Here is a 72,089-nt window from a genome sequence, read left to right on the forward strand (position 1 = left end):
GGTTCTAAAATTTGACAGAGGGGCCGGGCCAGGAACAGATGGATGGAGTGTTTGTGTGAACTAATATAAATGACGTGTTAAAAATCATTACATGAAAGGATTTGGCCTTTAATAGGTAGCAAAGCATTTATTTGCAAGGCAATTTAACAAATTGCACGAACATGAACAATACAAAAACATATTCTTAGTTTTTTCGGTAAAGTCACGTTGAAGAGAAACAACAATATATATGTTTTATATATATTTTGTTATTTTGTTGTTTCTCTTCAACGTGACTTTACCGAAAAAACTAAGAATATGAATTACTGCAGTCACGAAAGCTTTAAATCAAAAAATACAAAAACATGTCGTAACTCCCGCTCAAAGTGCGCCACCTAATGGGGAAATGGGGGCATTACAGGAGAAAGGTAAAATTTAATTTAATAATAATAATTGGACAAGTTCGGCGGGCCGGATTAAAAAGCCAACGGGCCGTATACTGTACTTTGCCCATGTCTGGTCTAGGGCCAATGTTAGTATTTTGGAAATTTTAGTCTAGGGGCAATGCCAGTCGATGGGAAATGTTAGTCCAGGAGCAATGTTAGTCTAGGGGCAATGTTAGTATATGGGAAATGTTAGTCTAGGGGCAATGTTAGTCTATGGGCAATGTTAATCTAGGGGCAATGTTAGTCTATGGGCAATGTTAGTATATGGGCAATGTTAGTCTACGGGCAATGTTAGTCTAGGGACAATATGAGTATATGGGAAATGTTAGTCTAGGGGCAATGTTAGTCTATGGGCAATGTTAGTATATGGGAAATGTTAGTCTAGGGGCAATGTTAGTCTATGGGCAATGTTAATCTAGGGGCAATGCTAGTCTATGGGCAATGTTAGTATATGGGCAATGTTAGTCTATGGGCAATGTTAGTCTAGGGACAATATGAGTATATGGGCAATGTTAGTCTAGGGGCAATGTTAGTATATTGGCAATGTTAGTCGTGGGGCAATGTTAGTATTTTGGAAATGTTAGTCTAGGGGCAATGCCAGTCGATGGGAAATGTTAGTCCAGGGGCAATGTTAGTCTAGGGGCAATGTTAGTCTATGGGCAATGTTAGTATATGGGCAATGTTAGTCTAGGGGCAATGTTAGTCTATGGGCAATGTTAATCTAGGGGCAATGTTAGTCTATGGGCAATGAAGGTCTATGGACAATGTTAGTCTAGGGGCAATGTTAGTCTATGGGCAATGATAGTATATAGGCAATGTTAGTCTAGGGGCAATGTTAGTCTGTGGGCAATGTTAGTCTAGGGGCAATGTTAGTCTAGGGGCAATGTTAGTATATGGGAAATGTTAGTCTAGGGGCAATGTTAGTCTATGGGCAATGTTAATCTAGGGGCAATGTTAGTCTATGGGCAATGTTAGTCTATGGGCAATGTTAGTCTAGGGGCAATGTTAGTGTATGGGCAATGTTAGTCTACGGGCAGTGTTAGTCTAGGGGCAATGTTAGTCTCGGGGCAATGTTAGTATATGGGCAATGTTAGTCGATCGGCAATGTTAGTCTAGGGGCAATGTTAGTATTTGGGCAATGTTAGTCAAGAGGCAATGTTAGTCGAGGAATAATAATAGTATATGGGCAGTGTTAGTCTAGGGGTAATGTTAGTTTAGGGGCAATGTTAGTCGAGAGGCAATGTTAGTCTAGGGGCAATGTTAGTCGATGGGCAATGTTCGTCTAGGGGCAATGTTACTATATGGGCAATGTTAGTCTAGAGGCAATGTTAGTCTAGGGGTAATGATAGTATATGGGCAGTGTTAGTCTAGGGGTAATGTTAGTCTAGGAGCAATGTTAGTATATGGGCAATGTTAGTCTCGGGGCAATGTTAGTCGATGGGCAATGTTAGTCTAGAGGCAATGTTAGTATATGGGCAATGTTAGTCTAGGGGCAATATTCGTCTATGAGCAATGTTAGTCTATGGGCAATGTTAGTATATGGGCAATGTTAGTGTATGGGCAATGTTAGTCTAGGGGCAATGTTAATCCAGGGGCAATGTTAGGCTATGGGCAATGTTAGTATATGGGCAATGTTAGTCTAGGGGCAATGTTAGTCTATGGGCAATGTTACTCTATGGGCAATGTTAGTATATGGGCAATGTTAATCTAGAGGCAATGTTAGTCTAGGGGCAATGTTAGTCTCTGGGCAATGTTAGTATATGGGCAATGTTGGTCTAGGGGCAATGTTAGTCTATGGGCAATGTTAGTATATGGGCAATGTTAGTCTAGAGGCAATGTTAGTCTATGGGCAATGTTAGTCTAGGGGCAATGTTAGTCTAGAGGCAATGTTAGTCTAGGGGCAATGTTAGTCTAGGGGCAATGTTAGTCTAGGGGCAATGTTAGTCTAGGGGCAATGTTAGTCTCTGGGCAATGTTAGTATATGGGCAATGTTGGTCTAGGGGCAATGTTAGTCTATGGGCAATGTTAGTATATGGGCAATGTTAGTCTAGAGGCAATGTTAGTATATGGGCAATGTTAGTATATGGGCAATGTTAGTATATGGGCAATGTTAGTCTAGAGACAATGTTAGTCTAGGGGCAATGTTAGTCTAGGGGCAATGTTAGTATATGGGCAATGCTAGTCTAGAGGCAATGTTGGTCTAGGGGCAATGTTAGTCTATGGGCAATGTTAGTATATGGGCAATGTTAGTCTAGAGGCAATGTTAGTATATGGGCAATGCTAGTCTATGGGCAATGTTCGTCTAGGGGCAATGTTAGTCTAGGGGCAATGTTAGTATATGGTCAATGTTAGTCTAGGGGCAATGTTAGTCTATGGGCAATGTTAGTCTAGGGGCAATGTTAGTCTAGAGGCAATGTTAGTCGTGGGGCAATGTTAGTCTAGGGGCAATGTTAGTCTAGGGGCAATGTTCGTCTATGGGCAATGTTAGTCTAGGGGCAATGTTAGTCTAGAGGCAATGTTAGTATATGGGCAATGTTAGTCTAGGGGCAATATTAGTCTATGGGCAATGTTAGTCTAGGGGCAATGTTAGTCTATGGGCAATGTTAGTCTATGGGCAATGTTAGTCTAGGGGCAATGTTAGTCTATGGGCAATGTTAGTCTATGGGCAATGTTAGTCTAGGAGCAATGTTAGTATATGGGCAATGTTACTCTCGGGGCAATGTTAGTATATGGGCAATGTTAGTCTAGAGGCAATGTTAGTATATGGGCAATGTTAGTCTACGGGCAATGTTAGTCTAGGGGCAATGTTAGTCGAGGGGCAATGTTAGTCTAGAGGCAATGTTAGTATATGGGCAATGTTAGTCTAGAGGTAATGTTAGTCTAGGGGTAATGATAGTATATGGGCAATGTTAGTATACGGGCAATGTTAGTCTAGAGGCAATGTTAGTATATGGGCAATGTTAGTCTCGGGGCAATATCCTCCGTCAATCAACCCCGCGTCGGGCCAATCGGCACTCCGGCGCCGGTGACGCTTATCCCCCTATTGAGCCAATCAAATCAATGCAATTCGCGAGCGGTGCAATGCAGGTGGGTGGTCACGTGCTCGCGGTCGGCCAATCGTAGCAGCCGCAAAGCAATAAATTATTATTATTTTCCCGCCGAAACCGTGTGCAAGGTTTTTATGATCACGTGGGTAAATTCGGCCCAATCGGTGCAGAGGCACGGCAATTTTGATTCCATGTGAGATTTTTTAGGGTCAGACCCTGTAAAACAATAGGGGCGCTTCAAAACACATGGGGCGGGGCGGGGGGGTTTAACACTTCTGAGAATTTTGCAACAGACACCACAATAAGTGTTGTGCCTCCGGGCTCTGTTAACATACATTTGTTATCATCTCCATATATAAAAGGCAAAGTTATGATTGTTTGTTGTCTGTTCAAAATGTTCAGCGTACTTCCCGACATGCAACAAACTTGAGATTTGCCATCTGGGTACTTTCCAGACTGTACACCATGCAGAAATTAGAAAAAATAACTTTTATTGGCGGGTGGGGAAGCTTAATAATGCATATTTCTTTTTGCACGGCAAGTGAGCTGTGACGTCAAATCTGTCATGTGACCCTCACACGTGGAAGCGTAACGCATTCTAGTGTAGTGGTTAGCGTTGTCTGTGTGTGTGTCTGTGTGTGTGTGTCTGTGTGTGTGGAAGAGTAACGCATTGTAGTGTAGCGGTTAGCATTGTCTGTGTGTGTCTGTGTGTGTATGTCTGTGTGTGTGTGTCTGTGTGTGTCTCTGGAAGCGTAACGCATTGGAGTGTAGTGGTTAGCGCGCTCTGCTACGAACCCCGGCGACCCGAGTTCGATTCCCGCTCACGGCCACCACCGGTGACGATTTTTTTAACTGGTCCTGGGCCTCCCCTAGGCCAAACATAAAAAAAATATGTCACGTTTGTCTTTTGTAAATGTGACACATTTTTTACTATATTCTTGGTTTTTTCGGCAAAGTCACCACGTAGAAGGGAAACAATAAAATAATACAAATATAAAACAATAAAATTCTCACGACGTTTCGACTGCAACACAAGCAATCATCATCAGGTGTGAAAACCACAGCAAGAAAAATTGAAAAAAAGTTGCGGTTTTTTTAACGTTAGCACCACGGACAGCGATTTGACAGTTTGTTCAGATGGACGAGTCCATCTATGTTCGGAAAAGAGGAGGCGGGAGACGAAAATAATGGATGCGGTCTGAAAGTCACCGTAAGCGTGAACAATCAATTAAGACCCGAAATGGTTTATCAAATCCTTCCAATGATTGCTAAGCCACAATCCATCTTCTCGGTTGAAATTGTCTCTGTGTTTTGTATATGTGGATAGCCTCATGAACGAATCTCTCATGGTAGCCAGATGGCTTGCAAAGAACCTCTGTTTTGCTGTGGTTTTCACACCTGATGATGATTGCTTGTGTTGCAGTCGAAATGTCGTGAGAATTTTATTGTTTTATATTTTTATTATTTTATTGTTTCCCTTCTAACGTGGTGACTTTACCGAAAGAACCAAGAATATGAATCCCTGCAGTCACGAAAGCTTTAAATTGACATTTTTTTACTGTTTGGCCGTGTCTGGTGGTGGAGGGTTACGACACATTTATAAATAACGCGATCTAACCCAAAAACCTTTATTATGAATAATATTGGTCGCAAAGCCTTCTACGTGTTAAACTGATTTATTGTCATGTTCACAGTGTAGTAATTATCCGTCGTTCTTTCCATGAAAAAACGATAGTCCCATGTAAGTGTTAACATTTTTTTAAAGCACCCTATATAAGTGTTTGTCGTTAAACCCGCCACCACCCGACGCAGCCAATTTAGTAACGGGGTTTGTCACGTAAACAGAATGTGGCCCATTCGTGACTGGTACAGCACCACCGGTTGTGTGTTGGAGACTAAAGCCACAACATTTACAATTGTGTGTTGGAGAGTAAACCCACAACATTTACAATTGAGTTGGAGAGTAAACCCGCAACATTTACAATTGTGGTAAACCCACAACATTTACAATTGTGTTGGAGAGTAAACCCACAACATTTACAATTGAGTTGGAGAGTAAGCTCACGACATTTACAATTGTGGTAAACCCACAACATTTACAATCGTGTTGGAGAGTAAACCCACAACATTTACAATTGAGTTGGAGAGTAAGCTCACGACATTTACAATTGTGGTAAACCCACAACATTTACAATTGTGTTGGAGAGTAAACCCACAACATTTACAATTGAGTTGGAGAGTAAGCTCACGACATTTACAATTGTGGTAAACCCACAACATTTACAATCGTGTTGGAGAGTAAAGCCACAACATTAAAAATTGTTCTCTTTGGTTCTTTTGGTAAAGTCACGTAGAAAGAAAATAAATTAAATAATAGAATACGCCGTTTCGGTTGCAACACAAGCAACCGTCATCAGGTAGAACTAAATTTGAGAGGGAGACAAATCGCAGACACGGAGACACCACAGACAGACGCACAAGCAGAGAGACACAACTTAGACACGCACTTTCAGTTTCGGTTTATTTATTTTGGTATAGCCCTGTGAGCCATCCGGCTCTTGAATCGGGTGCAACCACAACAAACAAAAAAACAAAAACACGAACAAGAAAAACATCTTAAAGTGACTATGTGTGACTGTGTGCAAAACAGAAAATCCATGGGAAAAAAAAACGGCAAAATATTCCTGAAAAAAGCACCGTACACCAACAACACTTCTGTGCAAATAATCCCAGTGGGATGCAAGTCAAACAACAACAACAATCTTCTTTGGTTCTCTCGGTAAAGTCACGTAGAATGAGCATAAAATAATAAATTAATAAAACAAAATAACACAATAAAATTCTCACGACGTTTCGGCTGCAACACAAGTGGCCTTCTTCAGGTGAAAGGAACAGACCTGTCGGGACGACAGAGCCTCAATGAACGTTGTCAAGATTCGTGGCGTCTTTTTTCAAGCTGGTTTAGAGAAGTGAGGCACCTTGACAAAGGGGGTTTACGTACCAAAGAAGATGCATCCTTGCAGTCACGAAAGCTTTACATCGAAACAACAACAATCACAAGAAACCACAGAGGCCCAATGCCTCTGTGTCGATGCGCTCGCGCGTCGCGTTGTGGTGGCCGCGGCCGGGTCCTCTGCGGTGGCTGGGTACGTGCGGGGTGTTGGAGCGCGGATTTTGGTTGTACACGGGGGCGTCTGCCACTTGTTATATCCGAGTGTTTTTTTGGGGTTGTTACCACGCAACGTTGGTCCGTTGCGGCCGGTCCAGGGGGGCTTTGCGTTGTCGCAAATGGCGGCAGTTTGGGCGTTTTGGGCCAGAATTTGGCGAGATCCAATTGGAAGGGCCCATTTTAGTTTCCAAGGCTCTGGCAGTGCCATGCCTCTTGGGGACCGACTTCTTGGCCAAGACGCCCATTCGGATTCTCGTGGACCAGGGTTGTGTGGAAATGCCACCGGGCCGTCGGTTGCACTTTCTGCAGTCTCCCACCGGTTTGTCCCCCCTTGCCGCCAGTGTGCGGGCCTTGAATAAGGTGTCCGTGACCATTCCGCCGGGGTCACAAAAATTCTGCTACCCCTCAGGCTGTGCAGACCCCCCCCGGAGACGGGCATCCTTTAGTCTCCCTCCAGTTACTTTACAAGGTCGACCGGGTTGGTAGGCGCCTTGACGGCCATGTCAGGAGACCAGGACCCCTTTTTGCAGGTCCTCAATTCGGGGCCTTCGCCGTTCGTGGTTCCGGCCGGCACCGTTTTGGCGCACGCAACCCCGGCTTCCTCCACCCGTTGACGCCAGGCCGGCTGGAAGTGTTGTGGCGGGTGGTGATGCACGATGGGGGGGACCGACGCGTCGTGGGATCGATGTGCCGCGTCACGAGAGTGTCTTGTTGTCCTCCGAGGAGCGCCAGCGGCTCCGCACACTCATCGAGAGGTTCACCGATGTGTTCAGTCAGAGTAAATTCGATATCGGTCGCACGACTCTTTTGGGACATCACATAGACACGGGCGATTCGCCCCCTACTCGGCTAAATTCGCACCGCTTCAGCCCGGCGGAATAAGATCATGTCCACTTGGCCGTCGACGAGATGTTGCCAGCGGACATTATCTCCCCATCCGCTAGCCCTTGGGGTGCCCCCATTGTGCTCGTCAAGAAACGGGATGGGAGTCTCCGGTTCTGCATCGATTTCCGTAAATTAAAGAAGATCTCGGTGGCTGAAGCATATCCATTGCCTCGCATGGACGATTCCCTGGACGCCCTCTCGGGTGCGCCGTTCTTTCCGACCCTAGACTTGCCCTCAGGCTTTCTGGCAATTGCCACTCGACGAGGCCTCTAGACCCAAGACAGCGTTCCGCACACCCCAGGGGCTGTTCCAATTTAATCAGCTTCCTATGGGTCTCCATTCGGCCCCGGCCACCTTCCAGCGTCTCATGGAGATGGTCTTGGCGGGGCTGCAGTGGCAGTCTTGTTTGATTTACTTGGACTACGTTATTGTCTTCGGCCGTGCGTTTGACGGGCACTTGCAACGTCTTGAGTCGATGTTCGTCAAAGTGTGCGCCGCGGGCTTAAAATTTAAACCCCAGAAATGTCATTTGTTACAACCATCGGTGAAGTATTTGTTAACGTATTGTTTAGTGCGTCAGGTGCCGCCATGGATCCGGAAAAGACAGCTTGTGTCCGGACGTGGCCGACTCCCACGTCTCGTCGCTGAGGTGCGTAGCTTTGTCGGCTTGGCGTCGTGCTATCGTCGGTTTTGTGCGCAATTTTGCGACGGTAGCGAAGCCACTGCACGCGCTCTCCGCCAAAGGCCGAAAGTTTCGCTGGAGGAGGAAGCCGCCTTTGTTGCGCTTCGCACATCCTTGGCGGGTGCGCCGCCCTTGGGTTACCCTGACTTTTCCAAACCCTTTCTTCTGGACACCGGCGCCAGCTTCATGGGCATTGGGGCGGTCCTGGCTCAGGTGTTCTGTTAATGTCTTCCTGTCCGTCCGGGTTGCCGGGCTCCGCTTTCGTATTGTTCACAGCCGGGTCGGCTGATTTTTTTTTCACGGGGTGGGGGGGGGGGGGTAATGTAGAGGAGTAGTACGGGCACGTTACGTCACGCGCGCCTTCCGGTGCGATGACGGCATGGGAAGCGACGTCACGCGCGCTGGGCGGGGCGATGACGTCGTGTCTCCCCTCGGAACTTAGGGGGGACCCCGTGACGAAAGCGGGGTGACTGTGGGAGCCCGGCAAGGTGAACGGTTGAAGAGCCAGCCCGGGGTAGGGCTCAAGGAGTCTGGAGAGAGGCCGGCGGTAGCGATATGAAGTGGCTGCTCTCCCCGGTCGGTCGGTGTTGGCTGATCCCCCGATCCGACTCGAGGGAGAGATCCCTGGAGCTAGCCGAGCTAAGGAACAGAGTGAAGGTCCGGGTGAAGGACCTAGTGTAGAGCTCCTACCCCTGGGGAAGTTACCTAAACCCTTAATAAATAACAGACGTAAGCCCTTACACGAAGATCGGCCACCGAGTCGTCATTTGCACCTCAACACGTGCAATTTTTTTGTATATTTGTTTGTGTTTCCCCCTTGTGATGGGACTTTGTAGGATGAACGTTGAGATTTATAAGGGCACGGGGGTGACCAGTACGGTCTTAATTGGTCCGTAATAAGGTTGGACACTGATAAGGAGTTCACTGGTATGGTATAGTGTAGTGTATAATGTAGTGTATAGTGTAGTCTATAGGATAGTGTATACTGCAGTGTATAGTGTAGTGTATATTATACTGGTAGGAACGAAGTTGTAAACTGAGTGTACCAGCCTGCAATAGATTAATGTGTCCGTCCGTCCGTCCCCTTTCAATACTTTAACGAAGTGAAAAATTCCAACGTTCCTACCAGCCCACCCTGCAGGGACCTGTTATTGTAGTGTATAGAGTAGTGAAATTTATAGTATAGTGTAGTGTGTAGTGTATAATGTAGTGTATAGTGTGATCTATAGGATAGTGTATCCTCCAGTGTAGTGTATATTATATTGTAGTGTATAGTGTAGTGTACTTTATGGTATCGTGTAGTAAGTGTAGTGTATAGTATAGTGTATAGTAGAGTGTGTAGTGTGGTGTGTAGTAAGTGTAGTGTATAGTGTAGTGTAGCGTGTAGTAAGTGTAGTGTATAGTGTAGTGTATAGTAGAGTGTGTAGTGCAGTGCTGCGCAGCAGTGTCATCCAGTGTAGTGCAGTGCCACCCTGTGTAGTGCAGTGTAGTGCAGTGCCACCCTGTGTATTGCAGTGTAGTGCAGTGCCACCCTGTGTAGTGCAGGGTAGTGCAGTGCCACCCTGTGTAGTGCAGTGTCACCCTGTGTAGTGCAGTGTAGTGCAGTGCCATCCAGTGTAGTACAGTGTAGTGCAGTGTCACCCTGTGTAGTGCAGTGTAGTGCAGTGTCACCCTGTGTAGTGCAGTGCCACCCAGTGTAGTGCAGTGTAGTGCAGTGTCACCCTGTGTAGTGCAGTGTAGTGCAGTGCCACCCTGTGTAGTGCAGTGCCACCCTGTGTAGTGCAGTGTAGTGCAGTGTCACCCTGTATAGTGCAGTGTAGTGCAGTGCCACCCTGTGTAGTGCAGTGCCACCCTGTGTAGTGCAGTGTAGTGCAGTGTCACCCTGTATAGTGCAGTGTAGTGCAGTGTCACCCTGTGTAGTGCAGTGTAGTGCAGTGCCACCCTGTGTAGTGCAGTGTAGTGCAGTGTCACCCTGTGTAGTGCAGTGTAGTGCAGTGTCACCCTGTGTAGTGCAGTGTCACACAGTATAGTGCAGCGTAGTGCAGTGTAGTGCAGTGTCACCCTGTATAGTGCAGTGTAGTGCAGTGTCACCCTGTGTAGTGCAGTGTAGTGCAGTGTCACCCTGTGTAGTGCAGTGTAGTGCAGTGTCACCCTGTGTAGTGCAGTGTAGTGCAGTGTCACCCTGTGTAGTGCAGTGTAGTGCAGTGTCACACAGTATAGTGCAGCGTAGTGCAGTGTGGTGCAGTGCCACCCTGTGTAGTGCAGTGTAGTGCAGTGTCACCCTGTGTAGTGCAGTGTAGTGCAGTGTCACCCTGTGTAGTGCAGTGTAGTGCAGTGTCACCCTGTGTAGTGCAGTGTAGTGCAGTGTCACCCTGTGTAGTGCAGTGTAGTGCAGTGTCACACAGTATAGTGCAGCGTAGTGCAGTGTGGTGCAGTGCCACCCTGTGTAGTGCAGTGTAGTGCAGTGTCACCCTGTGTAGTGCAGTGTAGTGCAGTGCCACCCTGTGTAGTGCAGTGTAGTGCAGTGTCACCCTGTGCAGTGCAGTGTAGTGCAGTGTCACCCTGTGTAGTGCAGTGTCACCCTGTGTAGTGCAGTGTAGTGCAGTGCCACCCTGTGTAGTGCAGTGTAGTGCAGTGCCACCCTGTGTAGTGCAGTGTAGTGCAGTGTCACCCTGTGCAGTGCAGTGTAGTGCAGTGTCACCCTGTGTAGTGCAGTATAGTGCAGTGTCACCCTGTGTAGTGCAGTGTAGTGCAGTGCCACCCTGTGTAGTGCAGTGTAGTGCAGTGTCACCCTGTGCAGTGCAGTGTAGTGCAGTGTCACCCTGTGTAGTGCAGTGTAGTGCAGTGTCACCCTGTGTAGTGCAGTATAGTGCAGTGTCACCCTGTATAGTGCAGTATAGTGCAGTGTCACCCTGTATAGTGCAGTGTAGTGCAGTGTCACCCTGTGTAGTGCAGTGTAGTGCAGTGTAGTGCAGTGTAGTGCAGTGTAGTGCAGTGTCACCCTGTGTAGTGCAGTATAGTGCAGTGTCACCCTGTGTAGTGCAGTGTAGTGCAGTGTCACCCTGTATAGTGCAGTGTAGTGCAGTGTCACCCTGTGTAGTGCAGTGTAGTGCAGTGTCACTCTGTGTAGTGCAGTGTAGTGCAGTGTCACCCTGTGTAGTGCAGTGTAGTGCAGTGTCACCCTGTATAGTGCAGTGTAGTGCAGTGTCACCCTGTGTAGTGCAGTGTAGTGCAGTGTCACCCTGTGTAGTGCAGTGTAGTGCAGTGCCACCCTGTGTAGTGCAGTGTAGTGCAGTGTCACCCTGTGTAGTGCAGTGTAGTGCAGTGCCACCCTGTGTAGTGTAGTGTAGTGCAGTGTCACCCTGTGTAGTGCAGTGTAGTGCAGTGTCACTCTGTGTAGTGTAGTGTAGTGCAGTGTCACCCTGTGTAGTGCAGTGTAGTGCAGTGTCACCCTGTGTAGTGCAGTGTAGTGCAGTGTCACTCTGTGTAGTGCAGTATAGTGCAGTGTCACCCTGTGTAGTGCAGTATAGTGCAGTGTCACCCTGTGTAGTGCAGTGTAGTGCAGTGTCACCCTGTGTAGTGCAGTGTAGTGCAGTGCCACCCTGTGTAGTGCAGTGTAGTGCAGTGTCATCCTGTGTAGTGCAGTGTAGTGCAGTGTCACTCTGTGTAGTGCAGTGCCACGCGGGGTGGGCGTGGTTTGCTGGTGGTGGTGGGGAGGGGTGATGGGCGGATCACCGCCCTCCATCTTAACGCGGAGGGGTTTTTGTTTCCCCCTGCCCCCATCATCACCGCCGCATCACCGCCTCAAACTCACCCCCCCCCTCCGCCACGCGACGTCTGCGCGTCTCGGTTCGCGTCCGGGTGCTGGTGGTGCTGGTGGTTGTTGTTGGCTGTGGTGGTTGTTGGTTGTGGTGGTTGTTGGTGGTGGTGGAGAGAGGAGAAGGAAGCGATGGGAGAGGAGGGAGCAGCCATGATAACACGACGACTGCCTTAGCACCGCAGCGCTCACCGCACTATTTTATTCTCGAAATTTGGCCTACTAAAATTGTGTTTGTTAAAGATCGTCGTCCTATTCACGGTGCCCCCCCCCCTCCTTTAGCCACGATTACTTTAACAAAATAAACGACGACGATCATTTAAAGACGCAAAGGGTAGCCGGCTGGGCGCTTGATATTCGTTACGGTAGGGGGGCGGGGTGGTAGTGCATAGCACCGCGGACAGAACACGTGGGGAGATTGGTTCGTGGTGGTGGTGGTTGTGGTTGTTGCTGGGTGGTTGTGGTTGTTGCTGCTGCTGCTGGGTGGTAACACGTTGGGGAGACAAAGGCGGACGGGCAAAGCCTCCGGTGGTGGTGGGTGTGAGGCTGTGGTGGTGAGTGAGGCTGTGGTGAGTGAGTGAGTGTGAGGCTGTGGTGGTGAGTGAGTGTGAGGCTGTGGTGGTGAGTGTGAGGCTGTGGTGAGTGAGTGTGAGGCTGTGGTGAGTGAGTGTGAGGCTGTGGTGAGTGAGGCGGTGGTGGTGGTGGAGGCTGTGGTGAGTGCGTGAGGCTGTGGTGGTGGTGGTGGAGGCTGTGGTGAGTGAGTGAGGCTGTGGTGGTGGTGGTGGAGGCTGTGGTGAGTGAGGTGGTGAGTGAGTGAGGCTGTGGTGGTGGTGGTGAGTGAGTGAGACTGCGGTGGTGAGTGAGTGAGGTGGTGAGGCTGTAGCGGTGGTGGTGAGTGAGTGAGGCTGTGGTGGTGGTGGTGAGTGAGTGAGACTGCGGTGGTGAGTGAGTGAGGTGGTGAGGCTGTAGCGGTGGTGGTGAGTGAGTGAGGCTGTGGTGAGTGAGGCTGTGGTGAGTGAGGCTGTGGTGAGTGAGGCTGTGGTGAGTGAGGCTGTGGTGAGTGAGGCTGTGGTGGTGGTGAGTGAGGCTGTGGTGAGTGAGGTGGTGGTGAGTGAGTGAGGCTGTAGCGGCGGCGTTGGTGGTGTTGGAGGCTCTCAGAGCGACGGGATGGGTCGCTCACGAAGCCGCAGCTCGTCGCGCTCCCGCAGCCGCCACGGCCGAGGCAAGCGATCATCACGGCGTAGATCTCGCTCGAAAGACCGAGGAGGTGGTGGAGGAGGTGGTGGTGGTGGTGGAAAACGAGGTGGTGGAGCAGAAGGAGGAGGTGGTGGTGGTAGCAGCAGCGGCGGCGGCGGCGTACGAGGTAGCGGTGGAGGCGATGGCAGAGGAGGTGGTGGTGGTGGAGGCAGTAGCAGTAGCAGGCGAACCAAAACGAAGAGTCGCAGCAGAGACAGGGACCGGGAGAGGGACAGGGACAGGGAGAGGGACAGGGACAAGGAGAGGGACAGAGACGGCGGCGGTGGTGGTGGTGGAGGCGGCGGCGGCGGCGGTGGTGGTGGTGGCGGCGGCAAGGCCACTGCAGAGAGGAGGAGTACAGAGAGGGTAGACCAGTTTGGACGCAACGTGACGAAGCGAAGCTTCCAAGACGACCGAGCCAAACGGGAGGAGGAGGAGAGACAAGCGGAGCTCGAGAAGCAACGGAGGATGTGAGTTTGTTGGTGGTGGTTGTTGTTGTTTTTTTCAACTTGCCTACCCACCCCGTTACCGCCTCGGCTTGCCTGAGCGCGTCCGGCGGGGCCGCGCGCGCGGTGTCCCCGCGGCGGATTCAGTCGAGGGGCGGGGGTCGGGTTTTTGCCCGCGGCCCGTGAGGTAGGCCGCGGCCTAGTGCGGCTCACGGCGTTGTGTGTGTGTTGTGTCTTAAGTCGTAGTGTGTGTGTCTGTGTGTTGTGTCTAAGTCGTAGTGTGTGTTGTGTCTAAGTCGCAGTGTGTGTCTGTGCTGTGTCTTAAGTCGTAGTGTGTGTGTCTGTGTTGTGTCTAAGTCGTAGTGTGTGTTGTGTCTAAGTCGTAGTGTGTGTTGTGTCTAAGTCGTAGTGTGTGTCTGTGTTGTGTCTAAGTCGTAGTGTGTGTTGTGTCTAAGTCGTAGTGTGTGTCTGTGTGTTGTGTCTAAGTCGTAGTGTGTGTCTGTGTTGTGTCTAAGTCGTAGTGTGTGTCTGTGTTGTGTCTAAGTCGTAGTGTGTGTTGTGTCTAAGTCGTAGTGTGTGTCTGTGTTGTGTCTAAGTCGCAGTGTGTGTTGTGTCTAGTAGTGTGTGTGTCTGTGTTGTTTCTAAGTCGTGTGTGTCTGTGTTGTGTCTAAGTCGCAGTGTGTGTCTGTGTTGTGTCTAAGTCGCAGTGTGTGTTGTGTCTAAGTCGTAGTGTGTGTGTCTGTGTTGTGTCTAAGTCGTGTGTGTCTGTGTTGTGTCTAAGTCGTAGTGTGTGTCTGTGTTGTGTCTAAGTCGTAGTGTGTGTCTGTGTTGTGTCTAAGTCGTAGTGTGTGTCTGTGTTGTGTCTAAGTCGTAGTGTGTGTCTGTGTTGTGTCTAAGTCGTAGTGTGTGTTGTGTCTAAGTCGTAGTGTGTGTCTGTGTTGTGTCTAAGTCGTAGTGTGTGTCTGTGTTGTGTCTAAGTCGTAGTGTGTGTGTCTGTGTTGTGTCTAAGTCGTAGTGTGTGTGTCTGTGTTGTGTCTAAGTCGTAGTGTGTGTTTGTGTTGTGTCTAAGTTGTAGTGTGTGTCTGTGTTGTCTAAGTCGTAGTGTGTGTCTGTGTTGTGTCTAAGTCGTAGTGTGTGTCTGTGTTGTGTCTAAGTCGTAGTGTGTGTCTGTGTTGTGTCTAAGTCTTTGTGTGTGTCTGTGGTGTGTCTTAAGTCGTAGTGTGTGTCTGTGTTGTGTCTAAGTCGTAGTGTGTGTCTGTGTTGTGTCTAAGTAGTAGTGTGTGTCTGTGTTGTGTCTAAGTAGTAGTGTATGTTGTGTCTAAGACGTAGTGTGTGTCTAAGTCGTAGTGTGTGTCTGTGGTGTGTCTAAGTCGTAGTGTGTGTTTGTGTTGTGTCTAAGTCGTAATGTGTGTCTGTGGTGTGTCTAAGTCGTAGTGTGTGTCTGTGTTGTGTCTAAGTCTTAGTGTGTGTCTGTGGTGTGTCTAAGTCGTAGTGTGTGTCTGTGGTGTGTCTAAGTCGTAGTGTGCGTCTGTGTTGTGTCTAAGTAGTAGTGTGTGTCTGTTGTGTCTTAAGTCGTAGTGTGTGTCTGTGTTGTGTCTAAGTCGTAGTGTGTTTCTGTGTTGTGTCTAAGTCGTAGTGTGTGTCTGTGTTGTGTCTAAGTAGTAGTGTGTGTCTGTGTTGTGTCTAAGTAGTAGTGTGTGTCTGTGGTGTGTCTAAGTCGTAGTGTGTGTCTGTGTTGTGTCTAAGTCGTAGTTTGTGTCTAAGTCGTAGTGTGTGTCTGTGTTGTGTCTAAGTCTTAGTGTGTGTCTGTGTTGTGTCTTAAGTCGTAGTGTGTGTCTTTGTTGTGTCTAAGTCGTAGTGTGTGTCTGTGGTGTGTCTAAGTCGTAGTTTGTGTCTAAGTCGTAGTGTGTGTCTGTGTTGTGTCTAAGTCGTAGTGTGTGTCTGTGTTGTGTCTAAGTCGCAGTGTGTGTCTGTGGTGTGTCTAAGTCGCAGTGTGTGTCTGTGTTGTGTCTAAGTCGTAGTGTGTGTCTGTGGTGTGTCTAAGTCGCAGTGTGTGTCTGTGTTGTGTCTAAGTCGCAGTGTGTGTCTGTGTTGTGTCTAAGTCGCAGTGTGTGTCTGTGGTGTGTCTAAGTCGCAGTGTGTGTCTGTGTTGTGTCTATGGTGTGTCTGTGTGTGTATGTTGTAGTGTATTTGGTGTTGTGTCGTGTCTATGTTGTCATGTATGTTGTGTGCTGTATACTTAGATGTTGACTAACTCGCCTGGTGTACAGGAGGTCGTGGGTCCGATCCCGACCCTGACGATGCCTGCTGCTGTATATTTGGAGTTTGTGTCTCTCTCTCTCTCATCATCATCACGGTGGCTAGGAGATGTTAACTACCTCGCGTGGTGTGCAGGAAGCCGTGGCTTCGATCCCGACCCTGAGGACGCCTGCTGCTGCTGCTTTATATTTGGAGTTTGTGTGTCTCTCTCTCTCTCATCATCATCATCATCACGGTGGCTATGAGATGTTAACTACCTCACCTGGTGTACAGGAGGTCGTGGGTTCGATCCCGACCCTGACGACGCCTGCTGCTGCTGCTGTACATTTGGAGTTTGTTACAGACGTGGGAACACCAAGCGGCATCCTTCCAATCCCACTGAATCTGTCCTGGGGCACAAACAGCCGTCACCGTTTCAGGATAACGGACCGCCCTATAGGGCTCAACGATTCGACAGATATTGCGATTTGCGATTAAATTATTTTTGAAGTCAAGCTTCAGTTCAATATTCAGTGTGTAACAGATTTAAAACACGTGATGGAGCATTACCACATGCAACCATCAAAATATGAATTACTTCCTAAATGTATTTATTAAAATGTTTTAACTTAAAATGAACAAATCAAACATGCAACAATTGTTAAGTTAAATAACTAAAGTTATAATAATGATAATAATAAATGAAACAATTCCGATGGAGATGGTAAGAGGACTTGTCAAATCGCGAAAGAAATCGCAGCCTTGGCGATTTGCTAATCGCATTGTTTCAAATTGCGATTAATCGATTTTGAAATCGATTACAGTGGTCCCTCGCTTATCGCGGGGGATGCGTTCTAAAAATAACCCGCAATAGACCAAATCCGCGCAGTAATCGGCTTTATTTTTTTACAATTATTATACATGTTTTGAGGCCGTAAAACCCCTAACCACACACTGGGTATACACTTTTCTCAGACAGGCATTAGCATTTTCTCACATTTCTCTCTTATTTAAACACTCTCGAAGTTCAAACTTTTGGCAGATTTCAAAAAAAAAATAAGTACAACATTAGTAAATGAAACCAAAGATCAAAACCTGTTTTCAAGCCCAAACATTTTTGTAAATCTGGCTAGCCGAATGCATTCTGTACCCCCTTAGCCAATCAGGACGCAGAACACACGTGTGCGGTTCTCCCTTAGCCAATCAGGACGCCGAACACAATGCGCGTTCATACTGTACGCAGGAAAAAGGTGAACCGCGTTATAGTGAGGGACAACTGTAATCGTTCAGCCCTCCGGCCCTGCACACAGACACCACCCGCCCTCTGCTGTTCGCTTGGGAGATCATCTCCTCTTACCTGGCCATCGGAGCTCCCCGGATCGCCCTTCCGCAACTTGCCCCAACAGATGGCTGCTCCAGGCAGCCTGTGTGTCTCATGTGTGTGTCTGTGTGTCATGTGTGTGTGCCTGTGTGTGTCTGTGTGTGTCTCATGTGTGTGTCTGTGTGTGTGTCTGTGTGTGTGTCTGTGTGTGTGTCTGTGTGTGTGCCTGTGTGTCTTCTGTGTGTCTTCTGTGTGCGCCTGTGTGTCTCATGTGTCCGTGTCTGTGTGTGTCTGCGTGCGTGTCTGTGTCTCCATCAACCGGAGGCGAGGAATGGTGGTCGTGGTTACTTATGCCCCCACCGAAGATGAACATCCGTGGAGGGATGCAGGCAAAGCCGATGAGTCAGATGCCTTCTATGACCTCCTGTCACAGGTGCTGGCTAAAGTGGCCTCTCGGGATAGAGTCATCATCTTGGGTGACTTCAATGCCCGAGTTGGTCATGATACTGCCACCTGGTCTGGAGTGATTGGAGGGCATGGGCCAGATCAGCTCAATAACAACGGTAGGAGGCTGCTAGATTTTTGTGCAGCCCATGGGCTTGTAATTACCAACACGCTGTTCCGGCATTGGCGCATCCACACAACATCATGGATGCATGCCGGGTCCAAGCAAGAACATCTGCTGGACTACATAGTGACGGACCAGCGGATGCGAGCCCATGTCCTTGACACCAGGACCTACCATGGAGCTGATCTGCCCTCTGACCATCGACTAGTCATCTGTAAGATGCGCCTGCCATTCTTCCACTCCGGTGGTGGGTGTACACCCAGGACCCCATTCCGACCTAAAGTGGCCTGGTCTCAGTTATCTGATGAAAGTTGCAAGCGAGAATTTCATCATCGCTTGCGGCTGGGATTGGCATCGTCCCCGACTCCTCCTGATGTCGAGGGTAAATGGGCGAGGTTTAGGACTGTGACTCATGCAGCTGCAATGGCTGCTTTGGGTATGCGGTCCAGACCTCCCCAGAGACCCTGGCTGACAAAGGAGGTGTTCAGGATGGTTGAGAAAAAGCGACAGGCCCACTGCCATCGGCTACAGAATCCCACGTCAGAGAATGAGGAGGCTTACCACAGCCTTCGCTCAGAGGTTCGGAGAGCCGTGAGGCACTGCAAGGATAGGTGGTGGTCGCGGGTTGCTGAGGAGATGGAGTCTGCCTCAGTGGCCCATGATCACAAATCTCTATTTAACTCCATCAAAAAAGTAATCTGCAGCGCCACACCTATTACCATCATTAGGGGAAAAAACGGTGATCCAATCTCCGACCCCCAGGAACAGGTTTGCAGATTTGCTGAGCATTTCTGTGAGGTCCTGGGGGAGGGAAAATCCCTCAGCCAGGAAAACATCGTGGCACAAAGTGAGGACGACCCTGCTGAGGCTGCGGTGCCTCAAATATTGGAAGAAGTCACCCCCTGTGAGTGGCTGGCTGAGGTGCCATCTGTTGAGGAAGTACTGAAGGCGATCCGGAGTCTGAGACCAGGAAAGGCAGCGGGCAGAGATGATCTCCCAAGCGAAATGCTGAGGGAGGGTGGCGTTTGTGCACAGACTGCCCTATATGACATCATAACAACATTCTGGACCACTGGACGGGTTCCGCAGGATTGAAAGGATGCCCTGGTGGTCCCCCTTTTTAAGAAGGGGGACCGCACAGACTGTAACAACTACAGGGGCATCTCACTCCTCAGTGTGCCGGGAAAGGTCCTGGCAAGGATTATTCAGCATCGCCTTGCCAGGCACGCTGAGGAGAGGCTCGCGGAGCCCCAATGCGGTTTCAGGATAGGGCGGTCCTACACAGATGCCATATTTTCTGTCCGTCTGCTACAGCAGAGGTGTAGGGAATTCCAACAAAACCTACATCTCTGCTTTATTGACCTGGTCAAGGCCTATGATACCATCAGTAGGCCTGGGCTCTGGGTCGTTCTTCGTGCTTTTGGAGTACCTGACCCTCTGCTCATGATCATTAAGGACCTTCATGATGGTGAGCGGGCCCGGGTAAAACTACGTGGCCGGGAGTCAGAGCCATTCCCTGTACACCTTGGGGTGCGACAGGGATGTCCTCTGGCTCCCACATTATTTAACATCTATTTTGACCACGTTCGTGAAGCCTTCAATAGCTGTACCGGGGGAATCTCCATATGGTACAGATATAATGGGAGGCTGATCGATGCCCGGGTGCGGTCAAGGGATGGCTCCCTATTGCTCAACCACGTTATGTATGCTGATGATTTGGTAATAGCTGCTCAGTCAGAGGAGGAGTTGGAGACGCTGCTGCTGAGACTGGAGCGTGCCACTAAGAGGTGGGGCCTTACCATCAGTCACACCAAAACTAAGCACCTGCCTGGGTATTTTGTACCATCGGACACTCCACCCCCACAACTCCCGATCGGTGATGGGGCAGTTGTGGAGAGAGTGGAGAGTTTCCCATACCTGGGCAGTGTGCTTATGACTGGCTCCAGTTTAACAGCAGAGGTCTCACTCCGAATCAGTCGAGCGGCAATATCTTTTCATCGGTTGCGTAACGCTGTGTAGAAGCTACCTGGTCTTTCGCTCCGCACTAAGCTTCAGGTCTTCTCGGCCACGGTCATTCCCTCCCTTCTCTACGCTTGCGAAACGTGGACCCCCCTAATGGAACATCTTCGCCGGTTAGAAACATTTAGGCTGGCCTGCCTACGATCCATCCTGGGTTTAACCAGACTGGATTGTGTGAGGAGCTCACAAATCCTTGAAAGATCTGGGCAAGGTCCCATCGGTGAGCTCCTCCGGTGGGCAAGGCTGCGATGGCTGGGTCATGTAGCCCGCATGCCCAGCCACCGCATGCCGAAACAGCTTTTGTTCGGCCGGATTGAGGGGGCAATGCGGGCGCGGCACGGGCTAGAGAAGAGATGGAGTGATGTGGTACAGGAGGACGTGGAGCTGAGTGGACTTGCCGATGACTGGTACCAGCGGTGTCAAGATCAGCCTCTGTGGAGGAGGCTCGTGAAGGATGCTACTGGGCAGTTGGAGGTAGTCGCCCTCCAACAACAACGGAGGGCGGAGGAGCGACGCTCACAACAACGAGCGGAGCGCCGGGTGACTAAAGCACAGCAGGTTGGCACAGTAGGGGGGCACAGGTGGTGCATCAGCCAGTCATCTCGGTCAGTCGACCCGTGGCACCTGCTGGGTCTGCCCCGTGACCTCCTGCCAGCGGGCGTTCGACACTTCACGTGGCTTCAGGGTGCACATAGCCTGGCACAAGCGTCGTGGTGACGTCACCGCCACTTAGTGGCGAATGGCGGTTGTTGTTGTTGTGCGTGTCTGTGTGTGTCTGTGTCTCTGTGTGTGTGTCTGTGTCTCTGTCTGCGTGCGTATCTGTGTGTGTGTCTTCTGTGTGCGTGTCTGTGTGTGTGCCTGTGTGTCTTATGTGTGCGTGTCTGTGTCTCTGTCTGCGTGCATGTCTGCGTGCTTGTGCGTGTCTGTGTGCGTGTCTATGCATGTCTGCGTCTGTGTGTTTGCGTGCGTGTCTGCGTGCGTGTCTGTGTCTCTGCGTGCGTGTAACGTGAGGTCAGGGATCGCATCACCCTTGTTTATCTTAAGGATGCTAACAGGTGAGACGCTGCAGGCTACTCGCTTATAGGGGGGGCCGCCAATGTGGCTAGGGAGATGTTGACTACCTCGCCAGGTACGCAGGAGGTCGTGGGTTCGATCCCGACCCTGACGACGCCTGCTGCTGCTGCTGTATATTTGGAGTCTACGTTTCTCTCTCTCACCATCATCATCACCAGGGTGGCTAGGAGATGTTAACTACCTCGCCTGGTACGCAGGAGGTCGTGGGTTCGATCCCGACCCTGACGACTCCTGCTGCTGCTGTATATTTGGAGTCTGCGTCTCTCTCTCTCTCTCTCTCCCCGGTTTTCTCCCCTCCACGTTGAGAATCAACGTCACTCCTTTAGGAGTATTTGGCCAAATGACCGAAACTTCCACGCGATGATGGCGACTAAAAGCCGTCACTTGGTCGAGCTGCGTCTGCAATAAACGCCGACACAGCAGCTAAGTGTGGGGGGCTTACGTGGTAAACTAAAGTACTTTCGATTTAAAGCTTTCGTGACTGCAGGGATTCATGTTCTTGGTTCTTTCGGTAAAGTCACCGCCACGTTAGAAGGGAAACAATAAAATAAAAAAAATATATAAAACAATTAAATTCTCACGACGTTTCGACGGCAAACACAAGGCAATCGTCATCAGGTGTGAAAACCACAGCAAGAATTTTTTTTTTTCAAATTTTCTTGCCGCGGTTTTCACACCTGATGATGATTGCTTCTTGCGTTGCAGTCGAAACGTCGTGAGAATTTTATTGTTTTGTATTTTTTACTATTTTATTGTTTCCCTTCTAACGTGGTGACTTTACCGAAAGAACCAAGAATATAAAGGAGTTTAATTTTAGTTTAGTCTATGGGTTCGCCATGTATCTCCTGCATGGGTCTCTCTATCTCTATGTGTGTCTCTATGGGTCTCTATGTTGCCTCTATGGGTCTCTTAGTCTCTGTGGGTGTCTCTGCATTATCTCTATGTATCTCTATGGGTGTCTCTATTCTCTGTATCGCTATGTCTCTGTATGTCTCTATGGGTCTCTCTGTATTGTCTCTATGTATCTCTATGGGTGTCTGTATCTCCATGCGTCGCTGTATCTCACTATGGGTCTCTGTGGGTCTGTGTGTCTCTATGGGTCTCTGTGTGTCTCTATGGGTCTGTCTGTGTCTGTGTCTCTAAGGGTCTCTATGCATCTCTATGGGTCTCTGTGTGTCTCTATTCTCTGTATCTATGTGTCTCGATGTGTCTCTGTATGTCTCTGGGTCTTTCTGTATTGTCTCTATGTATCTCTATGAGTCTGTATGTTGCTTCTGTGTGTCTCTAAGGGTCTCTATGCATCCTTGTGGGTCTCTATGTATCTCTATGTGTCTCCAAGAGTATCTATGCATCTCTATGGGCCTCTATGAGTCTCCATATATCTCTCTCTGTCTCTCTGTGTCTCTCTGTGTCTACGTCTCTAAGGGTTTCTATGCATATCTAGGGGTCTCTATGGGTCTCGGTGGGTCTCTATGGGTCTCTCTGTGTCTCTCTCTGTGTCTCTACGGGTCTCTATGCATCTCTAGCGGTCTTTATGGGTCTCTGTGTCTTTGTGGGTCTCTGTGTGTCTCTGTGTGTCTCTGGGTCTCTCTGTCTCCATGTGTCTATGTCTCTAAGGGTCTCTATGCATCTCTATGGGTCTCTGTGTGTCTCTGTGGGTCTCTAGGTGTCTCTGTGTGTCTCTGTGGGTCTCTCTGTGTCTGTGTTTCTAAGGGTCTCTATGCATCTCTATCGGTCTCTGTGTGTCTTTGTGGGTCTCTCTGTGTCTCTGTGTGTCTGTGTCTCTAAGGGTCTCTATGCATCCCTATGGGTCTCTGTGTCTTTGTGGGTCTATCTGGGTCTCTGTGTGTCTGTGTCTCTAATGGTCTCTATGCATCTCTAGGGGTCTCTATGCATCTCTAGGGGTCTCCATGTGTCTATGTCTTTAAGGGTCTCTATGCATCTCTATGCATCTCTAGGGGTCTCTGTGTGTCTCCATGTGTCTATGTCTCAAAGGGTCTCTATGCATCTCTAGGGGGTCTCCGTGTGTCTCCATGTGTCTATGTCTCAAAGGGTCTCTATACATCTCTATGGGTCTCTATGCATCTCAAGGGGTCTCTGTCTCTGCATCTCTAGGGGTCTCCGTGTGTCTCCATGTGTCTGTCTCAAAGGGTCTCTATACATCTCTATGGGTCTCTATGCATCTCTAGGGGTCTCTGTGTGTCTCTGTGGGTCTCTATGGGTCTCTGTGCATCTCTAGGGGTCTCCGTGTGTCTCCATGTGTCTGTCTCAAAGGGTCTCTATACATCTCTATGGGTCTCTATGCATCTCAAGGGGTCTCTGTCTCTGCATCTCTAGGGGTCTCCGTGTGTCTCCATGTGTCTATGTCTCAAAGGGTCTCTATACATCTCTATGGGTCTCTATGCATCTCTAGGGGTCTCTGTGTGTCTCTGTGGGTCTCTATGGGTCTCTATACATCTCTACGGATCTCTATGGGTCTCTATGCATCTCTAGGGGTCTCTGTGTGTCTCTATGGGTCTCTAGGGGTCTCTGTGTCTCTCTGTGTCTCTCTGTGTCTACGTCTCTAAGGGTCTCTATGCATATCTAGGGGTCTCTGTGGGTCTCTCTGTGTCTCTTAAGTTCTTTAGCAGCATTTGGATGCATCTATAAATTTCCCCGTTTTGACGACGACGACGATGACAACGATGACAACGATGACGACGATGACGACGATGACAATGATGATGGCAATGCCAAACAGCCACTGGCTTCGTGCGAATGCCCAGGCTCCCTCGCGACGAAAAATTATCTACGCAGAACCTCAGTTGTGGGGCCCTTACACCCGGAGAAATAGCGAAGTAATAAAGATGAAGAAGATGATGTTGATGATGTTGATGATGATGCCTCCTCAACCCACCCCCACCCCCCCCCGTGCGTCTCGGTGAGACAATTCTCATTCACGACCTTTCACGAGGTCACCTCGCGGGTTTGTGCGGCTCCCCGGGTAGACTTCTCGGTCGGGCCAATTCCTGGGCGGCCGATCCTCGCCGCAGACATCGCCACGCAGATTTCTCCCCTCCCCACCGCCACCGCCACCGCTCTCGAGTGTTGCCGACACGTCGCAGACTCCTGCGTACCAGGCGAGGGAGTCAACATCTCCTAGCCACCGTGATGATGATGATGAGAGAGAGAGACGCAAACTCCAAATATACAGCAGCAGCAGCAGCAGGCATCGTCAGGGTCGGGGTAGCACCCACGACCTCCTGCGCACCAGGCGAGGTAGTCAACATCTCATAGCCACCGTGATGATGATGATGATGAGAGAGAGAGAGAGACGCAAACTCCAAATATACAGCAGCAGCAGCAGGCATCATCAGGGTCACGGGATCGAACCCACGACCTCCTGCGCACCAGGCGAGGTAGTCAACATCTCAGCACAGCGGGAGAACACGCAAAGCTCCAAATATACGGGCGTCAGGGTCGGGATCGAACCCACGACCTCCTGCGCACCAGGCGAGGTAGTCAACATCTCCTCGCCACCCTGGTGACGACGATGATGTCGACGGAGAGAGAGAGAGAGAGACGGACACCGCAGCGGCGGGCATCGTCCGGCTCGTCGGCCCTAGCCGGCTCGCTAAACGGCCCCCCCACATCCCCACCCCACCCCACCCCACCCGCCCCCCCCCCCCCCCCAGCCGCCAGCAGGAGATGGAGGAGCGCCTCGTGGCGGAGGAGACGGCTCGTCGCGTCGAGGAGCTGGTGGCTCGTCGCGTCGAGGAGGAGCTGGAGCGGCGGCGGGAGGAGATCGAGCAGGAGGTCCTGCGCAGGGTGCACGACGCCAAGCGCGTCATGGAGCGCCAGATGTTGGACGAGCTGGAGAGGCAGCGGCAGCAGGAGGTGGCGGCCCAGAGAGCCAGAGAGGTGACGGACACGCGTGGGAGACATACAGAGACACGCAAAGACACGCAGAGACACGCAGAGACACTAGAGACACACAGAGAGACACACAGAGAGACACACAGAGACACACACAGAGATACACGGAGACACACAGAGACACGCAGAGACACACAGAGAGACACAGAGACAGAGACACGGAGCGCCAGATGTTGGACGAGCTGGAGAGGCAGCGGCAGCAGGAGGTGGCGGCCCAGAGAGCCAGAGAGGTGACGGGACACGCCGGAGACACACGCAGAGAGACACAGAGAGACACAGAGAGACACAGAGATACACAGAGAGACACAGAGAGACACACAGAGACACACAGAGACATACAGAGACACACAGAGACACAGAGACACAGAGAGACACAGAGACGCAGAGACACACAGAGACACACAGACACACAGAGACACACAGAGACACACAGAGACACGCAGAGAGACACAGGGACACGCAGAGACACGCCGGAGACACGCAGAGAGACACGCAGAGAGACACGCAGAGAGACACGCAGAGAGACACGCAGAGACATGCAAAGAGACACGCAGAGACACACGCAGAGAGACGCAGAGAGACGCAGAGAGACGCAGAGAGACACGCAGAGAGACACACAGATACGCAGAGAGACGCAGAGAGACACACTAGAGAGACACAGAGACACGCGGAAAGATGCGCAGAGAGACACGCAGAGAGACACGCAGAGAGACACGCAGAGAGACACGCAGAGAGACACACAGAGACACGCAAAGAGACACACGCAGAGAGACACGCAGAGAGACACGCAGAGAGACACGCAGAGAGACACGCAGAGAGACACACTAGAGACACACTAGAGACACGCAGAGAGACACAGGGACACGCAGAGACACGCCGGAGACACGCCGGAGACACAGAGAGACACAGAGACACGCAGAGACACGCTGAGAGACACGCTGAGAGACGCGCAGAGAGACGCGCAGAGAGACGCGCAGAGAGACGCGCAGAGAGACGCGCAGAGAGACGCGCAGAGAGACGCGCAGAGAGACGCGCAGAGAGACGCGCAGAGAGACGCGCAGAGAGACGCGCAGAGAGATGCGCAGAGAGACGCAGAGACACGCAGAGACACGCAGAGACACACAGAGACACACAGAGACACAGAGACACACAGAGACACACACAGATACCCACAGACTCTGTGCAAAGAGACCCACAGACTCTGTACACAGAGACCCACAGACTCTGTACACAGAGACACACAAACTCACACAGAGACACAGACTGTACACAGATTCCCACAGACTCTGTACACAGAGACCCACAGACTCTGTACACAGAGACCCGTGGACTCTGTACACAGAGACCCACAGACTCACACAGAGACACACAGACTCACACAAAGACACAGACTCTGTACACAGAGAGAGACTCTGTACACAGAGACCCACAGACTCTGTACACAGATTCTGTACACAGAGACACACAGACTCACACAGACTCACACAGAGACACACAGATTCTGTACACAGAGACCCGTAGACTCTGTACACAGAGACACACAGACTCTATACATAGAGACCCACAGACTCTGTACACAGAGACACACAGACTCACACAGAGACACAGACTCTGTACACAGAGACCCACAGACTCTGTACACAGAGACCCACAGACTCTGTACACAGAGACTCACACACTCACACAGAGACCCACAGACTCTGTACGCAGACTCTGTACACAGAGACACACAGACTCTGTACACAGAGACCCACACACTCTGTACACAGAGACACACAGACTCTGTACACAGAGACACACTGACTCTGTACACAGAGACACACTGACTCTGTACACAGAGACCCGTAGACTCTGTACACAGACACCCGTAGACTCTGTACATAGAGGCACATAGACTCTGTACACAGAGACCCGTAGACTCTGTACACAGAGACACACAGACTCTGTACACAGAGACCCACAGACTCACACAGAGACCCACAGACTCTGTACACAGAGACCCACAGACTCTGTACACAGAGACCCGTAGACTCTGTACACAGAGACACACAGACTCTGTACACAGAGACCCACAGACTCACACAGAGACCCACAGACTCTGTACACAGAGACACACAGACTCACACAAAGACACAGACTCTGTACACAGAGAGAGACTCTGTACACAGAGACCCACAGACTCTGTACACAGAGACTCACCGACTCTGTACACAGAGACCCGTAGACTCTGTACACAGAGACACACAGACTCACACAGACTCACACAGACTCACACAGACTCACACAGAGACACACAGATTCTGTACACAGAGACCCACAGACTCTGTACACAGACTCTGTACACAGAGACACACAGACTCACACAAAGACACAGACTCTGTGCACAGAGAGAGACTCTGTACACAGAGACCCACAGACTCTGTACACAGAGACTCACCGACTCTGTACACAGAGACCCGTAGACTCTGTACACAGAGACACACAGACTCACACAGACTCACACAGACTCACACAGACTCACACAGACTCACACAGAGACACACAGACTCTGTACACAGAGACCCACAGACTCTGTACACAGACTCTGTACACAGAGGCACACAGACTCTGTACACAGAGACACACAGACTCTATACATAGAGACCCACAGACTATGTACACAGAGACACAGACTCTGTACACAGAGACCCACAAACTCTTTACACAGAGACCCACAGACTCTGTACACAGAGACCCACAGACTCTGTACACAGAGACCCACAGACTCTGTACACAGAGACCCACAGACTCTGTACACAGAGACCCACAGACTCTGTACACAGAAACCCACAGACTCTGTACACAGAGGCACACAGACTCTGTACACAGAGACCCACAGACTCTGTACACAGAGACACACAGACTCCGTACACAGAGACCCGTAGACTCTGTACACAGACACCCGTAGACTCTGTACATAGAGACACACAGACTCACACAGACTCACACAGAGACACACAGATTCTGTACACAGAGACCCACAGACTCTGTACACAGAGACCCGTAGACTCTGTACACAGAGAGACACAGACTCTGTACACAGAGACCTACAGACTCACACAGAGACCCACAGACTCTGTACACAGAGACACACAGACTCACACAAAGACACAGACTCTGTACACAGAGAGAGACTCTGTACACAGAGACCCACAGACTCTGTACACAGAGACCCACAGACTCTGTACACAGAGACTCACAGACTCTGTACACAGAGACCCACAGACTCTGTACACAGAGACCCACAGACTCTGTACACAGAGACTCACCGACTCTGTACACAGAGACCCGTAGACTCTGTACACAGAGACACACAGACTCACACAGACTCACACAGACTCACACAGACTCACACAGAGACACACAGACTCTATACATAGAGACCCACAGACTCTGTACACAGAGACACAGACTCTGTACACAGAGACCCACGGACTCTGTACACAGAGACCCACAGACTCTGTACACAGAGACCCGTAGACTCTGTACACAGAGAGACACAGACTCTGTACACAGAGACCTACAGACTCACACAGAGACCCACAGACTCTGTACACAGAGACACACAGACTCACACAAAGACACAGACTCTGTACACAGAGAGAGACTCTGTACACAGAGACCCACAGACTCTGTACACAGAGACCCACAGACTCTGTACACAGAGACTCACAGACTCTGTACACAGAGACCCACAGACTCTGTACACAGAGACCCACAGACTCTGTACACAGAGACCCACAGACTCTGTACACAGAGACCCACAGACTCTGTACACAGAAACCCACAGACTCTGTACACAGAGGCACACAGACTCTGTACACAGAGACCCACAGACTCTGTACACAGAGACACACAGACTCCGTACACAGAGACCCGTAGACTCTGTACACAGACACCCGTAGACTCTGTACATAGAGACACACAGACTCACACAGACTCACACAGAGACACACAGATTCTGTACACAGAGACCCACAGACTCTGTACACAGAGACCCGTAGACTCTGTACACAGAGAGACACAGACTCTGTACACAGAGACCTACAGACTCACACAGAGACCCACAGACTCTGTACACAGAGACACACAGACTCACACAAAGACACAGACTCTGTACACAGAGAGAGACTCTGTACACAGAGACCCACAGACTCTGTACACAGAGACCCACAGACTCTGTACACAGAAACTCACAGACTCTGTACACAGAGACCCACAGACTCTGTACACAGAGACCCACAGACTCTGTACACAGAGACTCACCGACTCTGTACACAGAGACCCGTAGACTCTGTACACAGAGACACACAGACTCACACAGACTCACACAGACTCACACAGACTCACACAGAGACACACAGACTCTATACATAGAGACCCACAGACTCTGTACACAGAGACACAGACTCTGTACACAGAGACCCACGGACTCTGTACACAGAGACCCACAGACTCTGTACACAGAGACCCACAGACTCTGTACACAGAGACCCACAGACTCTGTACACAGAGACCCACAGACTCTGTACACAGAGACCCACAGACTCTGTACACAGAGACCCACAGACTCTGTACACAGAGACCCACAGACTCTGTACACAGAGACCCAGAGACTCTGTACACAGAGACCCACAGATTCTGTACACAGAGACCCACAGATTCTGTACACAGAGACCCACAGATTCTGTACACAGACTCTGTACACAGAGACACACAGACTCTGTACACAGAGACCCACAGATTCTGTACACAGAGACCCACAGACTCTGTACACAGAGACCCGTAGACTTTGTACACAGAGACACACAGACTCTGTACACAGAGACACACAGACTCTGTACACAGAGACCCACAGATTCTGTACACAGAGACCCACAGACTCTGTACACAGAGACCCACAGACTCTGTACACAGACTCTGTACACAGAGACACACAGACTGTGTACACAGAGACACGTAGACTCTGTACACAGAGACACACAGACTCTGTACACAGAGACCCGTAGACTCTGTACACAGAGACACACAGACTCACACAGACTCACACAGACTCACACAGACTCACACAGAGACACACAGACTCTATACATAGAGACCCACAGACTCTGTACAAAGAGACACAGACTCTGTACACAGAGACCCACGGACTCTGTACACAGAGACCCACAGACTCTGTACACAGAGACCCGTAGACTCTGTACACAGAGAGACACAGACTCTGTACACAGAGACCTACAGACTCACACAGAGACCCACAGACTCTGTACACAGAGACACACAGACTCACACAAAGACACAGACTCTGTACACAGAGAGAGACTCTGTACACAGAGACCCACAGACTCTGTACACAGAGACCCACAGACTCTGTACACAGAGACTCACAGACTCTGTACACAGAGACCCACAGACTCTGTACACAGAGACCCACAGACTCTGTACACAGAGACCCACAGACTCTGTACACAGAGACCCACAGACTCTGTACACAGAAACCCACAGACTCTGTACACAGAGGCACACAGACTCTGTACACAGAGACCCACAGACTCTGTACACAGAGACACACAGACTCCGTACACAGAGACCCGTAGACTCTGTACACAGACACCCGTAGACTCTGTACATAGAGACACACAGACTCACACAGACTCACACAGAGACACACAGATTCTGTACACAGAGACCCACAGACTCTGTACACAGAGACCCGTAGACTCTGTACACAGAGAGACACAGACTCTGTACACAGAGACCTACAGACTCACACAGAGACCCACAGACTCTGTACACAGAGACACACAGACTCACACAAAGACACAGACTCTGTACACAGAGAGAGACTCTGTACACAGAGACCCACAGACTCTGTACACAGAGACCCACAGACTCTGTACACAGAGACTCACAGACTCTGTACACAGAGACCCACAGACTCTGTACACAGAGACCCACAGACTCTGTACACAGAGACTCACCGACTCTGTACACAGAGACCCGTAGACTCTGTACACAGAGACCCACAGACTCTGTACACAGAGACACAGACTCTGTACACAGAGACCCACGGACTCTGTACACAGAGACACAGACTCTGTACACAGAGACCCACAGACTCTGTACACAGAGACCCACAGACTGTACACAGAGACCCACAGACTCTGTACACAGAGACCCACAGACTCTGTACACAGAGACCCACAGACTCTGTACACAGAGACTCACAGACTCTGTACACAGAGACCCACAGACTCTGTACACAGAGGCACACAGACTCTGTACACAGAGGCACACAGACTCTGTACACAGAGACACACAGACTCTGTACACAGAGACCCACAGACTCTGTACACAGAGACCCACAGACTCTGTACACAGACTCTGTACACAGAGACACACAGACTGTGTACACAGAGACACGTAGACTCTGTACACAGAGACACACAGACTCTGTACACAGAGACCCGTAGACTTTGTACACAGAGACACACAGACTCTGTACACAGAGACACACAGACTCTGTACACAGAGACCCACAGATTCTGTACACAGAGACCCACAGACTCTGTACACAGAGACCCGTAGACTCTGTACACAGTGAGAGAGAGACAGAGACACACAGAGAGACGCACAGAGAGATCCATAGACACAAAGAGACATATTTTTTTGCTGTTGGTAATGATGATGATGGTAATGGTGATGATGGTTAAGGTTATGACGGTGGTTATGACGGTGATGGCAATGATGGCGATGATGGTGATGATGGTGATGATGGCGGTGATGGGGATGGTGATGGCGATGATGGCGATGATGGCGATGATGGTGATGATGGTAATGGTTATGACGGTGGTGATGATGGCGATGATGATGATGGCGATGATGATGGTGATGGCGATGATGATGATGATGGTAGTGATGATGATGGCGATGATGATGGTGATGGCGATGATGATGATGATGATGGTAGTGATGATGATGGTGGTGATGATGGTGATGACGATGGTGGCGTTGGCGATGATGGGGATGGCGATGATGATGATGATGGTGGTGATGATGATGGTGATGATGGCAGTGATGGTGATTGATGGTGATGGGGATGACGATGATGATGATGATGGTCATGATGACGATGGTGATGATGGCGATGATGGTGATGGGGATGAGGATGATGATGGGGATGGCGATGATGATGATGGTGGTGTTGATGATGGCGATGGCGATGACGGTGATGACGGCGATGATGGCGATGACGGCGATGATGGCGATGACGGCGATGATGGCGATGATGGCGATGATGGCGATGATGATGGTGATGGCGATGATGATGATGATGGTAGTGATGATGATGGTGGTGATAATGGCGATGATTGCGATGATGGGCGATGATGGGCGATGACGGCGATGATTGCGATGATGGTGTTGTTGTAGGAGGAGGAGCGTAAGAAGCGGGAGGAGCTGGAAAGAATCCTGGAGGAAAACAATCGTAAGATTGCGGACGCACAGGCCAAGCTGGTATGTCACTGCAGTGCAGTACAACCACCACCGCCGCCCTGCGGCACACCGCCACACCAGCTGCTCGTTTGAGGCCGAGTCGACCTAGGGGAGGCACCCGAACCGGCTCGGATAATCGTCACCGGTGGTGTTGGTGGTGCCGTGAGCGGGAATGGAACTCGGGTCTCTGGGCTTGTTCGTAGCGAAGCGTAGCGCTACGCCACTGCCGCTCCCGCCACGCCACACGCACTCACACACTCACACACTGTCACACACACTCACACACACACACTCACACACACACTCACACACTCACTCACACACTCACACACTCACACACACTCACACACTCACACACACTGTCACACACACACAGTCACACACACTCACACACACTGTCACACACACACTGTCACACACACACACTCACACACACACGCACTCACACACTGTCACACACACAGTCACACACAGTCACACACAGTCACACACTCACACACACACTCACACACACACTCACACACACACTCACACACACACACTCACACACACACTCACACACACACACTCACACACAGTCACACACAGTCACACACTCACACACACTGTCACACACACGCACTCACACACATGCACTGTCACACACACTCACACACACACTCACACACAGTCACACACACTCACACACACTCACACACACTGTCACACACACGCACTGTCACACACATTCACACACATACACACGCACACACACACATGCGCTGTCACACACACTCACACACTCACACACAACAACAACAACCGCCATTCGCCACTAAGTGGCGGTGACGTCACCACGACGCTTGTGCCAGGCTATGTGCACCCTGAGGCCACGTGAAGTGTCGAACGCCCGCTGGCAGGAGGTCACGGGGCAGACCCAGGTGCCACGGGTCGACTGACTGAGATGACTGGCTGATGCACCACCTGTGCCCCCTACTGTGCCAACCTGCTGTGCTTTAGCCACCCGGCGCTCCGCTCGCTGTTGTGAGCGTCGCTCCTCCGCCCTCCGTTGTTGTTGGAGGGCGACTGCCTCCAACTGCCCAGTAGCATCCTTCACGAGCCTCCTCCACAGAGGCCGATCTTGACACCGCTGGTACCAGTCATCGGCAAGTCCACTCAGCTCCACGTCCTCCTGTACCACATCACTCCATCTCTTCTCTAGCCCGTGCCGCGCCCGCTTAGCCCCCTCAATCCGGCCAAACAAAAGCTGTTTCGGCATGCGGTGGCTGGGCATGCGGGCTACATGACCCAGCCATCGCAGCCTTGCCTGCCGGAGGAGCTCACCGATGGGACCCTGCCCAGATCTTTCAAGGATTTGTGAGCTCCTCACACAATCCAGTCTGGTTAAACCCAGGATGGATCGTAGGCAGGCCAGCCTAAATGTTTCTAACCGGCGAAGATGTTCCATTAGGGGGGTCCACGTTTCGCAAGCGTAGAGAAGGGAGGGAATGACCGTGGCCGAGAAGACCTGAAGCTTAGTGCGGAGCGACAGACCAGGTAGCTTCCACACAGCGTTACGCAACCGATGAAAAGATATTGCCGCTCGACTGATTCGGAGTGAGACCTCTGCTGTTAAACTGGTGCCAGTCATAAGCACACTGCCCAGGTATGGGAAACTCTCCACTCTCTCCACAACTGCCCCATCACCGATTGGGAGTTGTGGGGGTGGAGTGTCCGATGGTACAAAATACCCAGGCAGGTGCTTGGTTTTGGTGGGGCTGATGGTAAGGCCCCACCTCTTAGTGGCACGCTCCAGTCTCAGCAGCAGCGTCTCCAACTCCTCCTCTGACTGAGCAGCTATTACCAAGTCATCAGCATACATAACGTGGTTGAGCAATAGGGAGCCATCCCTTGACCGCACCCGGGCATCGATTAGCCTCCCATTATATCTGTACCATATGGAGATTCCCCCGGTACAGCTATTGAAGGCTTCACGAACTACGTGGTCAAAATAGATGTTAAATAATGTGGGAGCCAGAGGACATCCCTGTCGCACCCCAAGGTGTACAGGGAATGGCTCTGACTCCCGGCCACGTAGTTTTACCCGGGCCCGCTCACCATCATGAAGGTCCTTAATGATCGTGAGCAGAGGGTCAGGTACTCCAAAAGCACGAAGAACGACCCAGAGCCCAGGCCTACTGATGGTATCATAGGCCTTGACCAGGTCAATAAAGCAGAGATGTAGGTCTTGTTGGAATTCCCTACACCTCTGCTGTAGCAGACGGACAGAAAATATGGCATCTGTGCAGGACCGCCCTTTCCTGAAACCGCATTGGGGCTCCGCAAGCCTCTCCTCAGCGTGCCTGGCAAGGCGATGCTGAATAATCCTTGCCAGGACCTTTCCCGGCACACTGAGGAGTGAGATGCCCCTGTAGTTGTTACAGTCTGTGCGGTCCCCCTTCTTAAAAAGGGGGACCACCAGGGCATCCTTCCAATCCTGCGGAACCCGTCCAGTGGTCCAGACTGTTGTTATGATGTCATATAGGGCAGTCTGTGCACAAACGCCACCCTCCCTCAGCATTTCGCTTGGAAGATCATCTCTGCCCGCTGCCTTTCCTGGTCTCAGACTCCGAATCGCCTTCAATACTTCCTCAGCAGATGGCACCTCAGCCAGCCACTCACAGGGGGTGACTTCATCCAATATTTGAGGCACCGCAGCCTCAGCAGGGTCATCCTCACTTTGTGCCACGATGTTTTCCTGGCTGAGGGATTTTCCCTCCCCCAGGACCTCACAGAAATGCTCAGCAAATCTGCGAACCTGTTCCTGGGGGTCGGAAATTGGATCGCCGTTTTTTCCCCTAATGATGGTAATAGGTGTGGCGCTGCAGGTTACTTTTTTGATGGAGTTAAATAGAGATTTGTGATCACGGGCCACTGAGGCAGACTCCATCTCCTCAGCAACCCGCGACCACCACCCATCCTTGCAGCGCCTCACGGCTCTCCGAACCTCCGAGCGAAGGCTGCGGTAAGCCTCCTCATTCTCTGACGTGGGACTCTGTAGCCGATGACAGTGGGCCTGTCGCTTTTTCTCAACCATCGTGAACAACTCCTCTGTCATCCAGGGTGTCTGGGGAGGTCTGGACCGCGTACCCAAAGCAGCCATTGCAGCTGCATGAGTCACAGTCCTAAACCTCGCCCATTTACCCTCGACATCAGGAGGAGTCGGGGACGATGCCAATCCCAGCCGCAAGCGATGATGAAATTCTCGCTTGCAACTTTCATCAGATAACTGAGACCAGGCCACTTTAGGTTGGAATGGGGTCCTGGGTGTACACCCACCACCGGAGTGGAAGAATGGCAGGCGCATCTTACAGATGACTAGTCGATGGTCAGAGGGCAGATCAGCTCCACGGTAGGTCCTGGTGTCAAGGACATGGGCTCGCATTCGCTGGTCCGTCACTATGTAGTCCAGCAGATGTTCTTGCTTGGACCCGGCATGCATCCATGATGTTGTGTGGATGCGCCGATGCCGGAACAGCGTGTTGGTAATTACAAGCCCATGGGCTGCACAAAAATCTAGCAGCCTCCTACCGTTGTTATTGAGCTGATCTGGCCCATGCCCTCCAATCACTCCAGGCCAGGTGCCAGTATCATGACCAACTCGGGCATTGAAGTCACCCAACATGATGACTCTATCCCGAGGGGCCACTTTAGCCAGCACCTGTGACAGGAGGTCATAGAAGGCATCTGACTCATCGGCTTTGCCTGCATCCCTCCACGGATGTTCATCTTCGGTGGGGGCATAAGTAACCACGACCACCATTCCTCGCCTCCTGTTGATGGGAAGGCGAGCCCAAAGTAGCCTGGGGCTTACAGCTTCCCACACCTCACCGCCACGCTCCCACGCCCCCTTCATTCTTTTGTTCAAAAGAAGACCCACACCCTGTTGTTTGGCAGTCTGCTGCCCCGAGTAGAGGACTGTCCACCCCTCATGGTGGCAGGAGCCAGAGCCGGTCCACCGGACCTCCTGAATGCCGCATAGATCCAGGCGGTACCGGTCCAGCTCCCGACAGAGGAGTGGCAGCCTCTCCTCTGCAGTGAGCGTTCGAACATTCCACGTGGCCAACCGTAGTGGCTTTTCGTTGTTTCTGGAGTAGCCCCGAGGGTAGGTATTCAATCTCCTGGCTCCGCCAATTGGGGTTTGGCCAGGAGACGTCATAGACGCCTGGCCCCCCGGGGCCTCCGGCACAAGCTTAGTTGTTACATATTTAAGTTTAATTCGTAGTTTCGTGGTAATTAATTGAAGGTGGAGGGGTTACCAGCCCCTCGCACCCGTCCAGAGCCCCCGTTTAGCCCCTCACACACACACACTCACACACAGTCACACACACTCACACACACTCACACACAGTCACACACAGTCACACACACTCACACACACTCACACACACTGTCACATACACGCACTCACACACATGCACTGTCACACACACACTCACACACACTCACACACAGTCACACACACTCACACACACTCACACACACTCACACACACTCACACACACTGTCACACACACACACACGCACTGTCACACACATTCACACACATACACACGCACACACACACATGCGCTGTCACACACACACACTCACACACAGTCACACACAGTCACACACACAACAACAACAACAACAACCGCCATTCGCCACTAAGTGGCGGTGACGTCACCACGACGCTTGTGCCAGGCTATGTGCACCCTGAGGCCACGTGAAGTGTCGAACGCCCGCTGGCAGGAGGTCACGGGGCAGACCCAGGTGCCACGGGTCGACTGACTGAGATGACTGGCTGATGCACCACCTGTGCCCCCTACTGTGCCAACCTGCTGTGCTTTAGCCACCCGGCGCTCCGCTCGCTGTTGTGAGCGTCGCTCCTCCGCCCTCCGTTGTTGTTGGAGGGCGACTGCCTCCAACTGCCCAGTAGCATCCTTCACGAGCCTCCTCCACAGAGGCCGATCTTGACACCGCTGGTACCAGTCATCGGCAAGTCCACTCAGCTCCACGTCCTCCTGTACCACATCACTCCATCTCTTCTCTAGCCCGTGCCGCGCCCGCTTAGCCCCCTCAATCCGGCCAAACAAAAGCTGTTTCGGCATGCGGTGGCTGGGCATGCGGGCTACATGACCCAGCCATCGCAGCCTTGCCTGCCGGAGGAGCTCACCGATGGGACCCTGCCCAGATCTTTCAAGGATTTGTGAGCTCCTCACACAATCCAGTCTGGTTAAACCCAGGATGGATCGTAGGCAGGCCAGCCTAAATGTTTCTAACCGGCGAAGATGTTCCATTAGGGGGGTCCACGTTTCGCAAGCATAGAGAAGGGAGGGAATGACCGTGGCCGAGAAGACCTGAAGCTTAGTGCGGAGCGACAGACCAGGTAGCTTCCACACAGCGTTACGCAACCGATGAAAAGATATTGCCGCTCGACTGATTCGGAGTGAGACCTCTGCTGTTAAACTGGAGCCAGTCATAAGCACACTGCCCAGGTATGGGAAACTCTCCACTCTCTCCACAACTGCCCCATCACCGATTGGGAGTTGTGGGGGTGGAGTGTCCGATGGTACAAAATACCCAGGCAGGTGCTTAGTTTTGGTGGGGCTGATGGTAAGGCCCCACCTCTTAGTGGCACGCTCCAGTCTCAGCAGCAGCGTCTCCAACTCCTCCTCTGACTGAGCAGCTATTACCAAGTCATCAGCATACATAACGTGGTTGAGCAATAGGGAGCCATCCCTTGACCGCACCCGGGCATCGATTAGCCTCCCATTATATCTGTACCATATGGAGATTCCCCCGGTACAGCTATTGAAGGCTTCACGAACTACGTGGTCAAAATAGATGTTAAATAATGTGGGAGCCAGAGGACATCCCTGTCGCACCCCAAGGTGTACAGGGAATGGCTCTGACTCCCGGCCACGTAGTTTTACCCGGGCCCGCTCACCATCATGAAGGTCCTTAATGATCGTGAGCAGAGGGTCAGGTACTCCAAAAGCACGAAGAACGACCCAGAGCCCCGGCCTACTGATGGTATCATAGGCCTTGACCAGGTCAATAAAGCAGAGATGTAGGTCTTGTTGGAATTCCCTACACCTCTGCTGTAGCAGACGGACAGAAAATATGGCATCTGTGCAGGACCGCCCTTTCCTGAAACCGCATTGGGGCTCCGCAAGCCTCTCCTCAGCGTGCCTGGCAAGGCGATGCTGAATAATCCTTGCCAGGACCTTTCCCGGCACACTGAGGAGTGAGATGCCCCTGTAGTTGTTACAGTCTGTGCGGTCCCCCTTCTTAAAAAGGGGGACCACCAGGGCATCCTTCCAATCCTGCGGAACCCGTCCAGTGGTCCAGACTGTTGTTATGATGTCATATAGGGCAGTCTGTGCACAAACGCCACCCTCCCTCAGCATTTCGCTTGGGAGATCATCTCTGCCCGCTGCCTTTCCTGGTCTCAGACTCCGGATCGCCTTCAATACTTCCTCAGCAGATGGCACCTCAGCCAGCCACTCACAGGGGGTGACTTCATCCAATATTTGAGGCACCGCAGCCTCAGCAGGGTCATCCTCACTTTGTGCCACGATGTTTTCCTGGCTGAGGGATTTTCCCTCCCCCAGGACCTCACAGAAATGCTCAGCGAATCTGCAAACCTGTTCCTGGGGGTCGGAGATTGGATCACCGTTTTTTCCCCTAATGATGGTAATAGGTGTGGCGCTGCAGGTTACTTTTTTAATGGAGTTAAATAGAGATTTGTGATCACGGGCCACTGAGGCAGACTCCATCTCCTCAGCAACCCACGACCACCACCCATCCTTGCAGCGCCTCACGGCTCTCCGAACCTCCAAGCGAAGGCTGCGGTAAGCCTCCTCATTCTCTGACGTGGGATTCTGTAGCCGATGACAGTGGGCCTGTCGCTTTTTCTCAACCATCCTGAACACCTCCTCTGTCAGCCAGGGTCTCTGGGGAGGTCTGGACCGCGTACCCAAAGCAGCCATTGCAGCTGCATGAGTCAGTCCTAAACCTCGCCCATTTACCCTCGACATCAGGAGGAGTCGGGGACGATGCCAATCCCAGCCGCAAGCGATGATGAAATTTTCGCTTGCAACTTTCATCAGATAACTGAGACCAGGCCACTTTAGGTTGGAATGGGTTCCTGGGTGTACACCCACCACCGGAGTGGAAGAATGGCAGGCGCATATTACAGATGACTAGTCGATGGTCAGAGGGCAGATCAGCTCCACGGTAGGTCCGGGTGTCAAGGACATGGGCTCGCATCCGCTGGTCCGTCACTATGTAGTCCAGCAGATGTTCTTGCTTGGACCCGGCATGCATCCATGATGTTGTGTGGATGCTCCGATGCCGGAACAGCGTGTTGGTAGTTACAAGCCCATGAGCTGCACAAAAATCTAGCAGCCTCCTACCGTTGTTATTGAGCTGATCTGGCCCATGCCCTCCAATCACTCCAGACCAGGTGCCAGTATCATGACCAACTCGGGCATTGAAGTCACCCAACATGATGACTCTATCCCGAGGGGCCACTTTAGCCAGCACCTGTGACAGGAGGTTATAGAAGGCATCTGACTCATCGGCTTTGCCTGCATCCCTCCACGGATGTTCATCTTCGGTGGGGGCATAAGTAACCACGACCACCATTCCTCGCCTCCGGTTGATGGGAAGGCGAGCCCAAAGTAGCCTGGGGCTTACAGCTTCCCACACCTCACCGCCACGCTCCCACGCCCCCTTCATTCTTTTGTTCAAAAGAAGAGCCACATCCTGTTGTTTGGCAGTCTGCTGCCCCGAGTAGAGGACTGTCCACCCCTCATGGTGGCAGGAGCCAGAGCCGGTCCACCGGACCTCCTGAATGCCGCATAGATCCAGGCGGTACCGGTCCAGCTCCCGACAAAGGAGTGGCAGCCTCTCCTCCGCAGTGAGCGTTCGAACATTCCACGTGGCCACCCGTAGTGGCTTTTCGTTATTTCTGGAGGAACCCCGAGGGTAGATATTCAATCTCCTGGCTCCGTCAATTGGGGTTTGGCCAGGAGACGTCATAGACGCCTGGCCCCCCAGGGCCTCTGGCACAAGCTTATTAGTTACATATTTCAGTTTGACTCGTGGTTTAGTGGTAATTAATTGAAGGTGGAGGGGTTACCAGCCCCTCGCACCCGTCCAGAGCACACACACGCACTGTCATACACACACACACTGTCACACACACACACAACAACAACAACAACCGCCATTCGCCACTAAGTGGCGGTGACGTCACCACGACGCTTGTGCCAGGCTATGTGCACTCACACATGCACTCTCACACACACTCTCACACACACTCTCACACACACACTCACACACACGCACTGTCACACACACGCACTGTCACACACACACTCTCACACACACTCACTGTCACACCCACTCTCACACACACGCACTGTCACACACACGCACTGTCACACACACTCACTCTCACACACACACACGCACTGTCACACCCACTCTCACACACACCCACTCTCACACACACCCACTCTCACACACACGCACTCGCACACACACGCACTGTCACACACTCACACACACGCACTGTCACACACGCGCAGTCACACACACGCGCAGTCACACACACGCACTGTCACACACACTCACTCTCACGCACACACACGCACTGTCACACACACTCACTCTCACGCACACACACGCACTGTCACACACACTCACTCTCACGCACACACACGCACTCACTGATGTCTTACATGTGTGTGCGTGCACATCCGTGCGTGTGCAACCAGTCCCGGGCCTTCACTAGGTCCACTCGGTGTTTGCGTAGTAGCAAACACCACCAACCACCCACCCCACCCCACACCACCCGCACCACCCACACCACCCACACCAACCACACCACCCACACCACCCACACCACCCACACCACCCACACCACCCACACCAACCACACCACCCACACCACCCACACCACCCACACCACCCACACCAACCACACCACCCACACCATCCACACCACCCACACCACCCACACCACCCCACACCACCCACACCACCCACACCACCCACACCACCCCACACCACCCACACCACCCACACCACCCACACCACCCACACCACCCACACCACCCACACCACCCACACCACCCCACACCACCCACACCACCCACACCACCCACACCAACCACACCACCCACACCACCCACACCACCCACCCCACACCACCCACACCACCCACACCACCCACACCACCCACACCACCCACACCACCCACACCACCCACACCACCCACACCAACCACACCACCCACACCACCCACACCACCCACCCCACACCACCCACACCACCCACACCACCCCACACCACCCACACCACCCACACCACCCACACCACCCACACCACCCACACCACACCACACCACCCACACCACCCACACCACCCACACCACCCACACCACCCCACACCACCCACACCACCCACACCACCCACACCAACCACACACCACCCACACCACCCACACCACCCCTGTGTGTGTCGCAGTGCCTGGCCTCTGTTTGCTGCGGGGCTAGCGGGGGTGGTGCCTTGCTGCTGCCCCTCGCCGCTTGCCCCGACACTCCGCTAACAGCCGCTACGTGGGTGGTGGTGGTGGTGGTGGTTGTGGTGGTGGTGTTTGGCGTGGTGGTGGTGGTGGTGGGCGTGTGGTGGTGGTGGTGGGCGTGGTGGTGTGCGTGGTGGTGGTGGTGGTGTGCGTGGTGTTGGTGGTGGTGGGCGTGGTGGTGTTTGGCGTGGTGGTGGTGGTGTGCGTGGTGTTGGTGGTGGTGGGCGTGGTGGTGTTGGTGGTGGTGGTGGGCGCGGTGGTGGTGGTGGTGTTGGTGGTGGTGGTGGTGTTGGTGGTGGTGGGCGCGGCACCTTTGTGCGTCTTGAGCGAAGGCGGAGGAGCAGCTGCGCATCGTGGAGGAGCAGCGGAAGATCCACGAGGAGCGTGTGAAGCTGGAGAAGGAGAAGGAGCGGCAGAAGAAGGAGGAGCAGAAGCTGATCCTGGGCAAGGGGAACACGCGGCCACGACTCTCCTTCAGCCTCAAGACTCCCTGAGAGAGTGGGAGGGGAGGGGGAGGGCGCGGAGAGAGAGAGAGAGAGAGACACGCGGAGACACACACGCGGAGACACACACGGCTAGAGAGAGAGAGACACGCGGAGACACACGCGGAGAGACACACGGAGAGAGACACACGCGGAGATAGAGAGACAAGGAGAGAGAGACACACGGAGAGACACGGAGAGAGAGACACGCAGAGAGAGAGATACACGGAGAGACATACGGAGAGACACACGGAGAGACACTCGGAGAGAGATACACTGAGAGAGATACACTGAGAGAGATACACGGAGAGAGATACACGGAAAGAGATACACGGAGAGAGATACACGGAGAGAGATACACGGAGAGACACGCCGAGAGAGAGAGACACGGAGAGAGATACACGGAGAGAGACACGCGGAGAGACACAGAGAGGGAGACACGGAGAGACACGCGGAGAGACACACATAGAGGGAGACACGGAGAGAGAGACGCGGAGAGACACACAAAGAGACACACGGAGAGACACACAGAGAGGGAGACACGGAGAGACACGCCGAGAGACACGCGGAGAGAGACACGCCGAGAGACACGCGGAGAGAGGGAGAGAGACACGGAGAGAGAGACACAGAGAGAAACACGCGGAGAGACACACGGAGAGGGAGACACGCGGAGAGACACGCGGAGAGAGACACACGGAGAGATACACGGAGAGAGATACACGGATAGAGATACACGGAGAGAGATACACGGAGAGACACACGGAGAGGGAGACATGCAGAGAGACACACGGAGAGAGAGACACACGGAGAGAGAGAGATACACGGAGAGAGATACACGGAGAAAGAGTTACACGGAAAAAGAGATACACGCGGAGAGAGACAGAGACACGCAGAGGGGACACACGGAGACAGGCAGACAGACGCACGGAGACACACGGAGACATGCAGAGAGACACACGGAGACATGCAGAGAGACACACGGAGACGCACAGAGACACACGCAGAGAGACACGCGTAGATACGTTCAGACACACCCATTGCATACACACAAATGTACTCTCACACCTGTATACACCTACGGCCCCGTACCAGGCTAGGTTCACCCCGGCCTCCCATCCTCTGCTGGGCCACTGTCCCCATGTTGCTGTAAATGGAACCCGATTCCAGACCCCCCTTTTGTCTCTCTCCTGCAAGAGGTCCCATTCTTCCGTGTCATCCTCACCACCACCACCACCAACATCATCATGATAACCACCATCACCACCACCATCCTCACCACCATAACCACTACCATCATCATAACCACCACCACAACCACTAACATCATCACCATCACCACCATCATCATAACCACCTTAACCACTACCGCCACCATCATCACATTGATAGCCTACCACCATCATCACCACCATCACCACCATCATCACCAACACCATCACCACCACCATCACTATACCTCCATTACCACCACAGCCACCATCACCACTACAATCACTATCTCCCTTCACCACAGCTACCATCATCACCACCACCACCAACATCGCCATCATCACCATCACCACCGTCACCACAATCACTATCTCCCATCACCACCACCATCACTATACCTCCATCACCACCACCATCACTATACCTCCATCACCACCACAGCCACCATCACCACCACCACAATCACGATCTCCCATCACCACAGCCACCATCATCACCACTACCACCACCAACATCGCCATCATCATCGCCACCACCATCACCACCACCATCATCACCACCACCATCACTACCTCCATCACCACAGCCACCATCATTACCACTACCAACACCATCACCAACACCACCACCATCACGCCCAGCGTAGGGTGAGTTACTTGTGGGTCAAGCGATGTGGGTGGTGAGGGGAGGGCGGGCAGGGAGGGCGGGCGCGGGCGGGGGGGGGGGAAATTTTGTGACGGTGGTCGGGAGGTGAACCCAGGCGAGTGCGGTGAAGTTCGGCGTTTGCCGCGCGAGTCCGGAGCCTCGAGGAGAGGGGGGGGGGAACGCGTGAACGCTCGTACGTGGACACGTGGACACTCACACGTGTACGTGGACACGTGGACACTCACACGTTTACGTGGCCACTCGTACGTGGACACTCGTACGTGGACACTCGGACACGTGGACACGCGGACACGTGGACACGCGGACACGCGGACACGTGGACACGCGCACGTGGACACGCGGACACGTGGACACTCGTACGTGGACACACGCACGTGGACACGCGCACGTGGACACGTGGACACGCGCACGTGGACACGTGGACACGCGCACGTGGACACGTGGACACGCGCACGTGGACACGTGGACACGCGCACGTGGACACGCGCACGTGGACACGCGCACGTGGACACGCGCAGGTGGACACGTGGACACGCGCACGTGGACACGCGCAGGTGGACACGTGGACACGCGCACGTGGACACTCACGCGCACGTGGACACTCACGCGCACGTGGACACGTGGACACTCGCACGTGAACAAAGGCGCACGTGAACAAAGGCGCACCTACACGTGAACAAACGTACACGTGAACAAGCGTGCACGTGAACAAACGTACACGTGAACAAGCGTGCACGTGAACAAGCGTACACGTGAACAAACGTGCACGTGAACAAACGTACACGTGAACACGCGCAAATGACAACCGAGATGCATTCACATAGAAGCACAGAGTCGCAACAAAGACAAAGCTCCCCCGTGTAGCCTCTAACAGGCTGTAGGGGCAAGTGCTGTGAAGGCTACCGGCACTGTGGCACACGAGGGGGTGGATGGCTACCAGCACCACGCCCGGCCGCCTTTGTCTCCCCAGTTACCACAGCACCAGGTGCTCGTTTGAGGCCGGGTTGACCTAGGGGAGAGCCGGCACCAGTTAAAATATTCGTCAATGTTGTTCGCGAGCGGAAATCGGACACTGAGACGAAGACAAAGACAGACACACAACAACAACAACAACCGCCATTCGCCACTAAGTGGCGGTGACGTCACCACGACGCTTGTGCCAGGCCATGTGCACCCTGAGGCCACGTGAAGTGTCGAACGCCCGCTGGCAGGAGGTCACGGGGCAGACCCAGGTGCCACGGGTCAACTGACAGACACACAGACACACACACAGACACGCACACACACAGACACGTATACACACAGACACGTATACACACACAGACACGCACACAGACACATACGCACAGACACATGCACGCACACACAGACACACAGACACGCACACAGACACATACACACAGACACATACACACAGACATACACACAGACACGCACACACATACACACACAGACACGCATACAGACGCGCACACACACACAGACACGTATACACACAGACACGTATACAGACACAGACACGCACACAGACGCATACACACACAGACACATGCACGCACACACAGACACATACACACAGACACGCAGACACGCACACAGACACATACACACAGACACGCACACACAAGACACGCACACAGACACACATACACACAGACACGCACACACACACAGACGCGCACACACACACAGACACGTATACACAGACACATACACGTACACACACAGACATATACACACACAGACACGCACACAGACACGCACACAGACACATACACACAGACAGACACACAGACAGACACAGACACCGTGTGTAGTTTTTCTGTTTGGGGGTGGGAGGGGGGGCTGGCGAGGGGGGGGGCTGTAGGGGGAGGGTTGGGGGGGGTCAGGAGGAGTGAGGCTCGGGACTCGTTTTGTAACGGACTCCTCGGTCATTCTCGTCGTGAACGTCGTCGTGAACGTCGTGAACGTCGTCGTGAACGTCGTCGTCGATGAATGTCTTGAACGTGAACGTCGTGAACGTCGTGAACGTGAACGTCGTCGTGAACGTGAACGTCGTCGTGAACGTGAACGTCGTGAACGTGAACGTCGTCGTGAACGTGAACGTCGTGAACGTGAACGTCGTCGTGAACGTGAACGTCGTGAACGTGAACGTCGTCGTGAACGTGAACGTCGTGAACGTGAACGTCGTCGTGAACGTGAACGTCGTCGTGAACGTGAACGTCGTGAACGTGAACGTCGTCGTGAACGTGAACGTCGTCGTGAACGTGAACGTCGTGAACGTGAACGTCGTGAACGTGAACGTCGTGAACGTGAACGTCGTCGTGAACGTCATCGTGAACGTGAACGTCGTCGTGAACGTGAACGTCGTGAACGTGAACGTCGTCGTGAACGTCATCGTGAACGTGAACGTCGTCGTGAACGTGAACGTCGTGAACGTGAACGTCGTCGTGAACGTCGTGAACGTCGTCGTCGATGAATGTCGTGAACGTCGACGTGAACGTCGTGAATGTCGTCGTGAACGTCGTCGTGAACGTCGTGAATGTCGCGAACGTCGTCGTCGATGAACGGTCGTGAACGTCGGAGTTCGTCGGTGGTGGTGGTGGTGGCGGCGGCGTCGGTGGCTGCTGCTGTGCCACGCGGTTGCCAATTAAAGAGCTCCTCACGACGACGACGACTCCACCACCGCCGCTCCGCCTCGCTGCTTGATCACTCGCTCGGTAGTCAACGTGCACGGGGTGGTGGTGGTGGTTGTGCACCGTGGTGGTGGTGGTTGTGCACAGTGGGGGTGGTGGTGGTGATGCACTGGGGGTAGTGGGGGTGGTTGTGCACCGTGGTGGTGGTGGTGGTGCACAGTGGTGGTTGTGGTTGTGCACGGTGGTGGTAGTGGGGGTGGTTGTGCACAGTGGGGGTGGTGGTTGTGCACGGTGGTGGTTGTAGTTGTGCACAGTGGTGGTAGTGGGGGTGGTTGTGCACGGTGGTGGTGGTTGTGCACGGTGGTGGTGGTTGTCCACCGTGGTGGTTGTGGGGATGGTTGTGCACAGTGGTGGTGGTGGTTGTGCACGGTGGTGGTTGTGCACGGTGGTGGTTGTGCACGGTGGTGGTTGTGCACAGTGGTGGTTGTGCACAGTGGTGGTGGTTGTAGACCCCATTCAAACCCACATTGGCTGGTCTCGGCTATCTCATGAAAGTTGCAAGCGAGAATTTCATCATCGCTTGCGGCTGGGGTTGACATCGTCCCCCACTCCTGATGTCGAGGGTAAATGGGCGAGGTTTAGGACTGTGACTCGTGCAGCTGCAATGGCTGCTTTGGGTACGCGTTCCAGACCTCCCCAGAGACCCTGGCTGACGGAGGAGGTGTTCAGGCTGGCTGAGAAAAAGCGACAGGCCCACTGTCATCGGCTACAGCATCCCACGTCGGAGAATGAGGAGGCTTACCGCAGCCTTCGCTCGGAGGTTCGGAGAGCCGTGAGGCGCTGCAAGGATGGGTGGTGGTCGCGGGTTGCTGAGGAGATGGAGTCTGCCTCAGTGGCCCGCGATCACAAATCTCTATTTAACTCCATCAAAAAAGTAACCTGCAGTACCACACCTATTACCATCATTAGGGGAAATTAACGGCGAATCAATCTCCAACCACCAGGAACAGGTTTGCAGATTTGCTGAGCATTTCTGAGGTCCTGGGGGAGGGGAAATCCCTCAGTGGGGATGACCCTGCTGAGGCTGCGGTGCCTCAAATATTGGAAGAAGTCACCCCCTGTGAGTGGCTGGCTGAGGTGCCATTTGTTGGGGAAATATTGAAGGCGATCCAAAGTCTGAGACCAGGTAAGGCACCGGGCAGAGATTATCTCCCATGCGAAATGCTGATGAAGGGTGGCGTTTGTGCACAGACTGCCCTACATGACAACATAACATTCTGGACCACTGGATGGGTTCCACAGGATGGGAAGGATGCCCTGGTGGTCGCCCTCTTTAAGAAGGGGGACCGCACAGACTGTAACAACTGCAGGGGCATCTCACTCCTCAGTGTGCCAGGAAAGGGCCGGGCAAGGATTATTCAACATCACCTTGCCAGGCACACTGAGGAGAGGCTTGCAGAGCCCCAATGCGGTTTCAGGAAAGGGTGGTCCTGCACAGATCCATATTTTCTGTCCGTCTGCTACAGCAGAGGTGTAGGGAATTCCAACAAGACCTATATCTCTGCTTTATTGACCTGGTCAAGGCCTATGATACCATCAGTAGGCCTTGTCTCTGGGTTGTTCTTCGTCTTTTCCGAGTCCCTGACTGCTCACAATCATTAAGGACCTTCATGATGGTGAGCGGGCCCGGGTAAAACTACATGGCCGGGAGTTGGAGCAATTCCCTGTTCACCTTGGTGTGCGACAGGGATGTCCTCTGGCTTCCACATTATTTAACATCTATTTCGACCACGTAGTTCGTGAAGCCTTCAATAGCTGTACCGGAGATATTTCCATCTGGCACAGATAAAAAGGGAGGCTGATCGATGCCTGGGCGTGGTCGAGGGATGGCTCCCTATTGGTCATCATTATATATGCCGATGACCTGGTAATAAATTGCTGCTCACTCAGAGGAGGAGTTGGAGGCTCTGCTGCTGAACCTGGAGCGTGCCACCAAAACGAAGCACCTGCCTGGGTATTTTGTACCATCGGACACTTCACCCCACAACTCCCAATCGGTGATGGGGCAGTTGTGGAGAGAGTGGAGAGTTTCCCATACCTGGACAGTGTGCCCATGACCGGCTCTGGTCAGAAATCTCACTCCGAATCAGTCGAGTGGCAATATCTTTTCATCGCTTGCGTAACGCTGTGTGGAAGCTACCTGGATTGTCATTCCACATGAAGCTTTAGGTCCCTCCCTTCTCTACGCTTGCGAAACGTGGACCCCCTTAATGGACCATCTTTGCCGGTTAAAAATATTTAGGCTGGCCTGTCTACGATCCATCCTGTGTTTTACCAGCAGGCTGGATTGCGTGGGGAGTTTTGTCCTCATATAAATCGTTGACAGATTTGGACAAAGTCCCATCGGTGAGCTGCGGCAGGCAAGGCTACGTTGGCTGGGTCATGTAGCCCGCATGCCCAGCCACCGCATGCCGAAACAGCTTTTGTTCGGCCGGATCGAGGGGGCTAAACGGGCGCGGCACGGGCTAGAGAAGAGATGGAGTGATGTGGTTCAAAGGGACATGGAGCTGAGTGGATTTGCCGATGACTGGTTCCAGCGGTGACAAGATTGGCATCTGTGGAGGAGGCTCGTGAAGGACGCTTTGGGCAGTTGGAGGCAGTCGCCCTCCAACAACAACGGAGGGTGGAGGAGCGACGCTCACAACAACGAGCGGAGTGCCGGGTGGCTAAAGCACAGCAGGTTGGCACAGTAGGGGGCACAGGTGGTGCATCAGCCAGTCATCTCAGTCAGTCGACCCGTGGCACCTGGGTCTGCCCCGTGACCTCCTGCCAGCGGGCGTTCGACACTTCACGTGGCCTCAACATGCACATGGCCTGGCACAAGCGTCGTGGTGACGTCACCACCACTTAGTGGCGAATGGCGGTTGTTGTTGAACACCACTCTGTATACAACCACCACCACTGTATAACAACCACCACTCTACAACCACCACCGCACTGTACAACCACCACTCTGTACAACCACTACCACTTTGTATAACCACCACCACTCTACCACCAACACTCTGTACAACCACCACCACTCTGTACAACAACCACCACCACTCTGTACAACAACCACCACCACTCTGTACCACCACCATTCTGTACCACCACCACCACCACTCTGTAAAACAACCACCACCACTCTGTACAACCACCACCACCATTCTGTACCACCACCACCACCACTCTGTAAAACAACCACCACCACTCTGTACAACAACAACCACCACTCTGTACAACAACCACCACCACTCTGTACAACAACCACCACCACTCTGTACAACCACCACTCTGTAATAATAGTAGGGTTTTCCCCTTTTTTCTGGCAACAAAACTGAAACCTTTTTTACAAGGATTCATGTTACTGCATTAACCACAATACCTGCAGTCAAAATGCAAACAAAAAACACACTATGATAATATATGATGCATTGTCCTTGAAACTGATTGGTCCACACCAAGGGACGGCTTTCTTTTGAGCCTCGACCCAATTGGTGCTCGACCAGAGGACGCCAAAAGGCGTACGCCAGAAAAAAAGGGGAAAAACCCTATTATTACATTTTGGTACTGGCAAAGGAGGTCTAATGATGAACCACCACTCTGTACAACAACCACCACCACTCTGTACAACCACCACTACTCTGTTCAACAACCACCACCACTCTGTTCAACAACCACCACCACTCTGTACAACCACCACTAATCTGTACACCAACAATCACTCTATAAAACTACCACCACCACTCTGTGTAACGACCACCACTCTGTACAACAACAACCACCACCACTCTGTACAACAACAACAACAACCACCACCACTCTATAACTACCACCAACCACACTGTACAACCACCACCACTCTGTACACCACCACCACTCTACAACAACAACCACCACTACTCTGTTCAACTACCACCACTCTATACAACTACCACTAACCACACTGTAGAACCACCACCACCACTCTGTACAACCACCACCACCACTCTGTACAACAACAACCACCACCACTCTGTACAACAACAACCACCACCACTCTGTACACCACCATGAGCCCGGCGGATGAAACTCGTTGGAACAAGAGAGGGCACAGCTGGTGCACCTAGCCTGGCACAGCCGCCAACCCATGTCACCTGGGTCTGTCCCGTGACCTCCTGCACCTAGCCTGGCACAGCCGTCAACCCATGTCACCTGCCGGGTCTGTCCCGTGACCTGCACCTAGCCTGGCACAGCAGTACAACCCATGGCAACTTCCGGGTCTGTCCCGTGACGTCCTCCTGAACCTAGCCTGGCACAGCAGTACAACCCATGTCACCTGGGTCTGTCCCGTGACCTCTTCCTGCACCTAGCCTGGCACAGCCGTCAACCCATGTCACCTGGGTCTGTCCCGTGACCTCCTGCACCTAGCCTGGCACAGCAGTACAACCCATGGCACCTGGCTCTGTCCCGTGACCTCTTCCTGCACCTAGCCTGGCACAGCCGTCAACCCATGGCACCTGCCGGGTCTGTCCCGTGACCTCCTGCACCTAGCCTGGCACAGCAATACAACCCATGGCACCTGGGTCTGTCCCGTGACCTCCTGCTGGCAGAGAGCCTTCGACACTTCGCGTGACCTAAAAATAAAAAGTGCACCTAGCCTGGCACGAGCGTCGTGGCGACGTCACCGCTGTTTCGTGATGATGATGATGGTGGTGGTGGTGGCCGTAGCCGTCGGAGTGGGGAGCGGTCGTGCAGCGGTTAGCGCGGTACGAACCCAGTGACGATCATCTAGGTCGACTCAGCCTCAAATGAGTAACTCGGTTGGCTGTGTGTGTGTGTAGCTCGCCACCAGCGACAGCACTTGCCCCAACGTCCATAAATGACGTCACACACCTAAGTGGGGGGGGGGGGGGGTCAGACATTTGTGACGATGTGTGATTAGGGGGGAGGGGGAGGGTGGGTTGAGAAATGTGACGTCACGTAAAAATTGCGCAACTTTATAAATAAATATAGATACAACACGTTCTACTTAATTAAATAGACTTTTTTAAATAAATGTTTTCTCCTACAACATCAGAGTGCAACAGCGCCACATTAAATACGCAACTACAATGACAATAGTTTACAGCGATTTAAAGCATGTTTTATATATTTTGGGAGGGGCAGAGCTTTGTGACGTCATATTTGAGGGGGGGTCTGACTTTTTGTGACGTCATATTTGAGGGGGGGTTCTTACTTTTTGTGACGTCATATTTGAGGGGGGTCTGACTTATTGTGACGTCATATGAGAGGGGGGTCTGACTTATTGTGACGTCATATTTGAGCGGGAGGGTCTGACTTTTGTGACGTCATATTTGAGGGGGAGGGTCTGACTCTTTGTGACGTCATATTTGAGGGGGAGGGTCTGACTTTTTGTGACGTCATATTTGAGGTGGGGGGGGGGTCTGACTTTTTGTGACGTCATATTTGAGGGGGGTCTGACTTATTGCGACGTCATATTTGAGGGGGGTCTGACTTATTGTGACGTCATATGAGAGGGGGGGTGTCTGACTTATTGTGACGTCATATTTGAGGGGGGTCTGACTTATTGTGACGTCATATGAGAGGGGGGGTGTCTGACTTATTGTGACGTCATATTTGAGGGGGAGGGTCTGACTTTTTGTGACGTCATATTTGAGGGGGGTCTGACTTATTGCGACGTCATATTTGAGGGGGGGCGTCTGACTTTTTGTGACGTCATATTTGAGGGGGTCTTACTTTTTGTGACGTCATATTTGAGGGGGGTCTGACTTTTTGTGACATCATATTTGAGGGGGGGTCTTACTTTTTGTGACGTCATATTTGAGGGGGGTCTGACTTATTGTGACGTCATATGAGAGGGGGGGTCTGACTTTTTGTGACGTCATATTTGAGGTGGGGGGGTCTGACTTTTTGTGACGTCATATTTGAGGGGGAGGGTCTGACTCTTTGTGACGTCATATTTGAGGGGGAGGGTCTGACTTTTTGTGACGTCATATTTGAGGTGGGGGGGGTCTGACTTTTTGTGACGTCATATTTGAGGGGGGTCTGACTTATTGCGACGTCATATTTGAGGGGGAGGGTTCTGACTTTTTGTGACGCCGTGTGACGAAGGGAGAGGGTCTGACTTTTTGTGACGTCATATTTGAGGTGGGGGGGTCTGACTTTTTGTGACGTCATATTTGAGGGGAAGGGTCTGACTCTTTGTGACGTCATATTTGAGGTGGTGAGGTCTGACTTTTTGTGACGTAATATTTGAGGGGGGGGGGGGTTCTGACTTTTTGTGACGCCGTGTGACGAAGGGAGGGGAGGGGGGGGGGTCAAAAATCGTCCAAAATCGCGTGACGTCATTTATGGACGGCCCCAAAGGTTTTACCACCGCAAGGATCATTTTGCCTTTCCTGTCCGTGACGGCGCTGCCCGGGTGGGGGCAGCAGAGGGCAGCAGAGGGCAGCGAATGGGGAAAATATGGAATTGCGATTTTTCTGACATTTGCGATTTGAATTTGCGAATACATGTTTTTGTTAAATCGATCTTCAGTTCAATATTCGCTGTGTAATAGATTTAAAACACGTGGTGACGGAGCATTACCACGTGATACCATCAACAATATGAACCGCTCTCTGTATATTCTAACGCAAGGATGAGAACTTGAAATAAATGAATCGCTTCCGACATGCGTTTATTAAAATTGTTTCAATTGAACTAGAGCAGCAATCAGGCATAGAACAATTGTTTAGCTAAATAAATAAAGTTATACAAATAAAACAAAAAATTCCAATAAGAAAGCAATAGGACTTTTCAAATCGCAAAAAAATTCGCAGTCCTTTGTGCTTTGCTAATCGTAGTTTCAAATTTGCGATTAAGCGATTTGAAATCGATTAATCGCAATTTGAAATCGATTAATTTGAAATCGATTAATCGTTCAAACCCGAGTTTTAATAACCTGAGTTAGAAGGAGGCGACCAAAAACATCGTCCGTGATAATATTCGGTGCTTCAAAAAAAATTTTTTAAAAAATAAAAAGCATTTTTTTTACACTTCTGAGAATATTTTTTTTTGTTAATGCAACAAAGATCGCGTAGAGATTTCGATTTAAAGCGTTCGTGACCGCGGGGGGATTTATATTCTTGGTTTCTATTCACGTGAAGCCACCACGTTAGAAGGGAAATTAAAAAAAGATAACAATTAAAAAAATCTATATATTCTTTCCCCCTCTCTACGTGACTTTACCGAACAGAAAACCAAGAATATTACTCCGCGATCTGGAGACGCGACCAGAGAAGATTCGAGGGGGGCGCTGCAGGGGGGGGGGGGGGTGACTCCGAAGGACCTCCCCCCCCCTCCCGAGACCCCCCGAAGCTGTCTAAGTTACGTTTTGTGAAAGTTTTGGCTTGAAAACTTTCGTGGCTGCAGGAATTCGCGTCCCTTGATTCTTTCGATAGAGTCACGGTAGGTTAGAAAAAACATTTGTTAAAGTAAACGAAATGAAAATAATATTGTTATTCTTATTTCATTTTATTTTAAAGTAAATCTTTTTTTGAAAAAAATGTTATTTTTGTTGTATTTACTTTTTAAAAGAACATAAAAAGAAAAATATTATTTTAATTGAAAAGAATAATAAGTTTTATTTATTTATTATTATCTACGTGACGTTTTATCACACTGTCAGAAAGGGTTTCACACGCCTATTCTTGTAAAATAAAAAAAGTTTGGTGTTATAACATCTGAACACAACTTATGTTTTGTTACTGTCTGTAAGGGTATAACTACGCCTAACACCGAGCTCTCCCGCACTTATAGCGGGCACAAGAGGAGGGATGGAGGTGATACAGGGAGGAGGCTTTAGGGTGGAGGGTGGTGGTGGGTGGGTGGTGGTGGTGATGGTGGGTGGTAGGTGGTAGTGAGTGGGTGGTGGGTGGTGGGTAGTGGTGGTGGGTGGTGATGGTGGGTGGTGGTGGTGGTGGTGGTGATGGGTGGTGGTGGGTGGTGGTGAGTGGGTGGTGGTGGGTGGTGGTGGGTGGTGGGTGGGTGGTAGGTGGTGGTGGTGGCATCCATCCAGCAGCGGATTAGACAGTGGACAGCAAAACTTGGTGGTGGGGTTTTGTTGGGCAGAAAAAAATAAAAATAACAATTATAATACAATTTTGCATATTTTTTTCATTATTTTTATTTAATTTTCTACCCACCTGACTTTACCGAAAGAAACCACGGGACGTGAATTCCGGGCTGCCGCGAAAGTTTCTTTTGAAAAGTCGCAAATGTTTTTTTTTAATTGTCGTCACGGGCAGTCGAGTTGAGTCGGGGGCCGCTAGGCGGTGCTACGTCACCGCTCTCACGAACTCGTACGGGGGAGCGGTGGTGCAGTGGTTAGCGCACTGCGCTCGCCACAAACCCAACCGGGAGTCGCTACCCACAGAATTTGGTGGCCCCGTGTTGGAGCGGCTGCACGCCGCTTGAGCCTGAAAACTCAGTTCCCCACCTTAGGCCCCTGTGCAAGATGCGCGGGGTTAAGCCGTACGGGTTTTACACGGTATGCTATTACACTGCACTATACACTACACTATTACACTACACTATACACTACACTATGCACTACATTATACACTACACTATTACACTACACTATACACTACACTATACACTACACTATACACTACTATACACTACACTATTACACTACACTATACACTACACTATACACTACATTATACACTACACTAGACACTACACTACTACACTACACTATACACTACACTATACACTACATTATTACACTACACTATACACTACATTATTACGCTACACTATACACTACATTATTACACTACACTATACACTACATTATTACACTACACTATACACTACACTATACACTATATTATTACACTACACTATACACTACACTATACACTACATGATTACACTCCACTAAACACTATACACTACACTATACACTACACTATACCATACCTGTCAACCCCCTTATCAGTGCCCCGACCTCATTACAGCCCCCATCAACAAGGGAGAAACTGCACACACACACATAGACAATATTACTACACAGCCTGCCCGCGCTGTACGTCTTGTGGGCCTGAACCCTCAAAGAGTAACGGGGTTTCAACCGTACGGGTTGACACGGCGTTGCGAGCAACTCGCTGCGAACAGCACTTGCCCCTTCAGGTCCCGCGAGGCTATTCGGGGGAGCTTTACCTTTACATGTTGGCATCCAACCCCCCCCACCCCTACATTTATCCCGCGATGCGATTGGACAATTAATGCCCGCGCGCGCGCGCTCACCCCCCCCCTCCGTCTCTTCTAGGCCCCGCCTATCTCTTCGTATCCGCCAATCAACGAGCGGGCTCGGTGATGGTACCCCCTCCCCCCGCTTGCTTTACCCCCTGCCTCCCACGGGCCCCTCGCAACCCCCCCCCCACCGCGATCACTTCTCCCCCTCCCCCACTCAACCATCTTCACCACCTCCCCCACCCCCGAACCTAACGCTCCACCCACAATCTACCAAACTACACATCCACCAATCACAACGTGCTTTTTGCTCAGGTTAGCCACGCCCATTAAATATCAGCACCCCCCCTCCCCCGCTTCACCGTGACCAATCAACGCGCGGGTATCCAGACCACAGCCACTTCTCCTGTCCACCCCCTCCCCCACTACCACCACACAACCAACCACAACTCGCCCCCACCGCCCACCATCGCCCACCCCCAAGACACGGGTCCGAGCCACGCCCATCAAACTAACCCCCCCCCACCACCCAATCACCGCGCGGGGAAAACCCAGACAACCCCCCCACCCCGCGCGTCTAAGCCCCACCCCCCGTTGGCTCCTCCCCCCCCAACACCGACGACGCCGCCGCTGATGCCACTGAGGCGCTGCTCAGTCGCTCTCCGCGTGCGGAGAGGAGAGGCTGGGACGTTCCCTCGCTGCTGCTGCCGCTGATACTACAGCCGCTGTTGCTACTACAGCCGCTGTTGCTACTACAGCCGCTGTTGCTACTACAGCCACTGTTGCTACTACAGCCGCTACTGCAACTACAGCCTCTACTGCTACTACAGCCTCTACTGATACTACAGCCGATACTGATACTACAGCCGTTACTGCTGCTACAGCCTCTACTGCTGCTACAGCCTCTACTGATACTACAGCCTCTACTGATACTACAGCCGCTCCTGATACTACAGCCGCTACTGATACTACAGCCGCTACTGCTACTACAGCCATACTGCAACTACAGCCGCTGTTGCGACTGATACTACAGCCGCTACTGCAACTACAGCCGCTGTTGCGACTGATACAGCCTCTACTGATACTACAGCCGCTCCTGATACAGCCTCTGTGGATGCTGTCCAGCTGAGTCTCAACGAGCAACTGGGGTTGGTGGTGTTGTTGGGGTTGGTGGTGTTGTTGGGGTTGGTAGTGGGGTTGGTGGTGGTGGGGTTGGTGGTGTTGTTGGTGGTGGTAGTGTTGGGGTTGGTGGTGGGGGTGGTGGTGGTGGGGTTGGTGGTGTTGGTGGTGGTGGCCGGGAGTTTACTTGACCCCAACCGTGTTAGGTAAAGTACTGCTGTGTGTGTACTGCTGTGTGTGTACTGTGTGTGTGTAATACTGTGTGTGTGTACTGTGTGTGTACTGTGTGTGTGTAGTACTGCGTGTGTGTACTGTGTGTGTGTACTGTGTGTGTGTAATACTGTGTGTGTACTGTGTGTGTGTAGAACTGTGTGTGTACTGTGTGTGTGTAGTACGGGGTGGTGGTGTGGTAGTGGTGGAGTGGTGTAGTGGTGGTGGTGGAGTGGTGTGGTGGTGGTGGAGTGGTGTGTGTGGTAGTGGTGGTGTAGTGGTGGTGTGGTAGCTGCTGCCGTCTCGTGTACTCGAGCTGCGTGTACTCTGCACGTGTGTGCACTTTACACGCGTGTGTGTGTGTACGTGAGTCCACGTGTGTGTGTGTGTGCACTTTACACGTGTGTGTCCACGTGAGTTCACGTGAGTCCACGTGTGTGTGTGTGTCCACGTGTGTGTGTGTGTCCACGTGAGTGTACGTGTGTCCACGTGAGTGTACGTGTGTCCACGTGTGTGTGTGTGTCCACGTGTGTGTGTGTGTGTCCACGTGAGTGTACGTGTGTCCACGTGAGTGTACGTGTGTCCACGTGAGTGTACGTGTGTCCACGTGTGTGTGTGTGTCCACGTGAGTGTACGTGTGTGTGTCCACGTGAGCGCGCGTGTGTGTGTGTGTGTCCACGTGCGTGCTTTACACGTGCGTACGTGAGTCCACGTGATTCCACGTGCGCGTGTATGTGTGTGTGCGCCGTAATTCCAACACCCGACCTCCAAACCACCACCACCACCACCGCCTGAGTGAAGAATTTTAAAAGAACAGATTTACCGTTGTGTCTACCCGCCCGACACCGTACCTGCCTGCCCGCCTACCTGCTCCTACCACGACAAGTCACCTGCGAATGCCCCGCGCTCTCGACTTCTGGGATGTAATTCAAGGGTCCCGGAGTTGGAATTCTGCTGCCCGCGAGAGGCGAGGAGACACACGGAGAGAGAGAGACGGACGCGGAGAGAGAGAGAGACGGACGCGGAGAGAGACGGACGCAGAGAGAGACGGACGCGGAGAGAGACGGACGGAGAGAGACGGACTGAGAGAGACGGACGGAGAGAGACGGACGGAGAGAGACGGACTGAGAGAGACGGACGGAGAGAGACGGACGCGGAGAGAGACGGACTGAGAGAGACGGACTGAGAGAGACGGACGGAGAGAGACGGACTGAGAGAGACGGACGCAGAGAGACGGACGGAGAGAGACGGACGGAGATAGACGGACGCGGAGAGAGACGGACGCAGAGAGAGACGCGCGAGAGTTTGAGAGACGCGGAGGCCCAGCGGAGACCCCAAAGGGGGACAGGGAGGCCGGGTGAGAGACACTGGGGGAGAGAGTTCGGGGTGGGAGATGGGGAGGAATTAGCGAAGCGTGAGAGAGACACGGGCAGAGAGAGACACGGGCAGAGAGAGACACGGGCAGAGAGAGACACGGGCAGACTGAGACACGGGCAGACTGAGACACGGGCAGACTGAGACACGCGGGTAGAGACGCGCGGAGATTCTGAGACACGCGGACACAGGAGGGGAGAGTTGTCGCTGTAGAGTCGGCATCTCGAGACTCGACAGGGAGACGATACATTCGTTGGAGATCGACGGGGAGAGACATCCACAGGGAGAGAGACATCCACAGGGAGAGAGACATCCACAGGGGGAGAGACATCTACAGGGGGAGAGACATCCACAGGGAGAGAGACATCCACAGCGAGAGACATCCACAGGGAGAGAGACATCCACAGGGAGAGACATCTACAGGAAGAGAGACATCTACAGGGGGAGAGACATCTACAGTGAGAGACATCTACAGGGGGAGAGACATCCACAGAGAGAGACATCTACAGGGAGAGAGACATCTACAGGGAGAGAGACATCCACAGAGGGAGAGACATCTACAGTGGGAGAGACATCTACAGAGAGAGAGACATCTACAGGGAGAGAGACATCCACAGAGGGAGAGGCATCTACAGTGGGAGAGACATCTACAGAGAGAGAGACATCTACAGAGGGAGAGACATCTACAGGGAGAGACACCTACAGGGGGAGAGACATCCACAGGGAGAGACATCCACAGGGAGAGACATCTACAGGGAGAGACATCTACAGGGAGAGAGACATCCACAGGGAGAGACATCTACAGGGTAGAGACATCTACAGGGGGAGAGACATCTACAGGGAGAGAGACATCCACAGGGAGGGACATCCACAGGGAGAGAGACATCCACAGGGAGAGAGACATCTACAGAGGGAGAGAGACATCCACAGGGAGAGAGACATCCACAGGGAGAGAGACATCCACAGGGAGAGAGACATCCACAGGGAGAGAGACATCTACAGGGAGAGAGACATCCACAGGGAGAGAGACATCCACAGGGAGAGACATCTACAGGGGGAGAGACATCCACAGGGAGAGACATCTACAGAGGGAGAGACATCCACAGGGAGAGAGACATCCACAGTGAGAGACATCCACAGTGAGAGACATCCACAGTGAGAGACATCTACAGGGGGAGAGACATCCACAGGGAGAGACATCTATAGGGAGAGACATCTACAGGGGGAGAGACATCCACAGGGAGAGACATCCACAGGGAGAGAGACATCTACAGAGGGAGAGAGACATCCACAGGGAGAGAGACATCCACAGGGAGAGAGACATCTACAGAGGGAGAGAGACATCCACAGGGAGAGACATCTACAGAGGGAGAGACATCCACAGGGAGAGAGACATCCACAGTGAGAGACATCCACAGTGAGAGACATCCACAGTGAGAGACATCTACAGGGGGAGAGACATCCACAGAGAGAGACATCTACAGGGAGAGACATCTACAGGAAGAGAGACATCCACAGGGAGAGACATCTACAGAGGGAGAGAGACATCTACAGGGAGAGAGACATCCACAGGGAGAGACATCTACAGGGGGAGAGACATCTACAGGGAGAGAGACATCCACAGGGAGAGAGACATCTACAGAGGGAGAGAGACATCCACAGGGAGAGACATCTACAGAGGGAGAGACATCCACAGGGAGAGAGACATCTACAGGGAGAGATATCCACAGTAGGAGAGACATCCACAGGGAGAGACATCTACAGGGGGAGAGACATCCACAGGGAGAGACATCCACAGTGAGAGACATCTACAGGGGGAGACATCCACAGGGAGAGACATCCACAGTGAGAGACATCTACAGGGAGAGATCGAGAAAGGCAGCGGCGAGAGACGGGAGGAGGAGGAGGAGGTAGGGGTGATGAGAGACACCGCTCGCAGAGAGACAAACGCGGACAGACTGTCCGCTCGTCACTTGTGGACATCTCGATAGACCGACGGAACGCAGAGGAAGAGGGTACGGGGGATGCATCCAAGTGCGTTGGCACTCCACGCGGTTCCACGCCCCGCCGGATCGAGGGCAGCCACGGCGGGCATCAGATAGACAAAGTGGGGAGGTGGTGGTGGGGGGGTGGTGGTGGTGGTGGGGAGAGAGCGATGCGGTGAGCGGACAAGAAACGGATTTTGTCCCCCCCGCGCTCCGCACTGGACCATGCAGACAGCAGCAAGAAGAGACAGGGTGGTGCAGGAGGAGGTGGTGGTGGCGGTGGTGGAGGCAGTGGCGGTGGTGGAGGCGGTGGCGGTGGGCGTTCGTTTGTGCCGGTCTTCCGCTCAGCCGGACACGCGGCTGCGAGTGGGACAAGGCCACGTGTAGCGTCGACGGACAGAGGAGGAGAGGCGAGGCCAGTTCGACAGATAGATAGACAGATTTATAGACTGACCGATAGACAGACCGATAGACAGACCGATAGACTGACCGATGGACTGACCGATAGACTGACCGATAGACTGACCCGATTGACAGCAGACACGGATGACGTGAGAATCGAGAGGCGGTGAGCACCCTCCCGTGTCGTCTCCCGCTCTCCCCGTCTCTGTCTCTCTCTTCTCGCGAGAAAGCGGACGGGCAAGCCGAGACGAGCCTCTGTCTCGGCTACAGAGACGGACAGAGACACACGCGCGGAGAGACGCACGCGCGGAGAGACGCACGCGTGTCCTGGATTATTAAGCTCGCCCGTCTGCTTGAAGACGCGGAAATTCTCCGCCGTGTAGGCGACGGCCCTCTCGCCCGTCCGTCCGCCCGCCCGCCCGCCCGCGCGCGGAGACGCCAAGAGTTTCGTGGCCCTTCGGATTCATGCCGCCGCTGTGCAACCGAGAGACGCCGGTTTCGGAAGGGACATGCCGGGAGGATTTAACTCCACCCTGAAGGATCTTCAGTCATCGGGAAAAACATTGGGTTTGCGAGTGGATTCCCAGGCTCGGAGCATTAAACGAAGTTACGGGACATCCGTCGTCATCATCATCATCACAATCGTCATTGTCTGAAGCATCGCCATCATCATCAGAATCATCATCCCATCACCGCCACGGCCACGACCATCACCACCGTCATCACCAGCCATTACTGGGACTAATCAACACCACCATCATCTGAATCTTCACCATCCCACTACCACCCCATCATTATTTGAACCATCACCTGACTCAGCACCACCATCATCTGAATCATCACCACCACCATCACCTGACCCATCACCACCATCATCTGAATCACCATCATCTGACCCATCACCACCATCATCTGAATCATCACCATCATTTGAATCACCATCATCTGACCCATCACCACCACCATCATCTGACTCACCACCACCATCATCATCATCTGACCCATCACCACCATCATCATCTGACCCATCACCACCACCATCATCATCTGAAAACATCACCACCACCATCATCTGAATCACCACCACCATCATCTGACCCATCACTGACTCACCATCATCTGACCCATCATCACCACCACCATCATCTGACCCATCATCACCACCATCATCATCTGACTCACCACCACCATCATCTGACCCATCATCACCACCACCATCATCTGACCCATCACTGACTCACCACCACCATCATCTGACCCATCATCACCACCACCATCATCTGACTCATCACCACTACCATCATCTGACCCATCACCACCATCATCATCTGAAAACATCACCACCACCATCTGAATCACCACCACCACCATCATCTGACCCATCACCACCATCATCTGAATCACCACCACCACCATCATCTGAATCACCACCACCATCATCTGACCCGTCACCACCGCCACCACCGCCACCATCATCTGACTCACTACCACCATCATCTGACCCATCATCACCACCACCATCATCTGACTCACCACCACCATCATCTGACCCATCACCACCACCATCATCTGACCCATCATCACCACCATCATCTGACCCATCACCACCACCACCATCTGACCCATCATCACCACCACCACCATCTATAGAGAGAGACTCTGACTCGGAGCGTGAGCTGCCTGGAGGAGGAGGAGGAGGTTGAGGAAGGCCCCCGCCGCCCCTGCCGCTGCCCCCGCTGCTGCCGCGATGGGCTGGCTGGCCGTGGTGTGGTGGGCGCTGAGCTGCTGCTGGGCTGCTTCTCTGCACCCATCTCGGAGTTTCCTACTCGCCGCTGAACTCGACCCCGTCTACTGGAACTCGAGCAACCCCCTGTGAGTACCCCTCCCTGTGAGTACCCCTCCCTGTGAGTACCCCTCCCTGTGAGTACCCCGCTCTGTGAGTACCCCTCCCTGTGAGTACCTCCTGTGAGTACCCCTGTGAGTACCCCTCAGACCCCCCTGTGAGTACCCCCCTGTGAGTACCCCTCGGACCCCCCCCTGTGAGTACCCCCTGTGAGTACCCCTCCCTGTGAGTACCCCTCAGACCCCCCTGTGAGTACCCCCTGTGAGTACCCCCCCCTGTGAGTACCCCCCCTGTGAGTACCCCTCCCTGTGAGTACCCCTCGGACCCCCCCCCTGTGAGTACCCCCTGTGAGACCCCCTGTGAGTACCCCCTGTGACTACCCCTGTGAGTACCCCCCCCGTGGAGTACCCCTCAGACCCCCCCCCCCCCCGCCTGTGAGTACCCCCTCACTCAGACGTATTGACCAGGTCGTGAGAGACACGCGAGATATTAACTACCTCGCCTTGTACACAGGAGGTCGTGGGTTCGATCCAGACCCTGACGACCCCTGCTGCTGCTGTAGATGTGGAGTCTGCGTCACTCTCTCATCATCATCACCACGGTGGCTAGTGAGATGTTGACTACCTCGCCTGGTATGCAGGAGGTCGTGGGTTCGATCCCGGCCCTGACGATGCCTGCTGCTGCTGTATATTTGGAGTCTGCGTCTCTCGCATCATCATCACCACGGTGGCTAGGAGATGTTGACTACCTCGCCTGGTGTACAGGAGGTCGTGCGTTGGATCCAGACCCTGACGATGCCTGCTGCTGCTGCTGTATATTTGGAGTCTGCGTGTCTCTCTCTCATCATCATCATCACGGTGGCTATGGAGATGTTGACTACCTCGCCTGGTGCGCAGGAGGTCGTGGGTTCGATCCCGACCCTGACTCTCTCCGTGTGCCGCGTGGATTTTTTCTCCGGGGGTCCTTCCGTTTTATTTCCCCTCCGCATTGAAGACTCGACACGGGGCGTGCGCTGTTTGAGCTCTTTGAGCTGCCGCTGTCTTCTCTGTTGGCCAGGCTCTCCCTCCCGTCTGACAATAAGAGCGACGTAGCTTCTCAGTAGTGGGGTCTTACCTGGTACAATACCAAAAAAATGGTTTACATTTTATTTTAGTCTGTGAGTCTCTATGTATCTCTGTGGGTCTCCGTGTGTCGCTGTGGGTCTCTGTGTGTCTCTGTGGGTCTCTGTGTGTCGCTGTGTGTCGCTGTGGGTATCTCTGTGTCTCTGTGTATTTCTGCGTGTCTCTGTGGGTATGTGTGTGTCTCTGTGGGTCTCTGTGTGTCTCTGTGGGTCTCTGTGTGTCTCTGTGTGTCTCTGTGGGTCTCTTTGTGTCTCTGTGGGTCTCTGTGTGTCGCTGTGGGTATCTCTGTGTGTCTGTGTATTTATGCGTGTCTCTGTGGGTCTGTGTGTGTCTCTGTGTGTCTCTGTGTGTCTCTGTGGGTCTCTGTGTGTCTCTATGCATCTCTGTGTTTCTCTGCGTCTCTGTGGGTCTCTGGATCTGTGTGTGGCTCTGTGTGTCTCTGTGTGTCTCTATGGGTCTCTGTGTGTCTCTATGGGTCTCTGTGTATCTCTATGGGTCTCTGTGTGTCTCTCTATCTCTTTATAGGTCTCTGTGTGTTTCTCTGCGTCTCTGTGGGCCTCTGTGTGTCTCTGTGTGTCTCTATTCATCTCTGTGGGTCTCTGTGTGTCTCTTTGGGTCTCTGTGTGTATCTGTGTGTCTCTGCGTCTCTGTATGTCTCTGTGGGTCTCTGTGGGTCTCTGTGCGTCTCTATGGGTCTCTGTGTGTGTATCTCTGTGTGTCTCGGTAGGTCTCTGCGGGTCTCTGTGGGTCTCTGTGTGTCTCTGTGTGTCTCTGTGGGTCTCTATGTGTCTCTGTGGGTTTCTGTGTGTGTATCTCTGTGTGTCTGTGCGTCTCTGTGTGTCTCTGTGTGTCTCTGTGGGTCTCTGTGCGTCTCTATGGGTCTCTGTGTGTGTATCTCTGTGTGTCTCTGTGTGTCTCTATGGGTCTCTGTGTGTGTATCTCTGTGTGTCTCGGTAGGTCTCTGCGGGTCTCCGTGTGTCTCTGTCCGTGTCTCTCTGTGTGTCTGCGTGTGTGTGTGTCTCTCTCTCTCTCTGTCTGTGTGTGTGTGCGCTTCAGAACTATAAATGCCCGCGTGTCGATGACGGCGATGACGGTGTATCAGGCCGCCACTTGCTGTGAGTCTCTGTCGTTTGTCATGGCCACGGCGGCTGGCTGCCCGTCGCCCAGCCAGCTCATCCATCGGTGGTGGGCGGCCAAACTCAATAAATACGCGCTCGAGACAGGGACGCTGATAGCGCAGTGCGTCAACCGCTGCACCACCGCTCCCCCGTCCACCGCTACGCTACAGGCGAATCGCCGCGCGGGAACGGTGGCGCAGCGATTAGCGCACTGCGGTAAGGGGCCTCTGCGGTAGTCGGCCCGAGGATTTCTCCGCCACGACCCGCTTGTTGTGATTGGCGGCGAAAGCCTCGCGGCAACTTCTCGGGTCGAGAAATGTTGCGGCTCGGCTCTCCGGCACCGGCGAATTGTGCCACGTTCTGTAGTGTATAGTGTAGTGTATAGTGTAGTGTATAGTGTAGTGCGTAGTGTATAGTAGTGTATAGTGTAGTGTATAGTGTAGTGTGTAGTGTAGTGTATAGTGTAGTGCGTAGTGTATAGTAGTGTATAGTGTAGTGTATAGTGTGGTGTGTAGTGTATAGTGTGGTGTGTAGTGTAGTGTGTAGTGTAGTGTGTAGTGTAGTGTGTAGTGTAGTGTGTAGTGTAGTGTGTAGTGTAGTGTATAGTGTAGTGTATAGTGTAGTGTATAGTGTAGTGTATAATGTAATGTATAGTGTAGTGTATAATGTAATGTATAGTGTAGTGTATAGTGCAGTGTAGTGTGTAGTGCAGTGTATAGTGTAATGTATAGTGTAGTGTATATTCGTGTATAGTGTAGTGTATAGTGTAATGTAATGTGTAGTGTATAGTGTAGTGTATAGTAGTGTAGTGTATAGTGTAGTGTATAGTGTAATGTATAGTGTATAGTGTAGTGTATAGTGCAGTGTATAGTGTAATGTATAGTGTAGTGTATAGTGTAGTGTATAGTGTAGTGTATAGTGTAATGTATAGTGTAGTGTATAGTGTACACTACACTATACACTACACTTGCGAGTATCAATGTTGTGGCTTGGCTCTCCGACACGCACGCACAACCGGCGTGCTGCCGTACTAAAAACGAATTGTGCCACGTTCCGTGCACGTGACACTAAACCGCACTAAATTGGCTGTGCCGGGTGGCGGCGGGTTTCACGAGACAACGTTCACATGGTTTACGCGGTCTAACCCAAGAACATTTTGTTTTGTGTACCGATATTTAATGTCGTCTCTAGCAGAGTAAGGGCCCCGCTGAGCTGCTCCGTAGGTATTTTTTTTTTCCGAAGCGAAGCTGGCCACAAGTGATCGCTCAACCAAGTGAAGGCTCATTATCATCATCGTCATCGTCGTCGTCGTCATCATCAACGTCGTCATCGTCATCATCATCATTATCATCATCATCATCGTCGTCATCACGTGTACATTTACATGAGCAGCCAGATACTCTGAACGCGTGACGTCGTTGATTGGAAATGTGGAGGTGGACCCGGAGACAGATCCACGCGACCACGGGGAGAGAGAGAGAGACGCAGACTCCAAATATACAGCAGCAGCAGCAAGCGTCGTCAGGGTCGGGATCCAACCCCACGGCACTTGCCCCTAGGGCCCGTTAGAGGCTACACGGGGGACCTCTGTCTTTTTGCGTCATCAAACGCTCCACCTCATCAGCCACCCACGAGCGATGGGGCAGTTGTGGAGAGAGTGGAGAGTTTCCCCCCATGCCTGGGCAGTCTGCTCATGACCGGCTCCGGTTTGACAGCATAAGTCTCACTCCGAATCAGTCGGGCGGCAATATCTTTTCATCGGCTGCGTAACGCCGCTGTGTGGAGGCTACCTGGTCTGTCGCTCCGCACGAAGCTTCGGGTCTTCTCGGCCAAGGTCATGGCCCTGCCCCTTCTCTGCGCTTGCGAAATGTGGACCCCCCCCCCCTAATGGAACATCTTCGCCGGTGAGAAACATTCAGGCTGGCCCTGCCTGCGATCCATCCTGGGTTTAGCCTGCAGGCTGGATTGTGTGAGGAGCTCACAAATCCTTGAAAGATCTGGACACAAAGTCCCATCGGTGAGCTCCTCCGGCAGGCAAGGCTGCGTTGGCTGGGCCATGTAGCCCGCATGCCCAGCCACCGCATGCCGAAACAGCTTTTGTTCGGCCGGATAGAGGGGGATAAACGGGCACGACACGGGCTAGAGAAGAGATGGAGTGATGTGGTACAGGAGGACGTGGAGCTGAGTGGACTTGCCGATGACCGGTACCAGCGGTGTCAAGATCGGCCTCTGTGGAGGAGGCTCGTGAAGGACGCTGCTGGGCACTTGGAGGCAATCGCCCTCCAACAACAACGGAGGGGGCGGAGGAGCGACGCTCACAACAACGAGCGGAGCGCCGGGTGGATAAAACCCAGCAAGTTGGCACAGTAGGGAGGTACAGCTGGTGGTGCATCTACCGGTCATCTCAGTCGGCCAACCCGTGGCACCTGCTGGGTCTGTCACGTGACCTCCTCCTGCACCTAGCCTGGCACAGTAGGGGGAGGTACAGCTGGTGGTGCATCTGCCGGTCATCTCAGTCGGTCAACCCGTGGTACCTGCTGGGTTTGTCACGTGACCTCCTGCCAGAGGGATTGCCTTGCACACTTCAATGCGATCGCCTCAAAAGTTCACCGAGCCTAGCACAGGCCCTCGTGTCGACGTCACCGCCACTTGGCGAGGGGACAGCGGGGACGATGCCTGCTGCTGCTGCTGTATATTTGGAGTCTGCGTGTCTCTCTCTCCCTCATCATGATCATCACCATCATCACGGTGGCTAGGGAGATGTTGACTACCTCGCCTGGTACGCAGGAGGTCGTGGTTTCGATCCCGACCCTGACGATGCTTGTTGCTGTATATTTGGAGTTTGCGTGTCTCTCTCTCTCATCATCATCATCACGGTGGCTATGAGATGTTGACTACCTCGCCAGGTACGCAGGAGGTCGTGGTTTCGATCCCGACCCTGACGATGCCTGTTGCTGCTGCTGTTTATTTGGAGTCTGCGTGTCTCTCTCTCCCTCATCATCATCATCACGGTGGCTAGGGAGATGTTGGCTACCTCGCCTGGTACGCAGGAGGTCGTGGTTTCGATCCCGACCCTGACGATGCCTGCTGCTGCTGGTGCTGTAGATTTGGAGTCTGCGTGTCTCTTTCTCATCATCATCATCACGGTGGCTAGGGAGATGTTGACTACCTCGCCTGGTACGCAGGAGGTTGTGGGTTCGATCACGACCCTGACGATGCCTGCTGCTGCTGTATATTTGGAGTCTGCGTGTCTCTCTCATCATCATCATCACGGTGGCTAGGGAGATGTTGACTACCTCGCCTGGTACGCAGGAGGTCGTGGGTTCGATCCAGACCCTGACGACGCCTGCTGCTGCTGGTGCTGTAGATTTGGAGTCTGCGTCTCTCTTTCTCATCATCATCATCACGGTGGCTAGGGAGATGTTGACTACCTCGCCTGGTACGCAGGAGGTCGTGGGTTCGATCACGACCCTGACGATGCCTGCTGCTGCTGTATATTTGGAGTCTGCGTGTCTCTCTCATCATCATCATCATCACGGTGGCTAGGGAGATGTTGACTACCTCGCCTGGTACGCAGGAGGTCGTGGGTTCGATCCAGACCCTGACGACGCCTGCTGCTGTATTTCGAGTCAGTGGTGTCTCTCTCTCTTTTTCTCTCTCTTTTTCTCTCTCTCTCTCTGTCCCCGCGGTCGCGTGGATTTTTCTCCCGGTTTTTCCCCTCCGCATTATAGAGTCGACGACGTAACGCGTTCAAGGGAGAGAGAGGGAGAGAGTTATTTGGCCACCGCTGTAAAGTTCCACGTGTGATGAGGACAACGGTGACGAGCCACCACTTGGTTGAGCTGCCTTCGCTTCTCAATGAGAGCTCAGTGGGGACCTCACACCTGGCAACAAGATTAAAGTTTTTAGTTTATAGTTTGAACATCGCCAGCACGGGGCAGGGGGGGGGGGGGCCTCCCACCACCACGTGTGCCATAGCGCCGGTAGCCTTCACAGGTGCTGCTGCTACTCGCTACTCACAGCACTTGCCCCTACAGCCTGTTAGAGGCTACACGGGGGAGCTTTGTCCGTGTCTACCTTCACAGGTGCTGCTGCTACTCGCTACTCACAGCACTTGCCCCTACAGCCTGTTAGAGGCTACACGGGGGAGCTTTGTGTCTACCTTCATAGGAGCTGCTGCTACTCGCTACTCACAGCACTTGCCCCTACAGCCTGTTAGAGGCTACACGGGGGACCTTTGACTGTGTCTACCTTCACAGGTGCTGCTGCTACTCGCTACTCACAGCACTTGCCCCTACAGCCTGTTAGAGGCTACACGGGGGAGCTTTGTCCGTGTCTACCTTCACAGGTGCTGCTGCTACTCGCTACTCACAGCACTTGCCCCTACAGTCTGTTAGAGGCTACACGGGGGAGCTTTGTCTGTGTCTACCTTCACAGGTGCTGCTGCTACTCGCTAACATCACTTGCCCCTATAATCTGTTCACGCTCTACGGGGGATCTTTGTCTTTGTGTGATGGTGGCTGTGATCGGAGCCGCACTAACAAGCCAGACGGGAGAGCGCAGAGAGAACAGAGGAGCTCTGTGGTTCAGTAGCTGTGTGGTTCAGTAGCTGTGTGGTTCAGTAGCTGTGTGGTTCAGTAGCTGTGTGGTTCAGGAGCTCTGTGGTTCAGTAGCTGTGTGGTTCAGTAGCACTGTGGTTCAGTAGCTGTGTGGTTCAGTAGCTGTGTGGTTCAGTAGCTGTGTGGTTCAGTAGCTGTGTGGTTCAGGAGCTGTGTGGTTCAGGAGCTCTGTGGTTCAGTAGCTGTGTGGTTCAGTAGCTGTGTGGTTCAGTAGCTGTGTGGTTCAGTAGCTGTGTGGTTCAGGAGCTGTGTGGTTCAGGAGCTGTGTGGTTCAGGAGCTGTGTGGTTCAGTAGCTGTGTGGTTCAGGAGCTGTGTGGTTCAGGAGCTGTGTAGTTCAGTAGCTGTGTGGTTCAGGAGCTCTGTGGTTCAGTAGCTGTGTGGTTCAGGAGCTCTGTGGTTCAGGAGCTGTAGGGAGAGAGACACAGACACATAGAGAGAGAGAGACTGAGAGTACACGGCGAGAGGAGGAGGTAGGGGATACAAAGGCGGAGGGAGGCAGGGGAGAGAGAGGGAGGGAGTTGTGTAACTTCATCCTGTTGTCACCTGAATGTGTGAATGGGCGCAAGCAAACTCTGTGTAAACACGCGTGTGTGAGCGTGAATGTGTGAGCGTGAGTGTGTGTGTGAATGTGAGCGTGTGCGCGTGTGTGTGTGTAAGCGTGTGCGCGTGTGTGTGTGTGAATGTGAGCGTGTGCGTGTGTGTGAATGTGAGTGTGTGCGTGTGTGTGAGTGTGCGTGCGTGTGTGTGTGCGTGTGAGTGTGTGAATGTGTGAGCGTGTGCGCGTGTGTGTGTGTGTGAACGTGAGTGTGCGTGTGTGTGAATGTGAGAGTGTGCGTGTGTGTGAATGTGCGTGCGTGTGTGTGAATGTGCGTGTGTGTGTGAGTGTGAGTGCGTGTGTGTGTGAGTGTGAGTGCGTGTGTGTGCGTGTGTGTGTGAGTGTGAGTGCGTGTGTGTGAGTGTGAGTGCGTGTGTGTGTGTGCTTGCGTGGGGAGCGGTGGGTGTAGTGGTTAGCGCTACGCTGCGCTACGAACCCGGCGACCCGAGTTCGATTTCCGCTCAACGGCCACCAACACCACCGGTGACGATTATCTGAACCGGTCCCGGGCCTCCCCTAGGTCGACTCGGCCTCAAACGAGTAGCTGGTGTAGCGGTGTGTAATTAAACATCGCCACTGGGGAGACAAAGGCGGCCGGGCGTGTTTGCTGGTAGCCACCCACCCCCTCGTGTGCCACAGTGCCGGTAGCCTTCATTGGCGTTGCTCGCTTACGGCAACCAGCCCCTGCGGTCTGGTCTTGGTGTGGTAACGCTACGGTGAGGAAGCTACCTGGTCTGTCGCTCCGCACGAAGCTTCTTCGGGTCTTCTCGGCCACGGTCACTCCCTCGCTTCTCCACGCTTGCGAAACGTGGACCTTCTTAATGGAGCATCTTCGCTCCGGTGAGAAACATTCAGGCTGGCCCTGCCTGGGATCCATCCTGGGTTTAACCTGCAGGCTGTACCGGAGGAATTTCCATCTGGAACTGATAAAATGGGAGGCTGATCAGGGCCCGGGTGCGGACGAGGGATGGCTCCCTATTGGTCAATCATTATGTATGCCGATGATCTGGTAATTGCTGCTCAGTAAGAGAAGGAGTTGGAGACGCTGCTGCTGAGACTGGAGCGTGCCACTAAGAGGTGTGGGGCCTTACCATCAGCCCCACCGAAACTAAGCACCTGCCTGGGTATTTTGTACCATCGGACACTCCACCCCCACAACTCCCAATCGGTGATGGGGCAGTTGTGGAGAGAGTGGAGAGTTTCCCATACCTGGGCAGTGTGCCCATGACCGGCTCCGGTCAGAAATCTCACTCCGAATCAGTCGAGTGGCATTATCTTTTCATCGCTTGCGTAACGCTGTGTGGAAGCTACCTGGTCTGTCATTCCAAGCTTTAGGTCCCTTCTCTACGCTTGCGAAACGTGGACCCCATTAATGGACCATCTTTGCCGGTTAGAAACATTTAGGCTGGCCTGTCTACGATCCATGC

At 52.6% G+C, this 72,089-nt stretch overlaps 2 protein-coding genes across 4 annotated transcripts in view; both read left to right on the plus strand.

The window, feature by feature from the left end:
- The first annotated feature begins 11,982 nt into the window (after nucleotides 1-11,982).
- On the plus strand, nucleotides 11,983-43,077 carry LOC116956781 (arginine and glutamate-rich protein 1). 3 transcript variants are annotated; one of them, XM_076058037.1, is made up of 5 exons: nucleotides 11,983-12,843; nucleotides 13,112-13,731; nucleotides 24,602-24,827; nucleotides 32,313-32,396; nucleotides 42,327-43,077. In XM_076058037.1, exons 2-5 carry the CDS (start codon nucleotides 13,193-13,195, stop codon nucleotides 42,486-42,488), a joined length of 1,011 nt encoding a protein of 336 aa, XP_075914152.1. In that variant the 5' UTR covers nucleotides 11,983-12,843; nucleotides 13,112-13,192; the 3' UTR covers nucleotides 42,489-43,077. The 3 variants fall into 3 exon arrangements, with proteins under 3 accessions (XP_075914152.1, XP_075914153.1, XP_032834496.2); XM_076058038.1 differs by having other exon boundaries at nucleotides 11,983-12,588; nucleotides 12,658-13,731; XM_032978605.2 differs by having other exon boundaries at nucleotides 11,983-13,731.
- Nucleotides 43,078-62,482: 19,405 nt separating this feature from the next.
- Nucleotides 62,483-72,089, plus strand: part of LOC116956756 (ephrin-B1-like) — a 16,510-nt gene continuing 6,903 nt past the window's right edge. Inside the window, exon 1 of the mRNA XM_076058039.1 lies at nucleotides 62,483-63,237. The gene's annotated coding sequence lies outside the window, so the exon portion shown is untranslated. The remainder of the gene's footprint in view (nucleotides 63,238-72,089) is intronic.

The sequence above is a fragment of the Petromyzon marinus genome, assembly GCF_048934315.1.
Source record: "Petromyzon marinus isolate PM22_M1 ecotype Great Lakes invasive population chromosome 67 unlocalized genomic scaffold, UKy_Petmar_22M1.pri1.0 chr67_unloc.6, whole genome shotgun sequence".
NCBI lineage: Eukaryota > Metazoa > Chordata > Hyperoartia > Petromyzontiformes > Petromyzontidae > Petromyzon > Petromyzon marinus.

Coding starts and splice junctions, on each gene's coding strand:
- LOC116956781 (XM_032978605.2), top strand. CDS start 13,193: ATGGGTCGCTCACGAAGCCGCAGCTCGTCGCGCTCCCGCAGCCGCCAC. Junction 13,732..24,601: donor CTCGAGAAGCAACGGAGGAT/GTGAGTTTGTTG, acceptor CCCCCCCCCCAG/CCGCCAGCAGGAGATGGAGG. Junction 32,397..42,326: donor CGGACGCACAGGCCAAGCTG/GTATGTCACTGC, acceptor TCTTGAGCGAAG/GCGGAGGAGCAGCTGCGCAT.